Source organism: Dermacentor variabilis, unplaced genomic scaffold (genome assembly GCF_050947875.1).
Source record: "Dermacentor variabilis isolate Ectoservices unplaced genomic scaffold, ASM5094787v1 scaffold_17, whole genome shotgun sequence".
Taxonomy (NCBI): domain Eukaryota; kingdom Metazoa; phylum Arthropoda; class Arachnida; order Ixodida; family Ixodidae; genus Dermacentor; species Dermacentor variabilis.
The window spans coordinates 10,517,692-10,589,780 of NW_027460335.1; the positions used below are offsets into that span (position 1 = coordinate 10,517,692).

General features: G+C 46.6%; 1 protein-coding gene across 1 annotated transcript; it reads left to right on the forward strand.

The window, feature by feature from the left end:
* The first annotated feature begins 22,112 nt into the window (after positions 1-22,112).
* LOC142568190 (uncharacterized) lies at positions 22,113-35,903 on the forward strand. Its single transcript, XM_075678243.1, has 4 exons — positions 22,113-22,338; positions 23,645-23,731; positions 29,867-30,080; positions 35,707-35,903. The coding sequence occupies exons 2-4, from the start codon at positions 23,690-23,692 to the stop codon at positions 35,880-35,882; spliced, it is 432 nt and encodes a 143-aa protein (XP_075534358.1). The 5' UTR covers positions 22,113-22,338; positions 23,645-23,689; the 3' UTR covers positions 35,883-35,903.
* The last annotated feature ends 36,186 nt before the right edge of the window (positions 35,904-72,089 follow it).

Genomic DNA, 72,089 nt, shown 5'->3' on the forward strand with positions numbered 1-72,089 from the left:
TTTAGGATTTACAAAAGTTTTGCCGACGGCTGTAGAAGATAGCCTTCTAGTCTTTTTACCATATTAGTCAAAGAGGCAGAAATACTTGCACAATAAGTACAAATTCATGATAAAAGAATTAAAAAAATACTATTTACAATTTATTCTGTGGTGAACCGCGAACATGGCGTGAAAGGCTTGACTCCGTTGTCGTCTGACATGGCACCGCTTGAAGAAGATAGTGCAACTTCCCTCGAATATAAGAAAATGGCTGCTTCTGACACCATGTGGTGCTACGACCCCCGCTGTATGGCGAGCGCAGCCGGACTAGCCGCAGGAAAGAACTGAGCGGTGACTCCGATGGCGGGCGTGATAACAACCCTTTATTTCGTGCCAGCATCCTACATTCTAGCGAACACTCATGTGACAGGCGACGTCACTTACAGGCAACCTTTTCCAGATTAGGCCCGAAGCGCAAAATAAGGTGTACGCATGACACGTGGTGTTGGGGCTATCGTCACACAATTTATTATCTTATGGCACATATTCAAGTTCACGAATTGTGCGTGTCGAGCTTGGAAGTATCTCCTCGGAACCAATTTTTAGGATGACTGAATTTTTTTAGATATTGATTCCCAAAGCGCTGCGACAAAAGAGAACGGCCCACTATTACTTTTGGCTTCTAGCATAAGATGGCGTTTGGGTAAAAAATTACGAGAAAGCTAGACATTTTTACTGCACGTTTGATAGTAATATATTGAGACCAGTGGCCTCCTCATATTACGTCCCAAGCGCATATTCCTTGCGATTTCTCCGGCTGCCATTCGAGTATTGAATTATAAGTGTCATAAGCTGATTAGCTAAAAAGCTAGTTAGTTATTTTGTTACTTGGTCAATTATGCATCCTGATTTCTCGTGCGAGTTATATCCACCGCTTCTCGATGTCGAGCTCAAGACAAGGGCTAAAATATATTATCTGACGCAAGCGATATTTAAAATTTTGTATACTATAACAAAAAGCACACCGTATGGGCCGTTCTGGACAAACATGAAGATGGAAGCCACAACTAAAGCAGCGGGCTGGATTAGAAGCATCTTTCGAACATTGAATTTCCAGACTTTGTTACAACTGGAGAAGGTAATTGTGCAACTGTGTCCTGTTTCCTCGGTATAAGATTGATTAGTGATAGCGCAACACATCCACTACTGGAGGCTCTCTTAACGGACAAACGATTCTGTGAATCACCAATATGAGCCCGTACTAGACGGCAGCTATTGTTACAGTTCGCTGTCATGGAGAGCGTTTCTACCGCAGTTCAAGGCCATGGAACCATAGGGCACGAGCAGCTGTACTCGGACGTTCATTGTAGGACCGCACACCAAGGAACTCGGTCTCCTTGAAATCTTGCCGCCAGACATGTAGTACGAGTAACTAACGGAAGCTCTTGTTTTCGTGTTGTCTGATCACAAGCAATAGCTTCCTGAAAGAACTGTCGCCAAAGACAGACTACCTTCCAGAAATTGGCGTTTCTCGTACAAAGGACGATGCGCAAAGGTCATAACTATCATCTACCACACGTGGCCAACTCCGATCAGTAGTATAGGAATCATTTGTACAAGTGGCAAAGATAATCTCAAACAACCAGGCGGAATTTCATTCTGACAACAAACAAAATTTCGTATCGTAGATCACTCCGCGCAGCAAGAAGGTGTCTCCCACTCCTGGCAACGTCATTTTCGCAACAAAAGCTACAGAAATTCTGAGAATTGTCTACTAATGCGAAAGCATTGTTTGCCTCGGCAGTTACATTGTTGTTGCTCGTTGTTGCTTTGTTATTGTTTAGCCTACTTGCTATTTCTAGCTCATGCTCGTCTACCCATGGTGTTTCCGATGGAAAAGCATGCATTGGCTTTAGTAGACAAATGTAAGATTTTCAGGCCACATCCGGCCCCTTCAATGCAATCGTGCCAATTGAGCCAGGACACCGGGCACGAGCGCGCCTTGACCGAGCGGAGCGGTTGAAAGGGAACAGCAGCTGCCGCAGTACCGCGTCAGGCGTTGCGTGAGATCAGAGTGCATCGACACGAAGCCATGCCACCCAACTGAACGCTGCTGAGCGCCCTTCCAGTTATGAGCACCTTGTGGGCAAACGTGCGCGCTTTCCTTGGGCCTTACCGAGGCCCAGTGACAAAGCAGGGGAGAGCATGCGTGGACAAGGAGCGCGTGCATAACACATGCTGATGAGAGTGACGGCGACAGTGTGATTGTGTTGCGCCTCTTCCTCTTGACAATCACACTATCGCCGTCGCTTTCATCAGCATATGTTATGCGCGCTCTCCTTGTCCACGCATGCTCTCCCCTCCTTTCTGACTGTGCCTCGGTAAGGCCCAAGGAAAGCGCGCTCGTTTGCCCGCGAGGTGCTCATAACTCGAAGGGCGCTCAGCAGCGTACATTTAGACATGGGGCCACCGCAGAATCTCAAGTTGGCCGAAACCGATACTGCAAGTTCACCCACCCCTACATGAAGCTTGATAATATATATATTCTGAAGAGCCATATGTATCTCTGTTGGCATTCTCTTTTCAAGCGAAGCTTGTATAGGCTCACAAGTTTTGGTAGCGGTCTGGTCGCGCCAAAACCCACCTGCTCCCAGAGCAGAGCAGATACGGGAAAGGGTGGTTTCATCAGTTCACAGCTGCACCTACGCCGGAGCGTTAATCGTTGTAGAGGATTTCAGCTGCATAAGAGCGTGCTCGCGCCACGCCCGCAGCCAATCAGAGCCGTTGCACTTATTCGAGGGAGCGAAAGGCCAGAAAAGGGTGTCGAGCGCATCGGATTCGTTTCCGTTCAGTTCATTCTCAGAAAACGGTAGGTACGGCCACCGATCGTGCGTTACCCCGAGGAACTGGCAGTGTTCGACGAGCGGCGGCGAGAACACGCACGTGAAAGGGTACGCCGTGCTGAGGGAGCAGGACGCCGAAGCAATCCGACAACGTAACCTATGACTTACTTAACCGTTAAGAAAATCAGCTGTACGCACGGCAAGCTCCGTTTACCCCCATTTTCCGGTAGTGGAATGGTTCGTGACTTTTCATTTTTTACCTTTATATGGTTCCTTATCACTTAAAAGCTGCTAGTCATCTGCATTTACATTATCATACCGACTGACTGCCTTACCTTTGCAAATTAAGCATTATTGTGCAGATACAAGGCATTACACATTCCGCGTGATAGGGCTAGGGAGCGCTTCCAAGTATACCTACGGCAGCGCTTTTTAAAGCGTAGGCATGAAAACGTAGGAGGATGAAAATTCGTGACCAAAATGCTTGTTTACAGGTTCATTGTGGACGTAGTAATCAGTAATAGGTCGCACTGCATTGATCGCATGCAGACGGGGGTAAAAATATTTTACTCTTCTTGCATGGAGATAGCAGCTGTCATGTTTATTGCCTTTCTCGACTGGTTCGACGGAGAACCGAAACAGCGTATTAGCGTCTTCTTGTGTTCAGCGTATCAGCGTCCGACTTGTACACCATGGTCACATCGTAGACGTGCAGTCAGAAGCATCGCCACGCCAGTAGTCTCCAAGGGTCTTTTATGTTTGTAAAGCGGTGGACCAAATGGTAATGACATAATATTGAAAAGCACCATCAAAACAGCTTATACCGCCATTTAGCAAATACCTTTACGACTACAATAGAATTCTTTTCAGAGATAGTCTAGTTCAACTCTGCTGCGACAAACTGGGATTTGCGTGATTACTCTCTGGACGTAATCTTGCCTTTAAACAAATAAGGCGCAAAGGCTTAAGCGGCTGCCATCTGAATGGGCTTCCGTGTCAGCCTTCTTTTCGAAGTAGCCGAGAACTGGAGCTAGGGCGAGTGAATGTCTGAGCTTTCTAAAATCTACCTCTTGCCATGAGCACCGGGTCGATGGATCATTATCACTGAGAAAATAAGCCAGTGTTTCCGCGATCTTCAAAAAAATGGCTATAAAGCGCCTTTAATAGGCACACATGCCCTGTAAGCGTTGCATATGTTTTTTTTTCCTCCGCAGCATTAAAGAGCCCAGAGTAATACCTTTCTCCGGATGCACGCCGACGCCTTCAGCGCTGACCAAATGTTCGCGAAACTTGACCTCTCTGCAGCTGCGGCGACAGTTCTTAGGACTATTTGAGAAATCAGCCGCTCGTCTTGCTGCGAGGGCTTGGCGCCGTAGCAGAATCTTTTATTCAAACGTGGTCTAAAATGGAAGCACGAAGTCATTAAAATGCAAGACAGTGGTCGACGTCATCAAAGATGTCACGGTGAAAGTTTGTTGCCTGTCGGTCGATCTGTAGGGCAAAATGAGTCGGCGTTACTTCCACCGGGGCGCTGATTGCAACCTTCATAGCAGACGTAGTAGGTTGTCTTTTGTGTTTTTTTTTTCGTAAACTACTAAGTTCTTCGTAAACTTCCACCCGCCGACGGCGTAGGCGGTGGGAACGAGCTCGAGCGAGCGATAGAGCGAGTATTACGGCCACGCCTAGAACCATTAGAATCGATGATTGCCGAGCTTAAAGGCGAAAATGCGCTCCTTAGAGAGGAAAATTTCAAATTGAAAGGCGAGGCTCCACAACCGCAGCAACCACAACAACGTCACACGACGATGCCGCCGTCCTCGGTGCTTCGATCACCGACTCCATCTCGGCCTGAGCCGGCCGGGTTGGACACGGATGACGAGGGTAGCTCGGTGGAGACGGCGGATGAACGGGATAATCGTCCAGTTACCGCGAAAGGGATCGCACTAGATCCCGCAAGACCCGACACCAAACAGCGATGCGGCCGTTACGAGAAATTAGAGAAACGAGTAGACAGCATCGAGAAGAGCCTCGAGGAACGTTTTGTAAAACAGATGGCACATATGAACGAAATGTTTAATAACGTGGTAGCTAAGCTCTCTAAGCAAATAACACAAATGTTCGCCGCGCACTTGGCACACAAAGACGACATAGAAGCGAGGCTGCCGCCTGTTGCGGGTAGACCAATAAGAACGATGAGCGAGCCGTACTCTAGACAGCAACAACACAATCAGCCGCAGCAAAACACGCTCACAGACATAGACGCGCAACCGCAGCAGCAACCAAGTCGCCTCGATGGCGACGGGTTAAATTAAACACAGGCATCACCATTGCTACACACGCAACGAACCACACTAACACTGGGAAACAACAACAATACACAATCTGGCAGGGGAACTACCGGGGCTACAGGAGGAAGCGCGCTAATCTCCAGCAATTCATTCGCAGTCGCGAGACGAAACCAGACGTGATCCTTTTACAGGAGACAAACCATCCGGTCAAAGTAGCTGCCTACAAAGCCATAGACGCGACCGCGACGAACAGCAGGCAAAGAAGGAAACGGTCTACACCCTTCATGGCAGGTGGCGCGCGGCCGGGAGTGGTGGTGGTGCGCCGGCCGTTGCCCCTACCCCGCCCGTTGTCGGTCGCCGCCGTGCTCGTTCGGCGTAACGTCAATGTAGCGCAGCGTGAACTTCCCTGCGTAAAGATACCTCACGTACTCGTAGAATTAATTCCTAAGAGTGACCGCGGACTCTTCGTCTTTAACGTGTACAGTAAACCCACGCTGCAGCACCGCTTCGGGGACCGGCTCCGGGGCGCGAGCGCGGCTTCCGGCGGCGAGCCTCTACTTTTTACGGGCGACTTTAATGCGCCCCACGGAGCCTGGGGCTACGCCCGAGAAACACCCAAAGGCAAACACCTTTGGGAAGACTCGCAAGACCAAAGGCTTGCACTGATCGCGAATCCCGCCTATCCTACACGCAGAGGGAACAGCGCGAGTGTCGACACGCTGCCAGACCTCGTGTTCGTTTCGAATGTAACCGCAGCGCACTGGCAAAATACGCAAGAAGATTTAGGAAATGACCACATGCTAATCGAGATGACGATAGGCACGGGCCCGAGCGGTCGTGGGACTAACCCTGTAAGCAAAGGCCGTAAACTCAAACTTGTGAAGTGGGACACGTTTCGCAAGAAACGGGAAGAAGTGGGCCGAGGCGACGAGCCGATTACGGACATAGACGAGTGGACCGAGACGCTCAGAAGGGATGTAGACGCGGCAACGAGCGAAGTTCCGCCCGAGGCGAACCTCGAAATAATTGACAGCAGGCTGTTACACATGTGGGAAGCAAGGCGAGCGCTTCTAAAGAGAGGGAAATGTCAAAGACATAATAAGGCTTTGCGCAAACGCATAGCACAATTAGACAGAGAGATCGAAGAAAGCGCACTCCAGGTATCCAGGGCACAGTGGGAAGACACGTGCAACGGTCTCGAGAGGCAGAAGGCCGGGACGAGCGCTTGGCGCCTCTTTCGACACCGATTAGATCCGGAGGAGGCAAGGACCGCTCAAGGCCACAAGACTCGTAGACTAGTAAGATATTACAAAGGTGGTAACTTATTCGACACAATACGTGATCGTTACATTAAGAAGGCCGAAAGAATCCAACATGGCGAATACGACGGCGTTGCAAACGAGAAATTGGACGCGGAATTTAACGAAGCAGAAATTGGGGTAGTCCTGTTCGAACTAAACACCCGATCGGCGCCCGGCCCGGACCGAGTTACTAACACGACCCCCCGTAACCTAGACGACGAGTCGATCTGCCGCCTCGTGACCTACGTCAACGAGCGCTGGCGAGGGGGCTTCCTTCCCGAAGCGTGGAAACGGGCCCGCGTTATCATGATTCCAAAACCCGGCAAGCAAGTTACGCTCGATAATCTAAGACCGATTTCGCTTACGTCATGCGTCGACAAAGTCGTGGAACACGCAGTTCTCACCCGCGTGAGCGACTTTCTCGAAGACCGTGACGCGTTCCCGCACACCATGCTAGGATTCCGCCGCAACCTCTCCTCACAGGACGTGTTGCTTGAGCTTAAATACCAGATCGTAGACTACACTACCAGCTTGACAATGGCAATCCTCAGCCTAGATATTAAAAATGCCTTTGACAACGTTAAACACGAAGGAATCTTAAAAACAATTAGAACATTAGGACTAGGCCAAAGAACGTATAATTACGTTAGAGATTTCCTCGCGTGCAGGCATCGTCGTTGGTGACGAGGAATCGCCGGAATTTGATACGGGTCCGTCTGGCACGCCGCAAGTATCCGTCATATCACCATTACTCTTTAATTTAGTTCTACTCGGTCTACCCGAGAAATTAACAGAAGTAGAAGGATTGCATCACAGGCTATACGCAGACGACATCACCCTCTGGGTTCCCAGGGGAGGATGTGACGGTCACGTCGAGCGAACACTACAGGCAGGAGAAGATGCGGTCCAGAATTAGTTGCGTGCAACAGGCCTCGAGTGCTCGGCTACCAAGTCCGAACTGTTAATCTACAAACCCACAAGGAGAGGTCGTAAAACCCTGCGCGACGAAGAACGGGAATACTCCTAAATACGTATTATATTGGCAGATGGTACTCCCGTACCTCACGTAGACGAAATTAGAATCCTGTGGCCACACCTGCAGGCAAATGGTCATAACGGAGAGACGGTGCGAAGACTTCATCGTTCGGTAGATGACACGATCCCACTCTTGCGTCGCATCACGACTAGATCCAATGGTATGCGTGAAGACCGCGCGATCCGTCTCGTGCAGGCGTACGCGATAAGCGGCATAACGTATGTTGCCCCCTACCTTAAGTGGATAGGGTACGAAAAAAACAAGGTCGAATGCATTATACGAAAGGCTTCTAAGAGGGCGGTCGGTGTTCCACTCAACGCAAGCATCGACAAGTTTCTGGAGCTCGGGCATCATAACTCACTTTACGAGTTAATCGAGGCGTACGACATTGCGCAATACGAACGATTATCTAATTCAAAGACAGGTCGATGCATTCTCGAGTCACTCGGCATCGCGTACCACACTCAGCATGGAGAAAAGATGGCGGTTCAGGCCTCGGTCCGCGACCGCCTGATCATCCCGCCGCTTCCCGAAAACCTGCACCCGACTCACCACGCCGCGAGACGCAAAAAACGAGCAAGAGACCTCCAGAAGAAGTTTGGCAACAGCAGCGAGGCGGTGTACGTAGACGCTGCGCGATATGAAGGAGAGAGAAGCGCACATGTGATCGCCGTTGTAGACCGCACGGGTAAGTGCCTCGCGAGCGCCACGGTGACCACGGGACACACGGAGGCGGCCGAAGAAGCCGCAATAGCCCTAGCACTGGCCACGGTTCCTAGCGCTGCGATCGTGATCAGCGACTCGCAGGCGGTCGCGTCTCGCGGGAAGCGGTCCGCGCACTCCAAATTTGTGACGGCAGCAACTTGTCATCGCCCTCGCAACCCCAAAATTCTACGGTCTTCCTCCTCTGGACTCTGGCACACACAGATGTCCCGCTCGCGGGCAACGAGGCGGCCCACGCCACGGCTGGAGGTCTCACACGCCGAGCCGCCGCAGATTACGTGGCCGCCGCCCCCGCCCCCGGGAGCGGGGCATCGGATCTGCCTGATCAGGATACTACAACAGAAATGCGGCAGCAAGAATCACAATGGGCGTGGGGCGATAACCTGACCACGTTCAGACACCTCACCCAACACTACAGACTCCAAAGACGCACATTTGCCACCACGCGACAAGTTAAACAGGAATGAGGCCGTAATTTTACGCTTGCTCCAGACACACACCTACCCTAGCCCCGCGGTCCTACATCACTGCTACCCGGCTTTATATCCAATAGATGCCTGTAGAGCTTGCGGACAGCGAGCAACGCTGCGACAAATTCTCTGGGAATGTGCCGGTAACCATGGTAATGGGACCACACCTGTTCGCGACGCGTCAGTAATCGCGGCCGTTACCAGAGTACGGGAAGCCTCGAGCTCGCTCCTTCCCGACGCCGCCCCGGCTGCGGGGGCCGCTGGAGACCTACTCCATGGGCGTCGCCGCCGCTGGGAGGCGGCTCTCAAAAGTTCAGAGTTGGCAGACCAGCTCTGGGCCGTCCGGCAAGCCAAAGATGCCGCCCGAGTCCAACGACTTCGAGCCGCCACCTTAAGCCACTACAACGAAACTGCCGGACCATTCAATAATAATGTTTCTTCTCTCTCTCTCCAAGTTCAAGGCTGATTCCACGTATTCACCAACTGGGATGGTGAACTATAGTTCCCGTGGAAGGAGGGGCTGCGTACCTTCGGCTTTGTGCTGCATGGCGCAAAGTACAGCTTAAGTTGTCCATCTGCCAAAATATTTGCTTCTGCACACAGCAATAGCATTTCAATATAACAGCTTAGATGAAGCAAAAGAAGCAAGGAATCTCGTCGGCCACAGTTTTGTCGTCTTGTATTATTTCCAGAAGTTGAGACACAGCGCATGTTGCAGTTACATACGGCCGCTTGATAATAACACATCCGATATTGGGCTCTACATAAGGGACATTAGGAACAATTAGAATGGCGTTTCGTTTATAGATATGTCGTTGGCCTGTGTCAATGGTCGCTGTGGGCACGGGACTCCGTTTAGCAACTCATAGGAACCAAAAATCGCTTTTTGATTTCAATGACTGCGAGATTGGGCTAAAACTAATGCCTTATTGTGATACTGTATCATCTCTTTTCTTTTTCAGTCAGAACATACTGCACCTACTGGGTAAAAAAGAGCAATGTCAAGAATCGGTACTGGGCTTGTGACTTCATATTAGACCATTTTTGCCGAAGCCCAGAAATTGTCATTAGGGATACAAACAAGTGTTGGCCTGAAGGCAAAGCATAAAGATAAGAATGAACTACACAAATAAAACGACTATGTTAGCGAAAAGCCGTAAGCGCCCAGATAACAATTCGCTTTATTAAAGAATGGTTCGACGAAGGTGTTTGTTTATTGAAATGGGGACATTTAGGAAACGCTCCTTTTTTCATTGCGTAATATCGAAGAGAACAGAGTCGTTAAACAGCACATCTACAGCAGTCACTAACTCATAAGCCGAATCGCCATACGTGGGTTAACCTGAGAGGGAGTGATTGGGAAGAGGGTCTGGCGCTATTTACTGCAGCACTTTAGGGAGCACGGCTAATCGCCTAGTGAGCTTTGAGACCACCATCACGGGACGCAACTGCTATACTCCATTACCATCGTAGAAGCTTCCGCAGCCGCAGTGGTGAGGTTGGCATGAGCATAGCGTCTAAACAGCGTCTGTCACAGCGTCTAAAGGACGTGTGCCTCAAAGTTGGCATTCGCTGAGTACTCCCCTTCCCCCCCTCCCCCCTTGATTGTCAAAACCACGCAACCATTCGATCAGTGCCTTTGTATTGGCGGTGAGACATCGGCGAACACCTTTGAGGTCGCGCAGCACATTAGAACAAACTGAGCATTAACTAAGAAATAGGCGAATGATGGCAGCGAAAGCTACTCTCTTTAAATGCTGAAAATCAGCTGGTGAGTTGCAGTTATATTAGACATTCATGGAAAGCTTTACTTTGGCAATGTTTATCACAAAGCTATTGCAACCGCTGACAAGGAAACTTTGCTGGGATATTCACTACAATTTCTTTAAGCATTTCCTGTGAGATATGAAGAATGTTCATTAAATAACGGTGATGCCTAACAGCATATTGCTAAACACGATTAAATGTCTTTCGGGATTACAAGAATTGCAGCAGGAGGATTTTCTTCCTTACAATGAGGAATTAGGTTGAGCATGTACGGTAAAACACGAAATACTCCAGGAATGCTGCGAAACGTTTAATTAAGGAATCTACGCGAACAATTCTTGTCTAGCGAATTGGGTAAAAGAAATTTTTTTTCCAGCGTAGTAGTAGCTTACGTTTCTGACTGCAAAAGTTGCAACATAATTAGCACGATTGCAATGTCTCAATTTTTCGTGCTCACGATAGCGCTTCTTCTTACTTAGAATTACCTTTTGAGCTGAAACCGGGCGCTAACTACCGACGGAAGGGAATGCAGTGTTTTTGCAGCGTAAGGTGTTAGTCGCTAATTCCACTGCTGGTTTCGGTTGACGATGTTGTCCGCTACCGGTGTCCGTCGCAGCTGTCGGCGGGAATGAGAAAAAAAAAAACAAGTTCCCGCGGGGATCATACCTGGGCCCGCTGCCCGGGAGTCAGCTACTCTGCCAGTGAGCCGTGCGATCGCTTTCTTTAACATAGTACTTGTCACAATCAATGAACTGGTGTACGTACAGGAACTATTTTCAATAATGTGAGTGCCCTATGGTCACGAGCAATGAAAGGTCACCGAGCAGTACGGACAAAGAAAACGTCGCGCAAATCAACACCTTCCATCACAGCAAAAACTGGAAAGGAGAAGTTAAGCACCTATTCAAATGTTGACAACGATTCGGGTGACATTCTTCTTTAAGTGAGTAATCATCGGAGAGTGCGATCCTGAGAAAATGTTCTTGCTGTGTTTCGGTATTGCATATGAGTTTTCCGTAGGCTATGCAGGCCTTTCACGAAAGGCATATCCTATGGTACATCATCACATGAATTAACAAGACATCGGATGCTGTGAAAATTCAGCTCAAAAGATTTTCGAAATTTCCTGAGCAGGATATCCCAGAATACACCGGCACCCTTACAGTCAATAAACAAGTGTTCAATAGGTTGAGACCCATCACAAAAGCCGCAGTTATTTGACAAAACGATAATATGATTTTTTCCGCGACCATGTTGTAAATACCATGGTTTCAATGTGTGATTCGTAATAACACGAAGAGGAAGTTGTAGATTGGGGAACCGGCCGCGGCAGCATTTGTTAGCTAGGAGCGGAAACATTCACCTGAAACGCGCCCTAGCGCGCGAGGAGGCACGAGATATCGAATGCGCGCCACGTAGCGTCTACATTTCCACATTTCACTTTGGAGGTGCATATTGTTGCACCAGGTGGTACGCCATGTAGCAACTGCATATGTAGCGGTGCAAGGTAGATGGAGAAGTTTTGAGGAAGAAGAAGAAGGTTCAGAAGGTAAAGGATACGTTTTCAGAAATGGCAGAATAAAAATATGATGAATAAATCAAGCTGCTGACGTGACTATGTTACTGCTTCGTTTCAAAGTGAACGCCATAAATTATTTTGGGCGTTATCATTAGCGTCATGTCGTCCAATTTATATTGCGATGTGAGATGCCCCTCGTGCAGCGTCAATACGCGCATATCTTGTATTGCAGTTGGATATTTTACACCAGGTCGCATGATGCAACAGTCGAATAAGTAGCAGTACAAGGCAGATCGAGGAGTCTTGAGGAAGAAAAAAATAGAATATGGAGATGCATAAAAATTTATGTAATTTAAAACAATTACGGCATGTTTGATGAAATCAAGCAGGCTTGGTGACTATTTGCCACTGCAGCATTTGAAAGGGATGCCAGTGAATCTTCGTCTGCCTCATCATCATCATCGTCTCCTTCATCAGCATCGTATCGTGCCACTAGCCTTGCGATGCAAGATGCCCTAAGCGCAGTGCCCATATGTGCACACTTTGTACTGCACTTGCTTAACACTGCATCAGGTCACACGCCATGTAGCCGTTGCATAGGTAGTAGCACAAGGTAGGCAGTAAAGGATTGAGTAATATGCCATTAAGAGGTATACAAAAATATTACAATAAAAAACCAGTATTTACCTACCGTTATAAGTAGGCAAGCGGCTGATTCTAACCTGTCGCGTTTCAAAGAGAATGACAATAAATCCTCATCAGCATCATCCATCGCAATATACCGTATATTTTGTTACGCGATGTAGCATGCGCGCCGCGTATCGACAAAGCGCGCAAGCTTTGCGTTGCAGTTGCTTTCTATTCGACCGGGTGTGCCCACATGTAGCAGTTGGATGCTGCATGTAGCTCATGCTCATGCATGTAGCGTGTAAATCAAGAAGCCTAGGTGACTACTTGTCACCACCCAATTTCAAAGGGAATGTTAATAAATCACCGTCATCAGCAGAATCGTACCTTGAGATGGGTCAAGGTACGTGGCATGTACGCCACGTAGTCTGAATATATGTTGTTTGCCCTTTGGTAGACGTTATGGTACCTCAGTGAAATATACGAACCACTGTTGAAGAACCGAATCGTACAGCTACATGCGCGGCTGCAACTAGGCAACGTCGGGCTCCACAGACCTCCGTGCTGAAAGCAGCACCAGCCGGAGCTCTCCGTCCACGCCCGGAAGACAGTTCATATCGTTCTCTTGAAAAAATCTTCGCCAGTTGTGCTCTCCGAGGGCACCACTGCGACTTGCATTCCTGACACCGAAACTATTTCGCTGGTACCGCTTCACGGCGAATGGCCACCTTTGTCTACCGCAACTGATGATCATACCGCTGCCGCTGCTTTAATGGCCCCGATAAACCCCGATCTGACGGCTGCGCAGAAAGAAGACCTTTTCACTTCACTTTTATTTCCTTAAGACCCCTCAATTGGGGTATTACATAAGGGGTGGGATTTACAGATGTTGTTTATTTCATTTACGGGGCACATGAGTTCAATGATGAATATTAGCATTAAGCTTGTCAGCAAACGTCGATAAACAGGTGATTTCGGCTATGTGCCGGGGCAGGCCGTTCCAGTTGGTTGATGATGGGCAAAATAAAGATGCAGAGGAGGCTGTAGTATGGCGGCGTGAACGGGTAACTTGCACGAAATGCCCTGTACGCAGGGAATGGCGAGGGGGTGGGGCCCACCAATGGAGCACGATGAAGCGTGCTGTAATAAAACTTGTGAACGAGGATTAGGCATCAATGGAACGCCGGGATGATAGCGTGTTTAAGGCGCACTGTGTTTTTAGTAGTGATACGCTAGTCTTGTACTAATAGGAAGAATGAATGAATCTTGCCGCACGATTCTGAATTCTTTCAAACGCATTGAAAAGGTAAGTTTGATGTGGTGACCAGATGCGTGTTCAAGTTTCGGACGTACGAGCGTCTTGAATGCACTGATGAAAAAAGAAAGCGCCTTATTTCGCCAATTGTGCTCTCCCAGGGCACCGCTGTGATTTGCTTTACTGGCACCGAACCTCTTTCGCTGGTGCCACTTCACACCGAATCACCACCTTTGTCTATCACAACTGATGATCATACTGCTCCCGTTGCTTCAACTGCCGCGATAAATCCCGATCTGACAGCTGCACAGAAAGAAGACCTTTTGGCACTGCTGCAAAAACACAGCGCCTTATTTGACGTTCCCTCCAAGCTTCTGGGGCATACTTCTGTCGTAGTACATCGCACCGAAACCGAAGGCAGTTCGATTGTACGCCGCCGACCGTATCGCGTCTCTTCCGCAGAACGAAAAGTAGTTGCGGATAGCGTTGATGACAAGCTCAAAAAAGGACATAATTCGGCCATCGTCCAGTTCTTGGTCGTCTCTTGTTGTGTTGGTTCGCAAGAAAGGCGGCTTTGTACGATTCAGCGTCAAATATCGAGACCTTAATAAGATCACGTGCAAAGACGTATATCCGATGCCAACAATCGGCGATGTCACTGACTCCCTCCAGGGTGCAGAATAATGATCAAGTCTAGACCTCTGATCCGGGTACCGGAAAATCCCCATGCACGAAGCGGACAAGGACCAGAAAGCCTTTACAACAGCAGACGGACTTTACGAGTTCGACATCATGCCCTTCAATTTATGTAATGCTCCTTCAACATTTGAGTTCAAGATCGACATAGTTTTACGTAGCCTTAAGTGGCAGACCTGCCTGCGTTTTTCAAATGATATCGTTATTTTTTCTACCAATTTTATCCGCAGCTTGAGTCTTTGGACGAAGTTTTCACATGCATTTCAAACGCTGGACTCCAACTCAACACAAAGAAATCCCATTTTGCTGGAAAGAACATCAAAGTCTTGGGCCACCTTATCAGTAACGATGGTGTTCGACCAGATCCCTACAAGGTACCTGCCATGCTTGGCTTCCCTCGCCCTGAAAATCAAAAACAATTAAGAAGTTTTTTGGGTATTACATCCTACTTGCACCGCTTCTTCAGTCATTTTGCTCCCATGGCGTTGCCGCTGCACGAGTTGTTTACGTCGGGCACTGCTTTCCCTTGGACAGACGACTGCGAACTTTCTTTCCAAGCCCTCAAGCAAGCATTAACTACAGACCCTGTCCTCTGTCACTTCGATCAGAACGCACCAACTTGTTCGCACACTGACGATAGTGGTCATCGGATCGGTGCTGTCCTTCTACAGCGTGATACCACCTAACGAGAGAGAGAGTTGTTGCCTATACCACTCGCGCATTAATGGCTGCCGAAAAGAACTACTCGATCACAGAGAAGGAGTACCTCGCAGTAGTATGGGCCATACAGACATTTCAACCATATATTTATAGACGCCACTTCACGGTCATAACCAGCCACCAGGCCTTATGCTGGTTGTCGTCAATCAAAAAGTTGTCTGAACGCCTTGTTGCTGGGTGATCCGCTTACAAGAGTACAATTTTGATGCTGTCTACAAGTCTGAGAAAAAGCATCAAGATGCTGACGCCCTTTCTCGCCGCCCCCTGCCGCTATTATCTTCGAGTACATCTCTCCATTGCACGCCACTTGAAGATGAGATTGACTCCACACCCCTAATTACATCTAGTGGTTACTGGCACGTTATCTTTCAATAGCGTCACTCACCTCGCATCATCTCAATGTTCTGATCCCTACCGCAACAGCATTATCCAACGCCAGTGCGGAACTACTTCTGCACCAAATGCAGGATTACGTCGAGAATTGCGACTTTTTAAGCTTGACAAGGATGTGTCGCACCACTACATTTACAACTCCGATGGGCACCGCTGGGTACGTGTTTTTCCACGTTCACGGCGCACACAAGTCCTCGACGCCTTAACGACGACCCATCTGCTGGTCATTTGGGTTTCCACAAAACATATCACCCCATTAGGCGCCGTTTCTTCTTGCCAGGCATGTCTCCCTTTGCGGCCAAGTACGTCGCTTCTTGCGTCCTGTGTCAACAGCGGAAACGACCGACTTCCCCTCCTGCTGTGCTTTGACAGCCCATCCCATGCCCCGAGGCACCCTTTGCCATCTTTGGGATAGACCTAGTCTGCCCTCGGCCCATAAATCCGGCAGGTCGTCGATGGACCGTGACAGCTGTTGAGCAGGTCATACGTTACGCAGAGACCGCTCCTCCACGCTCTAGTTCAGCGTCAGGCGTTGCCACCTTCTTGATGGATGTCATTGTGCTGCCTCATGGTGCACCTCGTGTACTGTTAAGTGACCGCGGCAGGATTTAATTGTCCACAATGATCGAAGAAATACTCCGAGCTTGTGGCACAGTCCATAAGACGACATCCGTATATCGCCCTCAAGCAAATGGCTTAACAGAGCGATTTCATCGCACACTAACGGATATGATATGAATGTATATCAGGCCAAACCACAACTGGGACAAACTTTTATCTTTTGTGACATTTGCTCGCAACACCGCTATCCAACTAACCCAAAGGGTATTCACATTTCTACCCAGTTTATGGCCGTTCACCGACATTCCCCATCGACGCTGGTTTCTTCAATGCCCCGGGAAAAACCTCGGTCAGTATACCCGAACAGTTCATCTCGAGACTTGAATGCCGTCAACGTGCTCGCTTTAACACAGAAGTCAGTTAGCAAGATCGCAAGCAACGTCATGACATCTCTCGTCGCGACGTCTCCTTTCGTCCTGGAGACGAAATGCTCCTTTGGGCGCCCATTCGTACGCCAGGTTTGTGTGAGAAGTTTGAATCCTGCTTCGTTGGACCCTACATTATTAATGAACAAACATTCGCGTGAGCTATCGCGTTACTCCGGTAGATGTTCCTTCGGACCATCGTTATCGTGGTACGGAGATCGTTTACGTTTCTCGTCTCAACGAATCGTTCGGTGAACTCGTGGCCTGGCTGTCCGCTTGCACGCGCGGAGAAATTAGTGTGAGCATTATTCATACGCTTCATATTCTCATCTGTACATAGTCATCGTCACCGTTTTCGGGCCTTGCGGTGGGGCTCTCAATCGAGAGAATAAAGACGAGACTGGCTGCTTTAACTTTGCCTGACAAGATTATATATATATATATATCTTGGAAAGTGATCTTGGGAGTAAGTGGTGCCACGGCTACTCTGCCCGCATTGGCGCCACGCCAACAACGGCAGCTGCAGTACGCTGCATATGATTTCCCCTTTGACTTCTCGGCACTAAATGTTCGTATTTCGTATGCTTGACCACAGTGCCTGATACGGAGGGCTCCTTCAAAGGGGAGTGGAGCGAGCCAGCGTGCAGCGCGGGCGGGAAGGACGTCAGGTGGATGCCGCGTTAGCGGCCATAGACCAATAAATGATGAAACGTTCTTATACTTAATATGTTCTTTACATCTTAATTTGTTCAAAAATGCTTATTGGAGATTATACGGAAGTTAATGTTGCCGACTGGGCCGAGAATGCATATTAAGAGTGGGCCCAGGTGGCACGTATACTGTAAAGTTCGCCTCCCTTGCGGATTACCGGATTGTCATTGCAGTAAAGAAGGCTGAAAAATCCGTCAGTGAAATATATCTTTGTCATCGACAGATCCAGTTTTCAATCCTACATTATGAATCATTACAATCAAGTGTTGCGAACATTTTAGGAGGCGTGTCACTGATATGAGGCAATAAAGTTACTAAAATTGTCGCTATTGCTGTGAAGTAAATTTTAAGAATGTAATTGTTTTGAAACACTTTAATTTAAGCTAGCGTGAAGTATATAATTTAGCTAGACGTCTCATGTTGGTATAATGTTCGTGTACAAGGAAAACAGTGAACTTACCAAAGGTATATGAAGGCCTTTACGTTTAGCAATGTATTCACTATAGGATAGGCGAACCTCGAATTTTGCGATTCGAATAGACGGTGTGTAATATTTTATTTGTATTCCAAAATGAACTATTCGGTATTTTCGATTACCAAAACTAACCAAACATTTGACAACAACTGACTGTACGAATCAGAATACTGTTCTCCACCTGCTGGACAAAGTATCGCAACTTTTTTTATCAGAAGTAAAAGACGGACAAAGTTTTCAAAGCAATGCAGAAACGAATGAGCAACGCAAGCTTTGTTTTCGGTTCTTCGGTTGAACGGTGGCGCTGGTTAACACTCCTCGGGTTACATTTTGTGCACATACATAAATACCCAAGAATATATGGACATGGTAACTGCCGTCGCCTTAGCACAACTTGTAGTGCAACGTGCGTGTAATACAAAAGTTGTGGATTAGGTTCTCACCGTCAGCCCTCCCCCCCCGCAATTTGATTTTCTCTCCATTTCTAATTGTCCTGTCATTTTTGTACTTCAGTTAGAAACTACTAACAATTTATCCTATGCTTTCCGTTTCTTCATTATCTGTTGGTTTCATGTGGTTCTGACTAACAAAGACGGGCGAGTGTTCTCACAAGCTGCCTTGCGCAACTGGGTGCCTTGGTTCCCCTCTTTTCTTCGAATACTTGGTAATCGGCTATATTGTGTTTATGGCCTGCCAATTAGTGATTCTTGTTGCCTAGTTGTGCCGCAGTTCTATCTCTTACTTTACAACCAGTGATGTTTTTATCTTGCAAAAGGCTCTGTACTCTGTCTAGGGCACACAAATACCTCCTTAGGGTTTTTTTTTGCCTTTCCATAATTCTGATACTTTTTACACGATTTTAATGCGTTATTAAATAGTCAGCCACTTTCAAATCCCTGTAATTTTTGGAAAGCTTGTTTCCGTCTAGGCTTAAAGGCGTCAAGCCGCTATTCGTGTAGTTCTTTACATGACTGTTGTGATGTGTTTAAAACGATCTTTATTGTGCGTGATAGTTGAGAATCTATTCAGTGCAAGCGTGTTCCTTATTATATTGAAACAAATATTCCTGCTGTAGATATGTGCGTCTGCCTTTGTCTATTCTATATTGTATACATACTATTCGTTTTCAAGTGGTATTTGAAAAAGTCAATATTTAATCGCCTACCTCTATCGTATACATATTGGATTACCACACCCTATTGAAAATCCCAGCATTGCCCATCATGAATTTTATGCTGGGCATGATGTAAAATGTGCTGGGCATGATGGAAAACTTGGTGGTGATGGTGGAATTCATCGTGGGTATAATGGGTGGATGGTGGGTACAGTGGTAGATGGTGGGATGTATTGGTGGGATACATACTGGGTGACTTGTCTCAATGGTGGGCGGGCTGGGTGAATGGTGGGTGTAGTGGGTGGATGGTGGGATGACTACTGGGTGACCTGTGTAAATGGTGGGTGAATGCTGGGCGTGCTGGGAGGATGGTGGGTACATACTGGGTGAACTGTGGGAATGGTGGGTGAATGATGGATGTGCTGGGTGAATACTGCTTGTACGTACTGGGTCAAATGTAAATGGTGGGTAAATGGTGTGCATGCTGGGTGAATGGTGGGTGTACTCGGTGGTTCGTGAAACACATAGTGAAGAAAAATTTTGCTTTATAGCACGATTTCTACAGCTTGATTGCTATGATATTTCAACCCCACTAGAGGCATTTTATTGTCAAGCAGGAACAGGACACTTATTGAAGAAGGCAAAGAAGACAAAATTAGTCACAATGTGACGTCATGTCCCACTTTAAAAACACAACCTGATCAATATTTAATTTAAAATTGAGAGACCTCTTTAAGGAAAATGTAAATTTCTTAGTACAAAAAAAAGTATAAAAAAATATTTTCCCAACCGGGATTCGAACTTGGGACCTAAGGATCACGAGCCTAGCATCTTACCACTGCACCACGGCGCTCTTATGTCTCACCGTACATTTTGGCTGTGTCAACAGTAAAAACCACTGTCTCCGTTGCTGTTTACATTTGTATTTTAAAAGCCAAGATGTGGGTTCCCTCCACCGCGTCAGCTGCCACATCTCTAGAAGAGCACAAGTGTTGTTACGATCGACAGGTAGTACATCGTGGAGTGATAGAACATTGATTTTGCTGTACGATATGCATATTGAATAAGAAATTCAGAAATAGACAACAGCGACCGGGGACATTGTTAGGGTTGTTACTGCTAATTTCGACAGTTGTCTCTCGCTCTTCACACTTTTGAGCGCGCACATAATTCGTGTGCTCAACGCAAAATAGCTGCATAAACACTCGTGGATGAGTCTTCATTCTGACAGCATACTGGCTTCTCACGGCAGCGCTGTACCAGATTAATGAGACCCGAGCGAGACAAGTTTTCACGCAACTTTGTGGAACAACCGAAAACTTTTTTTCCGCTTCGCATAAGCTTCTGCAATAATTCTGGGAAATTAACTAATGTGACAGTGTAACCGCACATGTAAGTCCACAGGCTTGTGTGCCACATCTTACCAAATAAAACAAAACGGATACGCAGCCATTCCCGCAGATGGTATGATTTTGATCAGCGGCCGATTTTGAGGAGGCGGGTAGGTGCCGCGTCGTCACGGCACAATTATAACAATTGGCCACGTCGACTTTAATACCGGTGTCGGTGCTATCAGCATTGGCGGCTTGAGAGAAGCACGGTTGGATACCGCGCAAGAGAAAAGTACAGTGCACACCACCGATGCGAAACTGACAAACAATTTTAAAGGGCAGCGACGGAAAGCGCTTCTGTTGCGACTTCAGAACTCTTGGCCGTCGCGACCGGATGTTTCTGTTGCGACGTCAGAATTGCTGTCGTAATGTCAGAGTCGCTGTCATGATAGAAAGTTGTTGTTCCGACTTCAGAACTCTTGTTGTCGCGACAGAACGTTTCTGTTGCGACTTCAGAGATCTTGGCCTTCGCGACAGGATGCTTCTGTTGCGACATCAGAATTTCTGTCGTAACGTCAGGAATGTCTGTCAACTACGGAAACGTGAGGAACTTCTGTCGTACAACAGAAATTTCGGTAGTTGCGACATGAATTCCTGCTGTCTTCTTCAACTGGGGTACCTTGTGGATTCTATCGCAGACGCAAGTAAATCACAAAGCTAATGAAGAAACACTGAATAAAACCGTGCATAAGCAGCCGCGTCTATTCGCTGGAATGCACGGTAGCACTTGGCTGCGAACATATTGTACACCGCCGCACATTTCTGGCACCACCACATAGGACACATTCACGCGGCAGAGACATGCGGTTTTTTCCAGGAATATTCGTGCGCCGCACGATAAATACAGAAGGCATGCACGACAGGAGCGCAATACGCACACATTCACCACACCAAAACGAAAGCAATGCGGATGACACGGGTGTAACCCGCACCACACGAGCGATTAATTCTCGTAGATTTGATGCTTTCTGACTGAATAAGTTACAACGCGCACGGAAATATCGCACAATGGACGTGTACCTCCGAGATCATGTCAACAATTTCTATTGCTACAGTAGAGGGTGACGAAAGCAACAAGTCGTTTAAAACGAAGTGACGGCGCAGGTTGCACGGGCAGTAGCGCAAGGCGTCGTGGGTGGGCATGGATGGGCTTCAAAACAGCTGAAAGTAGGCGGCAAACTTTCCGGAAGGGAGCAATGGGAGACTTGGCTCGCCAGCCTCGACCAGGCACGGCGGACCGCACAAGCCAGTGGAGTTCTGGGCTAGGGGCTCCACCCCCTCACTTTCCACACCTTTTTTTTTCTTGTTTACTAAACCTTTTTATATATATTTCTTCAAATTACAGCCCAGAGAAGGCTTCCTAAGAATGGCATACGCGAATCTCGAAGGCCATCTTTTTACTGCCCGCATTCGACGGAAGCTCCTGGAAATCGAAAACACGTCATAGAATTTCTTTCTGCGCTAAAGTATAGCGGATAATATAAACTGTGCGATGGTTGTTTATGTATTGCAACATCTATATGCAGTTGGGCGCAACAAGGCACAAAGCGAGTGTGTGCTGGTTATTATTTTAGTCATAGCGGAGGCCAACCAAACTCCCAATTTCACAGGTGGCGCCACCCACCACCCCGTTTCAAAGTGGTTGCTCATAGTATCCATCCACCAATCTTGTTCTCTTGTTTACATGTGCTGTCGGTCGTACGAGTTGCTACGATGTGTTTGTTTGATCGTGTTTTTGCGTTTGCTGTAATGAATTGTGACATAGTTCGCGTGCACAAAAGTGCCAGAAGATAGTTTGTGTCTCGCTGCAAACTCGCGGTATGCGTGGTGCACCAGGCAAACGTGGACCAACGATTTTCATGCCATGGAGTGCGTTCCCTTTGTCCGTGGTGGTTGTGGAGAGTTCGGTGGGCGCCGCAAAGAAATGATGCGCATTATTAGCGTTCCGCAGGTCGTCCACTACGCAACTGCATGTATGCGGGAATAACTTTGCAGCTCCGGCAACTTGGAGGGCGCTTTTCGACCGCATCGTACCATTTAAAAGGTGAGTACACGCATGCTGTGCTTGCTTCTCGTGTGTGCCTAGAGTGCCTTGCGAGCGTAAGAAATCGAACTCCCGCGACGACATTGACTGTGCCGATGCTTGCTGAGCGTTGGTTGACATAATTTGCTTGCGCAAGCTTATTGGCTTAATGCTAAATTGAAAGTCTTGGTGAGCGCTTCCTTCCGGTGAGAGGGATTAGGTTCGGCAACAGTCCTCATTTGCGCGAGCTGCCACTTTTCTGCTAAAGTTGGATAATAAAGACTCATCTGCCTCTTTACCTATTCTTACTGCAATGACGTTTCCTCTCTTACTTATGCTTCGAGGTTGAAAATAATGTCTGTTTACGCGGTTGTCGGTTTGTGAGCAGTTATTGGGAAAAAGTATAAACACCATGCAAGTGATCTTGCGCGCGACAGCGACGCGATGTAGATTCTTGTCGCGCTCGCTCGTTCCCTACAAGTCGTACCCCATGCGAGCGGTCTTGCGCGCGACAGAGACGCGATGTAGATGGGTGTCGCGCTAGCTCGTTCCGTACAAGTCGTACCCTATGCGAGCGACGACATTGAGAGCCGTCTCCCCGGTGTTGCCGGTATGAGGGCAGCAAATACGCGCCAAAAGTGTGCTTTATTAATTTAGTTTGCTGTGTTTTACTCAAAGGAGCAGCGTAAAACATTTCTTTCAAGTCTTGCAGTAGGTTCTTAACCTTGCACGTATCAAAATAGTCGTTTGCTTGTTCTGTGCAACAAGCGGTAGTACTCGACTGATGTACAATTCCGGCTTCGCGCTATTGTCTGTTCGCTCATAGCACTTCTGGACGACGAGCGACGAATTCTAGATTTCCAGAACCAGGCGACAAAGAACGAGCGATATGTTCGCGCGACGGCCCGTTTTCTCGCTCAAAGCCGTCGCGCACAAAATCTCCCTCATAGGGTTCGGGCAAAAAAATTTAAGCAATTACGGCTTGCTACTACTACAGCTTACGTTTTGAGACAAGGTGTTTTGACATAACTTTGACATAACTAAAGATGACAAGGGAAAGTTGCTTAACTGATAGAAAAAAAATGAATTGTTACGTAAACAAACATTTGTTTGTAATGTACTGTAGCTGTAGGTCTTAAAAATTTTATTGTCATGAAGAGGTCCCTATTATCACAATATTCATCAGTAACTTTGACCTTGTGCTCTGTTCCCACCCTGCAGTGGTGCAAACATTGTTTTTGTGACTTTTTCTGTGCTCCTTGCATGTGTTCACAATGACTTCTTTAAAGTGCCACTGCTATAAGTTAACACAGAACCTATCTTGCAGGGGCAAGGCCGTGACCAACAACAGTGTCCACGTCAGGGAGGAGCTATGGCTGCAGCAGCACTGTGTGTAATCGGATGGTCTGGTCAGGTATGACTGAAGTGTATGTGTTTGCAAAAGTAGGATCTCGGTATCATTCGTCAATAAGTTTATGGACATATTACTCAGCAGTGCTTACTAAATAGGCTAAATATCTGCTCAACTTTATTCAACTTGCTGCTTATTTGTGTCTGTAGACATTGTGTACACATTACCTTGTTCACTTTAAAACTAGACCTAACATGTCTTGAGGTTTATTTTTTCTTGCATCAATCACTTGGCTGCACGTTACATTTTATTTTGCTTAGTACACATTATATCTACCTCTTGTTATTTTGTTTTATTGATTTGAAACTTTCCTGTGTTACACCTTTTATATCCACTTTTTTTTTCGTTTAGTTCACACGCTTGTGCAGTTTCTGCACACGTAAGGATTAAAAGTGTAATGGGCCAAATATGTCACAGGTTTAAGCATGCAGCATGCTTACCATTGTTTAACCTTGGTATTACAATTATTGTGAGGTTTACTTGCACGAACAAGACTAATTGAAAAAAGTTGGACAAGACAGTGCACTAGACTTCAACTTACAAGCTTTATTCAGAAAACACGCAATGAGGCCCCACCCTATGCTCAAAAATATCTGCAGACAGATGCATAAATAAATGTTCCACATGGGAGGAAACCAAATGCGCAACAAAGCCAATACTGCCCACAACAAACCATTACAAAGCATTCAGCAGGTTCTTCTCAAGGTACAACAAACACTCCTTTATCAGTGAGTTCCAGTGAAGGAGTGCTTACACATTCATCATCAGCCTTTGAAATGCCATACACCAAATATTTCCTTATCTAACTGCCTGCCAAACCGTCTGAGCACTTGCTTGTTTTGAAAACACAGGTAGCATTTACGAGCACATCTTCGGCAGTGGTCAGCCAAATGGGCAGTGCCTGCTAGAGTGTTTACAGCGTTCCGGTGCTCCCTAAGCCTCTCATTCAAGAACCTGCCCTTTTGTCCAATACAGCACTTTCTACAGGGAAGTGAAATCTTGTATACCAACCCCACATTGCAGTTAAAAAAGTGGGTGACATGCTCCTTAGTGCATGTACCCTGATTCCCGGCGTTGTTTACCAACCTGCACATTCTTGCGAGCTCTAGTGGCGCTGAAGAAAACACCTACACTGCACTGGTTTGTCACATTGTTTAGGTGATGGGACACCCCATGTACAGATGGCACAGCCACAGGGCGCCCACTGGCACGTGCGTTATTGCACCGAGCAGCTGCCAGATCTGTTTTTACCTCTTTAATGAGGCTCCCAGTAGTTGACACCAAAGTGTTATCGAGATACCCGGCCCTACATAAATGGCTCGCTTGTTGCTGAGCGCTGCAGGAAACCTGGTGCACAAGATTTAACCAGAACAGCTCTCGGGCAGCTAGGAGCTATGCATCCTTTAACATGGAGTATGCCAAACGGTAGTCGAGCAAGGGCTTCGTTTTCCGAAGAGAGTATATATAATAAGGAAAGTATGATTTAAAATTATACGAATATCGAATGATTGCAGGTGATCATCTTCTGGCAACTCATGTGTGAACTTGAGTCCTACTGAACACTGTTCGAAAACACCCAAAATGTTTTTAACAGCAAAGCCAGCACAACAAGAAAGTCATTAGCACTACCACATTGCCCACTGGACGTGCAGTAACGCATGTCCCAGTGGTAGCCGTGCAGCTCTGCCATACATACACAGGGTGTCCCACCGCCTAGAAGAAAGGTGGCGAACAAGTTTGGTGTGGGCATATTTCGGCACCGCTAATGCTCACAAGAATATGCAAGTTGGTAAACATTGCCGGGCGTCAAAGTACATGCACTAAGGAGCATGTCACCTGCTTTGTTAACTGAAATGTAGTGGTGGTATGCTACATTGCACTTCCCTGCGGAAAGTGGTATATTGAACAAACAGGTGCCTGAATGAGTGGCTTGGGGAGTACCGGAATGCTGTAAATGCTCTCACAGGCGCTGGCTACTTGGCTGATCACTGTTGAAGTACCCATAAGTGCTCCCCATGTTTTCATAGCACACAAGTGCTCAGTCAGTTTGCCAGGCAGTTATATAGGGAAATGTTTGAGGTGTTTTGCATTTCGAAAGCTGCTGATGAATGCATAAGCACTCCATCACTGGTACCAGCTAATAAATAAGTGTTGTGTCTTCAGAAAAATCTGGTGAATGCTTTGTAATGGCTTCTTGTGGATGCTTATCAGCTTCTATGTGCAGTTCGTTATCCCCTATGTGGCACATTCGTTTATGCATCTGTCTCCACATTAACTGAGCATGCGGTGGCCTGTTTGCATGTTTCTTCTGAATAAAGCTTGTCAGTTGAAGTCTACCGCTTTGGCTAGTCCGACCTTTATTCCGTACGCCTTGTTTGTGCTAGTAACTATGTCACAGGAGCTGTGTCAACGCCAACTAGCCTAACCTTCTCCATTTTTTCACAATTATTTCTCAAGTTCCCAGAACAATAGACACGAGCTTGAATTTCTTTAAATGGTAAATGAAGGCCAGTATTCACTGTGCTGTAAGTACTACAGCAGTGAAGAGTTTTCTAGTAAGCTTGCTTTCTTTCTCTACATTTATTTATATTCTTCTTAAGCTATACCCATTCATGCAAGTAGGCATTGTGGCAGAGTCTGTGTCCAGTTGCATCGTTTTCGACTTTGTCTATACTGCATAGACCACATAGTTGGTACATAGTTCAGTCTATTGATGCACTATCTATAAATAAGCATGCAGTTTTGCACATGCAAGATTGCCTGCTCGCTATTGCTAAAGCATTTGCTGGTTATTGCTATGTTGCTCATCAAGTGAACTTGATTTCAACAGCACCACACAGAACATCTGTTTGGCAGTGGTGTAATTTTAATAGTGACTATCAGCCAACAAGCTCTAAGTCTACAGCGGTCCAGAAATAATTCTATTACTTTGGGTCTCTCCACATATTTGGTTAGCACAGTGGGCAGTTTTCTATTTATTCTGCTTGGTGCTGTTCACGTGAGAATATTTTCAACTAGCAAGTACAAAGTGTAATGCTGTCAAAAGCCTTTGATTACTGGGCAAATGAATTGAAAGCATGGTACGTAATCCAAAAAGTATTTTTCACAAAATACTAGTGTCAAGAACAAGCATCATATGCACTGCAACTCATGGTTTTATGTTGGTATGCAGGTATCTCAAGCTAAGGGTGCTTGTGCATGTATTTTCCACATATTAGCTAATGCTTTAGCTACATGAAACTGTCTATGTTCTGGCTGCTGAAGTCAAATTTGTGGTTGATGAACCTGCTTGTTTTTGCTGTGCACTTACATTTCTGTTGTTTCTTAAGGGTTGTAGCCATGTGACAACTGATGTATTGCAGCAATGTCCAAGGTAGCTTCCACCCATTATTGCTACAGTGTGCCAACAGACACCTGTCGCCGTATTGGTGCATTTTCTGAGAACCAGCCGTATCCTCTAGGTGAAATTTGTAGTGTCGTTTTGAGTTTGCCAGTCAGTTCATATAACTTGAGGACAAAATTTACACAGTGAAGGAAGGGAGACCATACAACATGACCAGTGATAACGACTGACAATTTTGATAGAAGGAATAAAAATAACACTGAATGTGTGCTTATATTGTGCACAAGTTCCTTCAGAAGGAAAATGTGAGTTGTAATACAAAGGCAAAAAATCACAATAAACAGTATTTGCGTAAAAAAAGGTGAATAGTCAGACTAATTTCTATCCCTTGTCATCTAGAAAGGACGCCTTTTTTCATGCATTCATAATGGGGGCTTGCTCACACGTCTTGTGGTATGCCTCTCTGATTTCTCTTGTCAATTTTTCACCGTGGGTGGAAACAGATAAACTAATTTAATCTGGCCTAAAGCCCTATCGCGGCAATGCACGGCCAAGTCAGACGAGCATGCCGGTCTTCTCAGTAAAATATGGTGATTTCTTTGGTACATATTTAGTTCCTGGCCTGTCAGCTTCCTAACATTGGAATGCAGTACACTGCCCCTAACACACACTAGACATATTTCGTGGTATGTTTAACCAAGCGTACCTCGCTTGCCTGCTCGCTTTTCTCAGTTCACTTGTGGACTGTGCGGCATACCTGCCTACTTTATTTTTTCTCTCGAAATATGTGTGCATAGCATTCCACAAGCGCATTGAGAAAGGCGTCCAGGCAAAGGAGATTTGTATAAATTACCACTAAATATGTCTTGTGTCCGTCATTAGTAGTGTATTCTATGCCTCTGTTCATGTGTATGTTTGGTCAAATGCACAGGGTCGTCAACTCTTGGCACGAACACGACTCAGCGTGACCACGCCCCGCGGAGTGCCAGCGTGCATGGCGCAGGGGGGATGTGGAACTTCGTGTCATCTGCTAAAGTGCGGGAGCACGCCATGCTTTAGCGGATGACACATGACATGAAGTCCCACCTCTAAGCCCCTGTGCGCCTGCGCCGCTTAGCTCCTTTGCACAGCCATGCAATGCGCGCTGGCAATCCGCGGAGTTCGGCCACTCTGCACCATCTTCGTACTAAGAATAGACGGTCTTGTACATGGGGCAGACTGGCCGCTGTATAAGCATGTGCCCAGGAGAGCACCATTATTCACTCAAGAGACAAGCATGCTGGTCCCACTTGACAATGCATTGACACAACTGGTGATGTACGCCAGATTTAGATTGTTCATCTCTTTTGTTTACTTAAGGCAACCGATTGATCAACAATATCACTGAGGCATACCATTTAAAAAAGAGGGACATCTGTCAGCCAGTGCTCATTATGATTGCATTACAAAGAAGAATACTCTCTAAATGACACGGAATAGTGATCACTCCGTGCTTATTTGTTCTATTTTTATGCAAGTACTGTTTATCATGATTTTGTACATTTGTATTGCAACTTGTGCCCTTTGTCTTAAAAGATCGCTTGTGTAGTGCAAGGGCACACGCAGTATAAATATTATCTTAAATTTTTGCACCAAAATTAATGTTGAATTGGTAGCTTTTGTGTCTTGTTGTCTTCTTTCTGTCCCTTGTATCACTCAAAAGGTAAACATTAACGTACACCAACTTTCTTAATTACTTGCCCGTCAGTGTTGATAAACATGAAATGTTGTTTTCAGTCAGAATATTCTTACCATTTCTCATTTCCGGTCAGCATAGTGCTAATCCTTTGGCTTTTTATAAAGCGTGCTAATATGTACTTCTGATTAATGCAAAAGTTAGTTCTAGTTGGTGGTAGCTGAACTTGGACATCATGACAAGTGCAAGGGCACACACACACACAAAGAGACACAGTCTGAACGGGCGCTAGACATCAACTGAAGGGCTTAATGACAAAAAACAGCAACGCACATATTGCGCAAAAACCTACAAAAAGATGTAGAAGGTGCAATTGTCCCTAAAGAGAATTCCGCTGCCGCTGTACTAGCGCTGTACTGTTACAACAAACATTTCAAACCTGGTCGCAGTAAAAGGAGCATGCACACTGAGTTCTGAAGTTTGAAGTTGTGACGGGACTTGGCGCATTCGTCGCTGCAGTTTAGTCATGACGAAAATATAACTGCTGAGATGAGTGAGTGGTGCGAGTGGTTTTCAGAGCCCACAAGGGAATTCACTTGTTTTCAACCATGCAAGGGTAATCTTACTTTCAAGGCATGTCTCCAATGTTCTTTCGAACAAGGCCATGTAGTGTGTGATGGTGGTGGATTTTGGAGACTGGCGCGCGTAGGTCTCTAGGTAACGTGCTGCACTGTTCTCCGTGTGACACTGCAATCTTGGAGGCCTTGACGTCACTCGTTCTTGCACTGTTCTCTGCATGGCGGTGCGCCTATTTGAATCAATTGTTTCGCTTTCTCTGTTAATTTCATTATTGCAAGGTTAGACTGTACGAAATATGAGTGTTTGCTGCCCTTAAAATGGGAAAATTTTATTAGTTTAATCCTTTACACAAAAATGAATTTCTTGGTGAGGTTGGGTTTAACCCCAGTTTTGTAAACTTGTTCGAGGGGCAGAAATAGGAAATTATAGAGTTGCATCAGAAATTGACGGATCTAATTAACCTATATCATATTGTTTTATACAAGTGCGTTTTAGTGTTAAGAATACTGCTCAGGAAAAAAACACTTCATATCTATTGCAGGTACAGATTGGTGTGGGATTTGTGATGCCACTCAACAAGTGGCATTACATATTCAAGTCTGCTTCCGACGGAAAGTGCCCATTAGAGGTGGCATGGCACCTGTGGACACCAGTGCAAGCAGGTGAAAGCAGCCTGACTGGACAGGCCTGCCGGACAATGTGCCGCGCATCTTGGAAGCTTCCGGCAACACCGGAGAAAGTGGCTGCTTTGAAGAGTAAGTCAACAGTCACCTCATTTGAGAAACATAACTGCATATCTACAAGTTATCTGAATGAGTTAGCATTACATGATGTATACAGAGCGACAAGAAATGCCAAAGCAAGAATGAGGCAAGTGCCTATATATTATATCTTTTTCTTCTGCTGTATATGCACTGTGTCTCGACACACAATTTAAATGTCTCTGTGGGTATGAAAAACAGCACAAGATAATTTCGGGATATGGGTTTCCGGCGAAAATCGCCCACAAAGTTTCCCCCATAATCAGTTTCAATTAAAAACAATCAAGAAAGTCGGGTGGCTACACGAGCGGTTAATTTTGACAGGACCTTGATAGCTTGCATTCACCTGCTGCTCATTGTCTTAACAGAAGTGAACATTTAAGCACCTCATTGTCTTTGAAATTTCTAATGTAGACTTGGCATGCGTTATTGTAGCTTTTCACGCTGCAGCTTTCATTTCACTTTTTTGAAATAATGCTTCTCAAGAAAATTGGGTTCCGACACAGCTTGGCAAATTGTATGGTCTAAAAGAAGCTTTTTCAACTACTGCCGTCCAAAGTGTTGACTGTGGTCAACTGATGTGCTGATTTACAATCTGCAGCATTCACAGCCATGCAATTTCAAAACACTATTCTGATTATTGGGATGTAAAAGTTATAAACAGGGATAAAGTGCCTCGGAAAGGGTGGCCAACGTTTCGTTAGGAGGACCTATCTTCTCAAAGGCTGCCTCGTCATCCTCGGCATGTTGGTTTTAAAGTGTTAGTAGAGTGACGTCACATGCAGTTGTCAGGAGTGGCTGGTTGTAAAGGGAGAGACTTGAAGGAGAATGAGCGCGGTCACCTGATGTCTGTAAGCATGATTCCTAAGACGTAGGAACAATAGTGGGAGTGGGAAGGCGGGGAGAAAAGGAGAAAAAAAGAGACCAAGAGGGAAAGAAAGAACAAGAAAAGAAAAAGAAGGGCATAGGAAGGTGTTAGGGAAGCAAGAGGTTAGGGAGCATTCAGGGGTGTCTTTGGCAGCATGTTCTTGTGGCTTTAAAGGAGCCGGTGAGGCGGTCAGTGCTCGAGTAACAAAAACAACCCGAAAAGACATTAGTTGAAAGAATGACTTGAGTAGCATAGCAGCAATGCGTCGGATAATTTAGAAGGAGTTAAGATGGCAGCAAGGAGTCTGGAATGCAGTGCATAGGGTAGCTGGAAGGCAGCGGCACGGTCTTTTTAGGGACGTTAGTCCCAGTAGCTCAACGTAGGTGTCGTCACAGCGGTATGCAGAAGTGGCGATACCCTGTGTGGCTGAGGCACCGAAGAAGGTATCCTGGCGCCTGGGATTTTGGAATATGTTGGTGAGGGTGTTTCGAAAAAATAGAATAAAGAACAGACAAATATGGGGGTGAACTGAAACTGGAATAACAAATAAGAGGGTGGCATGAGCAAAAGCGGGCGGAAGCAGATGTACATGGTAAAACATATTTATGCGAACATATTTATGGGGATTCTACAGACTTCCTATTGCGCTGCACTGACAGGCCCCACACATACCTACGATACATAGACGACATATTCATAATATGGTGACATGGTCAAGACAGCCTAGATAAATACGTAGGATTTCTAAATTCTTTTCAGCCAACAATAAAATTCGCATCAAAATCTTCAGTGGAGCGCATAAACTTTCTGGACTAAACAATATACATTGACACTGGGACACTAATGACAATGCTGTATGGAAACCTTTTGACAAACAACAGTACCTAGAATATACAAGCCACCATCAAGCCACATTGCAAAGAAGGCATCTTTAAAGGCCAAGCACATGGCTACGTCACATGTGTGTTGAAAACCAAGACTACATAGATAGACTTGATCACCCTAAAGAAACCCTATCAAACGGGAACCACCCAAAGAGTGCCCTTCAGAAAGCCTGCACCGATGCAACCAAACTTGACTGAGCCGACGTGCTCAAGCCCCACCCTAGGATCACAAGAACAGCGCCTCTTCTTACTACTAAATTCTCACACTCCCAAACATGAACAACATCCTCAATAAATACTACCCAATTCTCACCAGCAACCAGAAACAAGATTTTTCCCGCCCTGCCCAGAGTAGTCTTGAGATGCAACACTATAATATTAAGGATATTCTTGTATGTGCCAAACTAAAAACAACAACGAAGTTAGGAACCAGTCCCTGTGGCCGCCCGGGTGCTCTACATGCAAACATGTTTAATCTACTACTACAGTAATAAGTACAGCATCAAATTACTCAAACAACGTAACTTCGAGGTTCATCTGCACATCAAGCAATGTAGTCTACTGTCTAGAATGTGCCACTTGTAGCAAATAATACATAGGTGAGACAGGACAAAAAAATCATAAAAGACTGAATGGTCACCGCGCAGATACAAAACAATTTACCTAAAGGAGTAGCCAGCCACTTCAATGAACATGTCATATGTGACAAAGCAAGGCTCTATAGACTACAAATTTCCGCTCACCTCGCTAGAGGAAATATCTGGAATCATACCTCATACACAAGTTTAAATGCCTACATCCAATGGGAATCAATTTAACACAGCAACTTAGAATCTTTAAAAACTTTAAAGCTGTAACTTAAATCGGAAAGCCTCATGTCATCAACCAAGGCGCAAAACACATTGTGCCACCAGCTAAACTTAATTCTTAACCTCACCTATTCCACCGTTTCTAATTTTTACCTGCTTACTACTCAATTTAATATATTCTTTCGTGTTTTAATGTTTATATCAACTGTATGACCCCTTTTCCCATGTACACCTGCCTCCGCCCGCTTTTGCTCATGTAACCCTCCTATTTGTTATTCCACTTTCAGTTCCCCCCTTTTGTCTGTTTTATATCATATTTTTTGAACACCCTCACCACCACAATCCAAAATCCCAGATGCCAGGATACGTTTTTCTGCGCATCAGTCACACAGGGTATCGCCAGCTATATATACCACTGTGACGACACCTGCGTTGAGCTACTGAGGCTGACATCCCTAAAACACCATGCCTCTGCCTGCCAGCTACCACATACATTGCATCCCAGACTCCTTGTCGCCATCTTAATTTCTTCAACATTACCCGACGCGTTGCTGCTACGCTACTCAAGTCATTCTTTCAACTGATATCTTTTGGGGTCTTTTTTGTTACTCGCACACTGACCGCCTGACCAGTTCTAAAACGGCAGAAAGATGCCGCCAATGACACTCCTGAATGCTCCCTAACCCCTCACTTCCTTAACACGCTCCCATGCCCTTCTTTTTCTTGTCTTTCTTTTTTTGCCTCTTGGCATCTCTTTTTTTCTCCTTTTCTTTTGTTTCTTTTCTCGCCGCCTTCCTATTCTCACGGTCTTGTGCCCTCGTCTTAGGAACCATGCTTACAGACGTCAGACGACAGCGCTCATTCTCTTTAAAGTCTCTCCCTTTACAACCAGCTGCCACTGACAACAACTGCACGTGATGTCACCCTACTAGTCCTTTAAAACTAACATGGCAAGGCTGACCAGGCCACTTTTGACGAAGATAGCTCAAAAGTTGGTCAGCCTTTCTGAGGCACCTTATCCATGTTTATAACCTTCATACCACTGTGTGCTATTCCATCTGTCAGCCGCTTTCTTGATTTTAGATGTTCTGATTATTGAAGTTTGTAAGACATGGCCTATCAGCACTTTCGGCATACTTTCAGTGATCTCATTTTATTTAAGCATAAGAATTAGGAAAGAACTGCTACACAAAGAAAGCACCTCGAACATTAGTCGCATGTACGCTCTGATCTGCATAGCTGATCTTGTTCTACGCAAAGCATCCTAAAATTTTCATGCCTCTTGTCGGTGCCAAGATAAGCAAGGTGCTGGGCATCATGCGGAATTCCAGCGCTTTCCGCCAGCCTGGATTAGAAAGGACTGTATAGTGTGGCTGTAACTGGCATTCTTCTGCCAAGATTCAATTGTTTTATGGATCAAAGTACCAGGTACTCTTGTAGTCGTATCAACACTCTGCCGAAGATTTCATTTCCTACATAAATATGTTTTTTTTAAACAGACGAGCATGAAAGATTGCTCTGTATTACGTTAAGATGCTTCTTTGGGCTTTTTTTACATTGAAGATGTAGGTTACCTTAGCAAAGTAGCAATATGGAGATTGAAAAGTAGAAAAAAAATGGCAGATCCCATGCACTGTGAGAATCGATGTACACGAAGCACACATTGTTTGCTTTGATTGACAATAATTAACGGTGATGTTAGTGGCAAGTTTGTAATTTTTTCAGTGTTTAGTCCAATACGAAAGTGGCGAGTTGATGTTAAGCATTACCTTGCATGCACCACTTCTGTTTGTCTGCATAGCCCACAGAACACACAGGGAGATGTGTTTGCTTGAGGCGTTGTTGCGAGTCATTGTTCATAATCTCTGAGAAGGAATGGAGCGTTGTCATTGCCTCACATGGCGCACCACATCATGGCAGAAATATTAAACTTTAATTGAATTATGAGGCTGTGCATACTTCAATTAGCTATTGTAATTGTATGTATACAATGTATACATAAATTCGCGGTCTGCACTACATTTCACTGCGTAGCGAAGACGCTCCTGTTCTGTGTGACACTTCTTTCAAGTCTGGGTGTCCTCGACGTCGAGTGCACGCCTTGCTGGCGCGTGTTAATGGGCTCCTTCTACATACATGGCGAACACACTGTTGAGATTCCAGCTCAAAGCGCTCTCTTCAGACTAAGGACGATTCTAATGTTTACACTATCACAGCCCAGCAGCTGCATTTTTCTCGCATAGAAATTAAAACCAGCACAGCACGTGCAATACACACTAACGGTGAAATGCTGGGGCAGCAGCGCCGGTCAGGATGTGCAGAGGTGAGCGCCATCTAGTAATGTTGCAAGAAATCCAACGGCACGCATGACAAGACCATAGCACCTGCAGCGCCCGTAATGTTGGGAGAAGAGGCAAAAAAAGCTTCACTTTAAAACATTAGTTGCCATCATTTGCAGCTAAATAAAGCTTGCAAGCCAGCCATTATACAGCTTTTACATGAAATCTTTTATGCCTATATGGCAAATGCTAAAGTTACAACTTCCTCACCAACTGCACGAGCAACAAGTAAAGCTAACAAATGATAGAATGGACAAATCAGACAGCTTGCACCTTGCATCTCCCCTGCATGCGTTAGAGACAGTGTAGCCAAATTGTGGCTCTCTGAATTTGACAGGAATTTGGGTGGTTGAAGAGCAGACAAATTATGCAAAATCAGAAGCCAAATATCCACCCCATAAGGCTTTGAGTACAGCTCCCATGTGTCTAAATTTTGCAGTTAAGCCAACTTCCAGATGAGAAGAGGCGTGGCTTTGGCAAAAAACATACAAAAATTCCATGTAAATCTGCAAAACAATGTGATGCATGTGTATGCATACTCACTGCAAATAAACCTGTGCTGGCTTGCGTCCTGGGTAGCATGTTTGTGTGTGACATTTGCTGCATTTTGTTATGTTAAACTTTTTTAGAAGTGATTAGAGCAGATTTCCTTCATTCACTTATTGCTAGAAATCATTGGAAGAACAATTTACTTATATATTTATTGCACTCTCCTTTTAGACTGCCTGGCGAAATACATAAGTGACCATCCAATGATGCCACCTGCACCACATCCGGAGAACCACCTTGCTTCCCTGCGAAAGCACCTTTGGAGCTCTCTTTTACACAAGCAGGACGCCAGAGCAAGCGAGTGGAAAAGTAAATACAGTACAAGTCCAGTGATGCTTTTTCAATAAAGTGTGATGATATGCTACGTAGTATGGTGCTTTACATATTGATTTGTTATGGCATGAAAATAGCCGCATCTTGGCAACATGTATATACAGACTGTACACTTCACAAGACTCAACATCACATAAAGATAACCCGTCATTAGCTTCCGAATGGCAATGGCTGCTCCTTCAATTCATCACACAACTTGCATTTGACGTGCTGCGCCCACGATGATATCCAACCCAGTGCCCACCGTGCCACCCATCACCCACCGTGCCGCCCAGCACCCACTGTGCCCAGCAACCACCATGCTGCCCAGCACCCGCCGTGCCCAGCAACCACCATGCCGCCCAGCACCCACCGTGCCACCCGTCACCCACCATGTCACCCAGCACCCACCATGCCACCCGTCACCCAGCATGCCACCCACTACCATAATCCACCATGATGATGGATGATGGATTCCACTATGCCCAGCATCGGGCAAATTTTCAATAGGGCAGCTTAAATTTTTCATATGCTTCAGATTGGAAGGTAAAAAATAAAGCACGATTCAAAAGAACACTAGCAACATAGTTTTCCTACCATGAAAATGCATTTAGTCGGCATATTATCTCTAACTTTGGGCTTCTCGACATTCGTGGTAGCAGAATTAGATTCTGCGGAACGCGCTTGGCCGCATGTTGTTAACATAGCAATGACAATAACCCGAGCTTTGCGCATGTTAAATACCATATTCTCGCCCTTGATCTAGCTGAAAGCCGCCGTGAAGTAGTGATTGGTCTGAAAGGCGTGAGAAATGGAAGCGATTTTACGCAGTCGATGTGTCTTATTCGGCTGCTGTCTTCTAAATGTGAACAAAAAAATTATTCCACTAGGTTTTGGTAAATTAATCATCTGAAACGCCTTCAAATACGTCATAAATAATAAAGAAACTTCAATTTTGTGACCACAATGTCAAGGCTATGATGACCACTGCGCTGTGAACCACAACCACAATGTGAAAACTACCAAGATAAAGGCAACCGTTGGGTCATCGTGGTCACGGAGCCTATGCATCGCACCATATGATCGTACTGCAAGTTTCGGTCACTGACATGTGGCTTTTGTATATCAAAGCGCCTTCCTGAAGGCCATTTTCCAAGCAAGCTTTCTAACTTAGAGATCGTTAAAATATCGCCATCTGTTCACTGAAGTCACTAAAAACGTCACTGATTTCTATATAGCAAACTTTGCCGTAAAGAGACAAAAAGTCACTAAACCTAGCATCAAAATTTCTAAAATGGCAACACTGTTAAAATACCGGTAAATTATAACAATCAATTTGATTTTGTCTTTCCAAAGATTGTTAATTTAGATGGCCCCAACAAACAGGGGATGATGCAAGTGATGGTAGATTAAACTTGTTTTGGACATCCTAGCGTTAGCTTTATTCACAATTCAGGCTTGCAAGGCACGTACCGCAGGCGTCTTGCACCGCAAATTACAGGATAACCCTTAGCTGCTTAGTGCGGTCAGCCGAGCGTGGAGGCGGGGAACGAAAGCAGGTGATACGTAATAAATAAATCGTACCTATGTGAGCCTCAGCTGTTGTTTTGTTGCATTTGTGCAGTGTGCAGCCGACAGCGCCCGCATTCAAAAGTGTTTGTGCATAGGATGAGGGGAAAATGGCCTACTTTTCCTTTTCAATTCTGACTTTGGGGGGAACGGCATACCTCCCCTCGAACCGGTAGACACACCTATGACAAGCATGGTGTCATGCACCTAGCGGGAAACATAGACACATCACACTCGGTGACCAGGAGTACTTGCTGTCACAACGCTGACGTCATGAAGAGCGCCGGCAGTGAGAAACGAATGCTTCGTGCTACCTCAGTTTCACTGCGAGAACACCTTTCCCGACCAAATAATTGAAAACAGTCTTCAAAGCTCTCGGGAGCAGCATTGAACTATTGACAGACCAAGCTGCCCAAATCAAGGTCTAGATCAAGACTTGAAAGACTACTGCAGACTTGCAGAGGTGGGGCAATTTACCAACTCTTATCGAGTAGACTGTGGGTGCTATATAAGCACCAGTAATCAGCTCGCTGAAGAACCAATGTGGCCGAGACCCCACGTGCCGCTGTTAGAGAGGCCTGACCTCCCTATCAGGGCTGCAAGCCGCTTTGTGTAGACCCGAGTGATCTTAGCTGTGATTCTAGGCTTATATATTCCCGGGTTTCAAAGAAGGGGAGGGGGGCAAATAGCCTACTTTGACCCTCTGTTCTGAGCCCCTCATGCCCCTCATGCCCCCCCCCCGGTAGGTACACCTATGATTGAAAACCAAACCGAACCATGCATACCCTACCACGCAGGCCCTCCGACTAGCGCAAGAAGTTACTGAAACAATTAAATTTACCAAGCTAAAATATGTGAAAGCATCGTAAATTACAACTTACACGCAAACTTGATTGTACCAGAAAACAATTGTGTGACACGAAAACTCAAAGACTTACTTTCCAAAGTTTCTATCATCCACAGGCCGGCCGTAGCAGCCGCCAATTGCGCTCGCCGGCGCCCGGGTGTCTTGGGGGCCACGGAGCGGCGCGCCCGGTTTCTTGCAACACCTCCAGATGGCGCTCGCCTCCGCCACATGGTCACCCACACAAGATACCGCGTTTCTATCAGAAAGCTCGCCCTCCACGCATAGTGTTCACCGCCAGCGTTTCCCGGTAAACATCACGGTTACATAAGAATCTACAGGCTGGCCGCGGGGTCCAAGATTTGCACGCGTCGGGGCGCAGGTGCCTTGGGGGCCACCGAGAGGCACAACTGGTTCCTTGCAACACCTCCAGGTGGCGCACAAGAGGCCGTGTTTCTACCAGAACGCTTGCCTTAGCGCACAGTGTTCGGCGCCAGCGTATCCCGGTAACAATTATGGTTACAAAAGCTGCAGTTGCCGGGAAGCGTGGGGAGCAGTCAGGGATCGTTGAATGCTACCGTGTTCCACTGTTAATGGCGAAGCTTGAGCGTCCTCCAAATTTTTATTTCAGAGACAAAATCCCCTGGACCTGGTTCTGCCTTTGGGTAGACTTTTGACAAAGGCAGACAGTGCTTGCGTGATAAATCACAGTGATCAGGTAAACCTGTATTCATAGTGCGGCCCCAAGAAAGTAAACACAATTGTATATTCTACTTGTAGGGCTTTAAACTGGGAAGTTCAATGCATTCAACCCTTTCCGTTCTGAAGAAAAGGCTGTAACGAAGAAGAAGCGCCGGTTAGCACGGCGTATCTCCAGCGTATGAAATCTAATGAAGTGCCGGTCAGTCAGGCGGATCACCAGCGTTTTACGCACGAGGCCGGTTCTGACTGCTCTCAGGGTTTTCACTACCGCACAGAGTTCGACTTCTCACTCCTTGCGTACGCTGCCAATCAACACCTTCACATTTGGTGGAGGTGCGGGGTACGGCTCTATCAACACTGGAACTTCGAAGCCGAACCCTTCAACCATCTCAGCCCAAGACGGACGATCCTGACCAGCCTTCCCGAACCATGCCTGACGATTCAGCTCAACAAGGTGCAGTCATGGCACCAACTGTCATCTGTCCTGGCGTGCAGCGGCAGCGGGATTCTGCTATTTATGTGGGTACCGGTGATCAGGACGTTGAGGACTGGCTCGCCTCGTACGACAGAGTCAGCGGGCACAACCACGGGGACGATACGGGCGATACGAGAAAGCTCAACAACGTAATTTTCCACTTCAGCAACATTGCACATTTGTGGTATCGTAACCATGAATCCGACATCCCGACATGGTCAGCGTTCAACACTAACTTCACGGAAGTCTTTGATGGTCCTGCTGTCCGCAAACTCTACGCCGAAGAGCGTCTGCGCGGACGCGCCCAGCAACCAGGTGATAATTTCACCAGATACATCGAAGACGTCGTTAACCTGTGCAACAGAGTTGACGCAACAATGCCAGAAGCCGACAAGATCAGGCATATCCTCAAGGACATTAACGACGCCTTTCAAATCTTGCTCGCCAGAAACCCGACCAGAGTGTATGTCTTCATTGCACTGTGTCAGAGTTACGACGAACTTTGAAGGCAGCGGGTAGTCGCACAACATCCATCCTCAGAATTCGCCGCTGTCTCAGGTCTGACTCTAGATGCCTCTAATGCCAGATAAATGAATTGGTACGAGAACAAGTTGCTCGGCAGCTTTCCCTGGTGCCCTTTACGAACGCGCAACCATACTCTCCATTGACACCGGTGTTACACAGCTTCATCACGGAGGAAGTCGCCGAGAGCCTGTCAGCTCTAATTAAACCGCCTACCGTCGGGGCGCCCCTGACGTGCGCTGACGTCGCTGCAACGCGGCCCTTCGCTTCAAGTCCACCTCTCCAAGCTGTTGCGCGACCACCCGCGATTCCTTTCTCATCGCCTGTACCATAGCTACTACGTCAGCTAAATCCTCGGCGCACCGCTCACAACCGCCAAATTTGTTACCATTGTGGAATTCCGGGTCACGTGACCCGCTTTTGCCGACGCCGTATGCTGCATATTTACGATAACCGCCGACCCATGAGCACTTACGCCCTGCGAACGCTACAATCTCCTCGGCCGCCGGATGAAACCCCTAGTCTCAACCATGCTCGTCGTTCCACATCCCCACGCCACCGCTCCATCTCACCGACGAGACGCCGGCCAAGCCCTCTACCTCAGGGAAACTAAGTGTCACAGTTCCCGAAGCGATAACTGCGTCCCATTCGATTTGCCAAAGGCCTCGAAATAACCCTTGCGACGTCATTGAGGTATACGTCGAAGGGATTCGAACATTCGCACTGGTCGATACGGGCGCATCAATTTCAGTGTTACGCGCAGGACTTTGCCGACTAATAGGAAAAGTAACGAAGTCACTTTCCGGAGTGTACTTGAGTACTGCGAGCGCACAGCCTTTCGAACCATTGGGAGCCTGCATTGCGCGCGTTGTCCTCGACGAGTCGCCTCATGTCATTGAATACGTTGTGCTGCCGTCCTGCTCCCATGAAGTTATCCTAGGCTGGGATTTCCTTTCATCAAACAATGTCATCATTGACTGTACCCGCGGCGACGTGGAGTTGTCTTGCCGATGCAGCCATGGACGAAAATCCTTTGATGTCTCCAAAAATGCTTGTGGCAGAAATTACTGATGTCCCTCTTAAGTCAGCCGGCATCGTCTCCGTATCTTGCGCATTAATACGTGACGCAACCATGCTATTCACGCCATGTGACTTCTTCCGTCGCCGTTCCCTTCCATTGCCCTTTCGCGTCATCGCCCTCAGTGCTGGCCATAGTGCCATGTGTGTGTGCAATATGTCTTTTCTGCCGATTACATTAAAGCGCGGAGGGTGCCTCGCTTTCGTACAAACTGTGGATTCTTCAATGCTCTTCGATGCTCCCGATCACGCACATTCGACGTCCCTCGGCGCTCTCAACAATGCCAATCGACCGCCGTTGGAGGGCTTCCGTCTGTCAATCTCCGACGATCTGACAACCACACAACGCGTACAACTTATCACCTCGCTACGCGAATTTACCGCCTCCTTCGACTGCCATCAACATTATCTCGGCCGCACCACCATATTATCGCACAGCATCGACACCGGTTCGCACGCCCCAATCCGGCAGCGTCCGTACCGTGTCTCAGCTTCTGAACGCCGTGTCATCGACGAACAAGTGCGCCATATACTTCGGCGTGGCGTGATTCAGCCGTCCCCTAGGCCGTGGGCGTCACCAATTGTCCTCGCAAAAAAGAAACACGGTTTTATTTGCTTCTGCGTAGATTACAGACGCCTTAACAAAATTACACGCAAAGACGTATATCCCCTACCGTACATAGACGATACTTTTGGCTGTTTACAAGGTTCCTAGTTATTTTCCTGTTGGGATTCGGGATCTGGATATTGGCAAGTCCTCTTGGCAGAGGCTGACCACTCAAAATCCGCCTTCGTTGCACCGTACGAACTATACGAATTTATTGTTACGCCATTCGGCCTATGTAATGCGCTGGCTACTTTCGAGCATATGATGGACAGCATCTTGCGCGGTCTCAAGTGGCACAGGTGTTAGTCTTCTCACCTGATCTCCAGACTCACCTCCAACGACTAAGAGAGGTATTAAGCTGCCTTACTAATCCTAGCCTGCAGCTTAACATAAAAAATGCTTATTTGCTGCCAGTAAGCTTACCATATTAAGCCACGTCGTACCCAAAGAAGGCGTGCTTCCGGATCCTCGAAACTCTGTGCAGTTGCGGAGTTCCCGAAACTCACGAACTTCAAGAGACTATGTTGTTTCGTCTGCCTCTGCTCCTATTTTCGGCGCTTTGTGAAGAACTTCGCTATGATCATCGCCCTTTTGGAAAAACTGCTGGCTGGAGACGACGCCCTATACGCCTCGTCGAAGGCATGCGATGATGCGTTCAAGACCCTTCACCATCTGCTCACCTCTCCTCCGATTTTGTGATATTTTGACCCTGCTGCCCCAACTGAGGTCCATACAGATGCTAGTGGAGTCGGCCTTGAGGCGGTTCTTGCCCAACGCAAACGTGGTCTTGAGGAATACGTCGTTTCTTATGCTAGCCGCACCCTGACAAAGTCGGAGCTAAACTACTCTGTTGTAGAAAAGGAGTGTTTCCCCATACTCTGAGCCCTTATGAAATTTCGAGCTCGCTCATACGGCCACCAATTTGATGTAATAACGAACCACCATGTGCTGTGCTGGCTCTCCTCATTGAAAGATCCCTCTGGTCGCCTCGCACGCTGGGCGCTCCGAGTACGACATCCGGGTCGTGTACCACTCAGGACGCAAGCATACCGATGCTGACGCTCTCGCCCGCTCGCCCATTTCACCTGACGCGCACAGTCTTTGTCCAGTCAGCTGTGTCCTGTCAGCACTTGCCATCAATGACATGCGCTCTTAGCAGAGCAAAGACCCGTGGATTTCTTCGCTTTTGGAGTTTCTCGCTGATCCTGCCACTGCTACCGCATCTAGGACGCTACGGCGGCAGGCGCATCTTTTTTTGTTCGCGATCACCTCCTGAGCCGTCGCAACTATCTCTCCGAGGGACGGCAATGGCTCCTCTTAATACCGCGTCATCTGCGGGCTAATTTAGGCGCATCTTTTCCCACTGATCTTCAATGTGTACACGGTGGCGTGTTAAAGCCACACGCCCGCCTTAGGCTCCGATATTGCTGCCCTGGCATGTACAAGTTCGTTCGCAAGTGCATCCGCTGCTGCCTCGACCAACGTTACTAGACTAGTAACGTTGGTCAAACTGCCGTGACTGCGTGGACCCACCACCGATCCTCGCCTCTCGTGGCAATGCTGTCGCACTTTGCTCGGTCAGCACAGCACGGACGGGGCGACGAAGCATTGTCCGTTGTTTATGCGTTTTCGCGCGTTGTATACATGCGTGTTTTGGTGCAGTCTCGGTGCATTTTTGCGACACTCTTGTGCGACTTAAATGCAGTGTGCGTTTTGAAGAGTTTACGGGCCGTATCGTCCAATTTTATTTCGTGACGCGAATGCATACTTTTGCTCCGTTCCTGCAGCGATAACCTACTTTGAATGTGCAAGTTTGCCCGCAAGGGAGCAAAGCTCACGTAGGTTTCAACATTGCACTTGTGAATGCGGTGCTCTGATGAAAGAAATAGTGCTAGCTTCCTTTTTTTTATCCTGAAATGAAGTGCTGAGTATGTGTATATACCGTGTGCCCCAACTAACTTCAGCCAGAGTTTTAAAATATGCCAATGCCGCGTAGCTGGGAACAACCAAGGTAATGTTGTTTGCCGTAACTTTGAGATATTTAAAATGTTATAAATCCGCCTCGTTAGGTAAGGCGTAGTTAATTCCTAATTAATTAATTATTAATTATCCAATAATTGTTAGTGTACTTAATTCACTCATTAATAAATTAGTTCATCTAGTTATGTAATTCGTTGCCACCACCAAAGGTCGAGGCTTCAACTCTCACCAACGACCGCGGGTTCAAGTGCCTTAACTCTATTTTAATTACCTGTGCCTTAATTAACTTCGCCTAATTCACCTTGCCTTGACTGGCGTCGTGAACTGCCTCGATTGGTTCGCTTGGGCTCCCGTGACCTTTTTGGACCATCGTGTCGTCGCGCTAACATCGGCTCATGAGTCATACCATACGTTCGCATTAATAATTAATTAGTACTATGCAGCAACAGCTGATTACAACTACTAATCAGCTACTTACAGCTACTCATCAGCAACAGCTGATTAATATAGAGCGCAGTGGACGGCCGGGGCTGCTGCGGCCCTGGACTAAGGACTCCACAGCGCAACTCTGGGGCAGGGCAGCAGCATTTTCACAGCATCGTAAAGTTTTTTAATCAATCTCCTAAACGCGAGACTATACAAACATTTAAAGACGCATCGGTGAAAACACTTGCTGAGTACGTAAGTTGCGAAGTCTGAGGACTCAAGCCCCTTCGCCAACGCAGAGCTGCGCCCGCGTAGAGCTACCTGCGGTGCGCCCGCCCTCTGGCGGCGCACCAAGACAAGGGGGCACCCGCGATATACGGCGCCTACGGAGAGTTTGACAACTGAACCTAGTCTAGTAACGTTGGCCTCGACTAGCAACGCCGAACATCGGTTCCTACTTCCACTGCCGCACCTTTGCAGCCGCACCTTTGCAGCCGCTTCCTTGTCCGTCCCGTCCTTTTGATCGCATCGGAATCGACCTTTACGGTCCGCTTCCTTGTACCGGGGCTGGAAACCGCTGGATTATCGTTGCAGTGGATCACCTCACACGCTATGCAGAAACCGCTGCACTTCCATCTGCCACTGCCCAAGACGTTAGATCATTCATACTGCGGCACTTTCTTCTTCATCATGCAGCCCTTCGGGAACTTCTTAGGGATCGAGGCCGCGCTTTTCTATCTGAAGTCGTGACGTCGCTTCTGAAGGTGTGTGACATCATCCACAGGACCACTAGCGCATACCATCCGCGAACGAACGGGTTGACTGAGCGTTTCAACCATACTCTTGGCGACATGCTCGCCATGTACGTCACGTCCAACCATTGCAACTGAGACGCTGTGCTTCCGTTTGTCGCGTTCACCTGTAATACTGCCACTCAAGCCACCGCTGGTTTTGCAAGTTTTTCCTACTGTACGGCCACGAGCCTTCTTGTACCATCGATACCATTCTACGCTACCAGCTTGATTCATCAGAATATGTTCCTGTCTCTCAAGCTGCGCAGCATGCTGAAGAATGCAGAAAACTAACCCGCTGTCTTACCACCGCAGATCAGACACACCAGAAGCTTCCTCGTGATGGCTCTGACCCCCCAAGCTTCCCTTCCGATTCATTGGTTTGGCTGCGGTTTCCACCTTTAATCTCCGGCCTTTCTTCTAAGCTGCTCCCACGATACCATGGACCTTACCCTGTTATTGCACAAACTTCCCCGTGAACTATGTCTTCGAGCCTGTGTCGCCGACTTCTGATCAGCGCCGTCGTGGTCGCCAAACTGTTCACGCAGATCGGCTCAAGCCCTTCTACGATCCCTCTATGCTACCTTATGCTTACATCGCCAGGATGGCGCCTATTTCTTCGGGGGACAAATGTAACGAAGAAGAAGCGCCGGTTAGCCCGGCGCATCTTGTCTTGTGTCCCAGACAGTGGCGCATGCCCACTATGGGGGATTTGCCAAGAAGCAGCCGGTTTTTCGTATGCTTAGTAGTAAAGCCAAACTAGATTTAAATTGTGGAGCGTGAGACTAGAACTGTAATTTAGACGTATGATGAAAATATTGTGAAGAATTTTGATAAAGTAAGTTAACCTAAATAAATGAAATAATAGAAAATATTGATAATTTTACAAATTCAGCGACGTACTCATTTTGTATCTCTAATAAAATTGTAAATTGCAAGAAAAGCATCCCTGTGGCTTGATCCCAGTGAGGTCGCACCAAAAGAAAGAATGGTTGGTGAGGTTAGCGATAGCCCAAGTTTGGTGAATGAGTGCACTAATAATTTTCTTTGTCTTATAAAGCGGTGGCAGGAGAGAAAATAATGTTCAATAGTTTCAGGTGCACTGCAAAAAGAACATAGAGGGGACATAGCGAGACCAGACCTGTGTAAGTAAAAATTTAGAAGAGGTATACGGCATCTCAATTTTGTAAAAGAAACTTCCAATTGTCTTGAAGGACACAAATTATTATTCCATGGGAAACCAAGATGGTGCAAATCAGAAGCCGGTGTTAGTATGGATGTTTCAGAGTTTGGGATATAGCGAAATTTGTGTACCTAGCCGCGGTGACATAAATTGATGTCGGCAAAACAGATATGATAGCGCCGTTGAGGGATGCTCGTGCGAGTGAATAGGCCATTTCATTCAAGTGTAACCCATGATGTCCCGGTACCCAAAGCAAACATACTTTCCGTAAGTAAGGAGGTACCATCGAACGAAAGGTTCTTTGAATTCTTGTATCTAAAGATGCAGTCAGTGCTGCACATACAGATAGCGAGTCGGTCACAATAACAGCTAATGGGTCGTTTTGGGGAAGTTTTCGTAACGCTAATATAATCGCTAATAATTCTGCTTGAAATGCAGGTGTAAAATCGGGAAGGCGAAGCCAGTAACACCATTGTAGAGATTCAGAGAAGATCCCCACTCCCGCTGTCTCATTGCACACAGAAGCGTCAGTGGCTATTACATTTTCCATGGTTAGTTGGTATAGGTGGTCGTGTAAGATGTTAATTAAATCTCGCCTTGGTAACAGCTTAGCATGATTTGGAAATATGTCCTCGAACTCAATTTTGAGGTCTGTTAAGTCATTATTTGAATGACAAACTTGGCGTATGGACACGTGCAATTGTTGTAACTGTGCTTGCACAAATAATATCTAAGGGCTGTGGAATCTTGACCACGATGCCTGAAAAAACTCAGATGGTTCAGTGATAAAAGCATATTGGTTACGCCTTTTTGTAAACTCATAAATATTTAAATATGTCTGAACCGTTAGCATGCGGAATCTGCAATCTAGGGTGGGTATATGGGCTTCTTGATGTAAAACAGCGTTGCCAACAAATCTAGGAAGCCCGAGGCATGACCGTAGAGCTTCTCTTTCTAAAAGTGTGAGAGGTTTAATTTTGTAGGTGGGGCCACCGGAAAATATTACGCAGCCAAATTCTAATATGGGCCCAACATACATTTTATAAATAATCAGTAAGGTATCCCTGCGTAGTCCAGAGCGGCGGTGGCTGAGCCGGCGAAGAATAGCTACGGCTCGTTCTGCCTTTGTTTTATTATGTTCAATGTGACTGCGCCAGGTGAGTTCGCCATCGTAAACAACACCAAGGTACTTGACTTTGTCAACCTGAGGAATGATTTCCTGTCGGTATTGCAAAGATATATACACTTGTGCAGTTAAGGGCAAGACTAAGACCGCACTTTTGCTAATATTTATTGACATACTTAATCTCTCTAGCCATGTCTCCAGCATTCCTAAGTAATTTTGCAACGACTGTTGTAGAGAATGTATATTGATTGCGGAGAAAAAAAATGCGATGTCGTCCGCATAAACATAAACATGTACTTCCGGAGACAAAGGAATGGTGCTTAGCAAAATGTTAAATAATACAGGGGAAAGAACGGAACCCTGTGGTACACCTCTTGTCTGCTTGTGTTTAGACGTCGAAATACCATGTTGGTAACAATAAAATTCTCTATCCCTTATAAATTCACTGATCCAAGCGGTTATATATTTTGGGAAATTCGTAGAGTGAAGCTTATCGAACAGAATGCAAAGTTCTACAGAGTCATATGCTTATGCTAAATCTAGCGTCACCAAAGCTGCGTACTCTCGTTTGCGGCGAGCAAGTATAATGCGGCTCTCTAAATCTACATGGGCACACTATATGGAGTGGCCCGGACGAAATCCAATCTGACAAGGACTGAGAAGGTTATCATCCCGCATAAAATTTGTTATACGGCCGTGAAGAACCCTTTCTAATAATTTGACCACATTTGAGGTAAGAGAAATTAGTCTTATGTTTTCTAAGTCAAGTCCGGATGTTTTTTTCTTCAATAGTGGGATAATTTCAGCTACTAACCAGTCTCTTGGAACCCATGAATTCTTGAGAGGGAAATTTATTATGTTTAGTAGGTCCTGAGGCCCATAATCAAATAAAACTTTTAGCATTGCTGTTGCAATTCCATCTGGACCAGGGGCTGACACCGGCAAAGAATTAATAATGCCTTCAAGCTCTGTCGCTGTTACTGCTGCAAAGTCGTCTACCAAGGGAGGTTTCTTTAGTCCTATCGGCAATTGATGTGTGAAACGTCGCGCAAGTTCTTGAGAAATTTTCTCAAGTGATTCTGATAATTCTTTTGTTGATAGAACGACAGATTCGACGTTTACGGGGGCCGGTATAGCTTTGCGAGATCGAAGAAATTTAAACAGGGTTTTTTTTTTATTTCTAGGCTTCGAAAGGTATGTGAAGTGCCTGGAATCGTAATCCTCCTTAGCTTTGGGACTGTTCGTTTAAATGTGGTAGCTATATATGTATAATCAACCCAATTAAGAGGACACTGGTTGTATAAAAGCTTTTTCTATGCAGCTTTTCTACGTCTAAAATCTCGTTCGCACTCAGAATTCCACCAGGCAAAATATAATCCATCCTTATAAGATTTCACAGCAAATTTAGCTTATTTTGATGACTGTTTTAGTATTGAACATAGGCTCATTGCTTTAATATCCATCTCCATGCCCTCCTGGGCTTGTAAAGCTGATTTTAAAGCATTTTTTAATTTTTAGTAGTTAACAAAAGTACGCATATTATTATTTATACTAGTTAACGGAGTAAGCCGTTCAAAAATTATAGGAAGGTGAGCACTGTTAGTTCCGGAATCTACAGTCTTCCAGGAGGTGACTGTCATGGTCGTGGTAGCAAAAGTAAGATCTAGGGCAGATCGCGACTGACCACGCGCGAAAGTATGTGCTCTCGAATTTAAAGAGGAGAAATGATTCGTTAAGACCCAATGCGTTTCCACAAGTGTCCATTCGGAAACCCCACGATACATGATGAGAAATAAAATTTCCCACTACTATGATGTTCTTCTGACTGCGAGCAATAGAGGTATCTAGATAACGGGTATCTTGTACTCCAACGGGGAAGTACGTGTTAATTATAGAAAAAGGTGTACAACCAGGTAGTATTATATCCAGTGCGAGGATTTCACAGTCTGGGGGCATTATCTGGTATGCTATAGTAGCTCTATGGCAGATTTTTGATGACACAAACAACACTAAACCACCGCCTCGGGATGGGCGATCCAATCGAAAACATCGGAAATTTTTTAGATGAAAAGATTGACCAGCAGCAAGCCAAGTTTCCTGTAAAGTAATAATATTTGGAGAGTATGTAGAGATAAGATATAATAAATCTGTTGCGGCCGAAAGTATGGAACGACAGTTCCACTCAATTACTGTTAAAGTTCCTATGGTGAATAAATCCGAGCAGCAGAGGCTGCTTGGTCCAAAACGTTCTCTTTTAAAAAGTCCTTCTTAGTCGGGGTCTCTCTAACGTACTTTTTGCTTTGGAGTTCATGGGAGAGCTAGATTTTTTCTCTGTCGGTGACCCTGTTCGTTTAGGAGATCGGGGGTCCATATCTACATCTTGATTTTCCACCCCATCTGTGCGGGAGAGACCAATTTGGTCGACTTTCTCAGGAGTTGATGGCTTTGGTAAATCGTTATTTGTGAATGGCTGCGCGGTCGATATTTCAATAGGTGGACTCCACGGTACACCCGACACCTGATCCACAATATTGAGTTTATTAGTTAGTTGAAGCCACGGAGTTAGTTGTGAGGACAGCACCTGAACAAGGGAGTCGGTGAGATTTGTCATGATGCGCTCCATTGCCTTCTCCAATGCCTTTTCTACGGAAGCTGCCACAGCCTCAGAGATTGAGTTCTCCATAGACAATGTTTGACGGGCCGTTATACCAGTATACCCTTGAGATCTGCTCTGAATTTCTCCAATGGCCTCACGACGAGAGCATCGACGTCTGTCAATTGTTTCGAGGATTTGCATTTCTTTTGCCCTTGCAGGGCAATTAGGTTCATTTGCGGGGCGCGGACCACTGCAAAGGCAGCACCACTCATTTCGGGAAGAACAGTCATTTGAATGATGGCCTTCTCCACAAATTCGGCATCGTCTGTTTGACCTGCAGGCTTTTATCGAGTGCCCAAACCGCCAGCACTTTATGCACTGAAGGACGCGAGGTGATAGAGGCTCAACTGGGTATATAAGTGGCCATGCCTTGATTTCCGATGGACGGTTCATTCCAGCGAAAGTAGCTATGGCTGTTTCAGTGGGCATGCGCTTATTATCAACGACACGGCTGCAACGATACACAGAAATCACGCCTGCCGCTGAAAACATTTCCAAGATTTCTGCCGGACATAGACTTATGTCGACACCGCGGACTAGGCCTTTGGTACATGCAAGGTGATGAGGAATGAAACTGCTCACCGGATGTGTCACAAAAACACCGCACTTCAGCAAATCTTGAACACAAGCCTGGTCTGACGAGCAGCAAAGAGTGCCCCCTCGGCCAAACTGTCGAACCTCGGTGATTTGTGGAAAATTGGCCGAGGCCATCCGGAGTTCAGTTTGAATTGCTTTGGGAACCTTCATGCGAATCACCCTGCCATCCCTCGGAACCAAAGCCACAGGTACGCTGCTCGTCCCACTGCGTAAGAAAATCTCCACCGGCCAATCAGAGTTAGGAACAGAAGCCGACCAGGAGGAAACCTCCTGGCCTGGCGATGAGAGTGACATTGCCAAGAAATAGGAAATTACTCTGGAAGCTTAGCAGATCTTAAACAAAAGCTCAAAACCAATTACGTAAAACACACAGAATAAAAGAAACCGCCAGCTACTTGACCAGAACCAGTGTTCGGGAGCTCAGGCACCAGCTTGCCGCGTTTCACTCGCTCGTTCCAACCGGCGCCTCTCCACCGTAAGAAATGCAACGAAGAAGTGCCGTTCAGTCAGGCGCATCACCACCACTTTACGTACGAGCCCGGTTGCGACTGCTCGCAGGATTTTGAGAACCACACCGAGTTTCACCTCTCACTCTTTTCGTACCCTGTCAATAAACACCTTGACAAGGCAGGGTTATCGCTGAAATCGGTTCCTGTCCCAGTGCGGGCAAGCTGGGCCCATAAAAAGTAAAACCTGCAAACAAACATTTGGCTTCGATGCAGGCTTTTTTAATGCACGATTTGTTGCACCAAAGGGCAGCATGTTTTCCTACTGGCAGCTAGCTTTAGAAATTTACAATGTCTTGTAGAGGCTTTGATTGACAAGTCGCGATCACCTCTCACAAAAAAGGAGAATGAATATTCTCGGCAGCTTAGGTCATGGCTTAAAAATTTAAGTAAATACTGTGATTTTGCGTGCCAAAATCACGATTTAATTAAGAGGCTGGCCGTATTCAGGAACTGGGGTATAATTTTGACCACCTGGAGTTGTTTACCATGCACCTAACGCACGGTACATGTACACCGGCGTGTTTGCATTTCACCTCAACGAAATCGGGCCACCACAGCCGGGACTTGATCGCGCGCCCTCAGGTTTAGCAGTGCAATGTCAAAGCCACTACACAAACATGGCGGCTATGTCACGGCTTGTCACTTGCAACTTTTGCAATTGCATTCCTCCAACTGCTGAAAGTCAAAAGTCAACAGGGAGATACCTTGTGTTCTTGAAACGTTCTTTAGGTGATGGAAACAGAAGCGCTTGAAAGGAAATATAGGCACGGTGTAACTTCAGAGGCATGGCATTGTGTACTATTTCTTGCTTTGAAGTTTTAAAACCATCGATATTGGGTTGCAAGGGCGTTCATCAAAGGGTGAGCATGGCCGTTGTAGAACAAAGAACTCGTCTTTGCAGCTACCCTTAGAAATCGGAAAATGCGCAGTAAAGCCGTTATTGCCACCGCAGTTAAGGAAAGTGTCGCTTTTCTTTCGTAATATCTTTTTTAAAACCTTGTTCTAAAATAAATATTTCAAGGAGCATATTTTATGCTGTTTACATTTGCGTTTCTTCAGTCGGTATATGTATCGGTCATTGTATCAAAGTGTCGTCGGTATGGGATGGTTAACACGTCTTCAAAGAAGCTGGTAATGAGATATATTACCCCAACGTATCCTAATATGCATTAGCATTCCTGGTAGGGTTCAGCTATTGTTTTCCTGAAATGTGTATGAGAAGATCTTGAAACATTATCAACTGAACCAACCAAATAATTTGTGTCACACTTTTTTGGTCAGATATCTTGACATGTACTAATCTCAATCCACAATTGCGAATTTCGCCATATTGTAAATATTCAAAATGTAAAGAATGGAAATGTGTGAAATATATCTGAAAAAGTGCTTTGTCGTGCTACAGAAGCAATATCTTCGACTTCAAGTAATGCTACTGAACACGTAAAATTGCAGTATATGCAACAATGAAAAAAACTGTAAGGTACAAAAAACAGTTATGTCGGCTTTATAGCTCCCAGCGCATTGCTAGCTGTTTGCGCTAATAAAATTACAATGGATAACACATACTGTACCACATCTTCTGCCTAAATTACTCGGTCCGACATACTGGTAGAAAAATAGAGGCACGAAGAAACGAGCACAAGAAAACACATTGAGAGCACTGTCACCAAGTACTGTGTGTTCTTTAACGTGAAATCATTGTATGCCCCACTACGCAAAAGTCCGTTCTTGCAATCGGAGACGCCACCGAATGATGACACCAAAAATAGCCGATAGCACAGAATCAAACCACCACAAAGAACACTCGAACTGAAGTCAAATTCCCCAGGGAGGTTTCTGTAAACAAAGTAAATTATTGCCACTGAATAGAATATTAGGTAAACTTATATCTGGAAATGGCATCGAACCAGGGCCTCCGGGATCCGAGACGAGCACGCTTCCTCGACGAAAAGTGGGTCCGCGCTGTTTTCTCTAGCCAGGACGTAGTCACTTCGTGATCTCCAATTTCCATACAAACCTAGTAATATTAAAGTTTCAAGACTTCTGTTATTTTTCGATGCTGCACAGTCCCAAATTTTACGTCTTCCCACTTTGGATGTATACGTGCATCAAACAAAATTGGTATGCTGTTCCACAAGTGTGCTGTGTTTGCGCGTTTGTAGAAAACAAAGTCCCGCTGCAAAGATTCTGGATAGAGGCAGAATGGGCAGTGCGTTGACCAGGGCACAAAAAAAAGCCTTTGCTGCGTAGCCACGTTCTGACGGGTAAAACTTGGACTTGTAACTTACTCAAAAATCCTTAATCGAAATTTTTACATGATATTTTGGTAGACGCCTGAAAACGTCAACTGGCTATCAGATCGAGACCAATATAGTTGTGGTGGGAATAGCGTATTGATTGTGTTCTATAGAGACTCTTCCGTTTTACATCTTTTTATGCACTCTTGGGAAAAACTCTGATCGATGAAGCGACTGTTCCACCTCTCTATTCCAGCTCCCGGTAGAATCCAAGGGCGCACTTGTGGGACTACTTAGCCACCATCAATCCACTCACCCAAGTACCCCCGCCTAGGTGTTTCAAAGACTGAAGTATATTATGATTGGTTTCGTTTTTACAAAGGGTACTTATAAGCTTTGAGTTGTACCTCTACGTTTACCAGCCCTAGGCCTCGTTTTGCCTTACTTAAGAATAGATTACTGCGCCTCATGCGCTTAAACCGTGACTCCCAAGTATAGGCTGCACCAAATCTACGTACTTTATTCACATAAGCCGACAAACAGGCCATCATCTGCGCTGAGTACCATATAGCTGGAAAGATCACAAGGCTACCCACTAATGCTTTTTTCATAAGTGGGGCAGTTCTCCCGTGCCTCTGTTGCACTTTTGCAGCCAGAGTACCACGTCACATTGTATTTTCTCCATTCTGTAGATGGCCAGTATAAAAAAGCACACCGAGGTGGCTGATGATTCTAGACGTCCGCTTCACATATAAAAAGGTGGTTGGTTTTGATTCCCATACATCTAGCCATGCACCCGCTCACTTTTCACAATTCAATTTATCTCCAGACATCTTACAGAAGTCCAAGACATGCTGCACTCCTTGGCGGACTTCTTCTTTAGAGGCACGCACAAGCGTAAGGTCATTGGCGCAGGCAAGGACTTTCTGAGAAGTATCTCTGAAAATGAAAGCTTTTGTGTAACAGTCGTTCAGAATTGTTCGGCAAAGGGGTTCCAAGTAGTTAAGAGCAAAATGAACTGGTGACATAAGACATCATTCCCTAACGGACCTGTTTAGCTCTATTGCCAGCGTTGTTTGCCAGTTTATTACCAGTCCCCTCGACCTTTGTTTGTAGCAGACATATATATTTAAGAAGCTGGTCCCTAATGTTGCAGCCCTAATCAAGTTCCAGAGAAAGTCATGTGCTACTCTGTCAAAAACCTTGCTGATATCCACTCGCAAAACTGCTGCCCTGCATCCATCAACGAAGGTGGCTTCGCACAGTATCCGGCTGGCATGGAAATTATCACTGACACGACGTCCTTTCATGTCATATTATCGGTGGTTCCTTATGACTGTTTGAAAGGCAAGTAGTCTAGCTATAATTTTAGCAAGAATTTTGTAATCGATCGTTGAAATACCAATGGGGCGGAAATCGGTCACTGTCGGCACTTGCCTTGATTTATTCTTCAGCAGTACGACAGTAAGACCTCTTCGTATATATGGCGGCAGCAATCCTCGTTTCAAAATGTCATCGTACACGGCGAGTAATATTGGGACTAATTGCGGTGGAAATTCCTGGTAAAAGGCAGTGCTGAGTCAATCAACTATAGGCGACTTCCTTGGTTTTAGCTTATGTTATGTATGACCCATTGTATTTCGCTTTCGTATATACATTGATCCGCTTGCTGTTTTGTCTCATCATCAGCGCAATTTAAGGCTGAAGTCTACGTTTGTAAGAGCTCATGGTCTCATGTGTTACTTTTGTATTTGAAGAGGTCTTTGTATCCTTGGGGAAACGTCGATATCGTTTTGTGATGTGAGACTGCTGTCTCCGCGTTGTATTGCTTCTATTTTGTTTTTCCTGCCACGCTGTCTTCCCTTTGTCTAGAAAATCGTCGCCAGTTTCTCATCTCTTTGCTGTGATACCTTTGTATACTTTCTGCATTATTGACAGCAGCTGCCCTTAGCACTCTTTGATATCTTCTGTAAGGGTATCCGGGTGACTGTTTTCAGCTTCGATTAAATTTTTCACAGTTGATCTTGTTACACGAACGATGGATTAAGAACTGGAGGCTATTCACAAGATATATACAAAGGATGACTGCAGCGCTTGCCAGTTCAGCCGACAGATTGAGAGCCAGAGAGCGTTCGTCATCTTTGTCGGGGGCACCCGCGTGCATCGTCCACAAGAAACACGCAATATGCATGTATCAATATAAAGCTCAGGTTTCAATCTATTTTAGTGCTGCTTTTTGCTGTCCTTTTGTAACTGGAAAGAATCGTATTCTTTTATCTTTTCCCACAATATCGCGTCTACGTTTCCTCCTTTCGTTCTTTCCTTGATTAGCTTTCTACTGCTGTAGCATACATCTTTTTCATCCAGCAGACTCTCATCCAGTTTCCACAACTGCCACTGCTTGCGTCTCTTTCTTGTTCTTTGCTTTTATTCAAATATCGTGGCCCAAGCGCGTGATCTTAGAATGCGACACGTTTCAACTTTTAGCACACAGCCTACGATGAGAGGTCGCTAGACACGTAATACCAATAAAGCCCCCTAGCCAATGCATAAAACAATCATTATCTCCTGGGGCAAGTTTGGTAACACACTGCAAGTCATAGTCTCCGAAACGCTTCCTGAGCTCTGCTAGGCTGATATCTGGAGATCAATTTTTCAAACAATCGAAAGCACATAAAACACAATGTCTTCGGCAAATATGGTATGGCACGCTTAAAGGGACACTAAAGCGAAACAATGAATCAGTTTAGACTAATGAAGCATTGTTTGAGAACCCCGCAGGCAGTCGTTTAAAAAAATAGTTTGATAATTAGATGAAAAAATGAAGGTCCAAGTATTAGTATTTGAATTTCGTGACGAAACCCCAGCGCTGGTACGTGAGCATGACGTCAGGGATTCCAAAGTATGTTTTCGCATTTGGGCCGCGTTGGCTGAATAAAGGTTCCCGAAACTTGCCATGTTTAATATCTGGTTCCTTTAGAATACAATGTAGTCAATCTGTAGCGCTAAATATATAATTAGTAGGCCTTAGAAGATGCCATCCGAATCCAAGACGTCACAGCCCCCAGGAGCGGGAACTTAAGTAGGCGTCGCTACACGTTTTTCGTTCTTGCGCTTTTTCTGGCTTACCAAACGTCTTAGCATTGCTAGAGTGGTGTTTTTGGTGTTGTAGAACTGCAATTTACTGATGCAGAAGAAATCATTTTTCTCTTTAGTGTCCCTTTAAACAAGATAATGCCTCAAGCCTAGAAAAAAATTGTTTTCGTAGCGATGTGTCATTCGGAGCATGAATCGAAATAAGCTTACATGGTCCTTTGCAGTATAATAAATCCACACTGCATACACGGCCGTTTTGGTCCTTATCCCACTAAGGGTAGACTAGTACCACTGAGTGTTTCTTTACCAAAACTGCCGTCCTCTCACCACATACACAAGCAGGCGACAAATGATATTAGTACTGTTGCGAACGAAGTGGTCCATCTGTTTCAACTGCACACTCGATGAAAATTTGGTCTCCTGAATAAGAGCTTTCTCAATATTTTCTTGGAAAAGTAGATTTAGAAACCAATGCTTCATCCCGCGCGCGACCAAGCTCACGCAGTTAAAGGATAGTTGCTTTAAATAAGACATACTGAAAAAAACAAATTCGCAGGTTCGCCAAAAAGGTTAAGCACCGTTTGCGATAGTAAATTAGTAGATAGCTGTACGAAGTAAGGATAGTTGTTTTATCGGCCGTGCAAACTTGTAAACATTGGTTTACGGCCTAAATAACCAATTACAAGATATGTAAGCGTGACTAAATGCCCATCCCTTCCCCGTATCCTTCTTGCAAACCGCACTATAGATCAGTGGGAAGGCGACCTTCGCGACGGCATTTCTGAGGGCCGCCGGGCACTGATCCGCCGGACAGGGGTCATCGCCGAAGACCTCACAGGACCCCGGTTTTCCCAGTTTTCCTTTGTCTGTCAATAAAAAGCGCTTTCTTCAATGAGGACGTAGAAAAAACACCCACATAAAAGCAGCGTTGTCTTTGTGTGTCTCCTTCTTTCTACGTCCTTCTTCAGTCACGCTTACACATTCTATGATAGATTAAAACCAACTCGCCCGTCAGCGTGTTTTAAGTAAGCTAACCAGCGCTGTGTCGCGCCCGCACAAGTAAACATGATCACATCTCGCTCGATGGCAGCGGAACTGTCTGTGAAAATGCTGTAGTTAAGAATCGCTGCAGCAACAGCGAGGCAATTGACCTCCGTGCATCTGTCGCTTCACTACAAACGAAACGTCGAAAACACTGCGCACACAAAGCTACTAGCACTATGAGCACTCTGCAAGTATCGGAGATCGCTTCGAAGATGAGATCCGCGTGGGAACGCACTTTGGCCACGTCGCACATTGCTTTTATTACACACGAATGCCGCAAGGTATCCCTACGGCGTCCGCGATTCACGTGGCCAAGACCCTAGTAGGCGCCGCGGCTGTCTCTACTCTGTAAGGAGCGGCGGGCGAGGAGGAGAGCGAGGAACGCTAGCAGTCGCCGGCGAAGAACGTCCCTCCTGTCTCCCCTGACCCCCCTGGGTCGCGCCCCATAGGAAAGGGCACGCGTTTAGGTGTAGCCGCTAAAGAAGAAGCGGATACCTACGCCTAAGCTGCCCATCATGATGTAGTCCCGGTTACCAGAGCTGTAGCGGCTTCGGATTACACGAGATATCGGCTACGATGCCTGCTCACCTCTATTCATCCGGAATCCCGACTGGCTAGTGGCAGGCCCCACTAACCACTTCCGGAGAACGGCCTCTCCAGAAGAGACACTCCACACTCCTGCGCTTGCGGACTGGCTGCACCTGGACTGCGGCTCGGCTGTACACCAAGGGCCGCGCCACGTCACCTGCCTGCAAGAGGTGCGGAGACCCCGAGACTCTAGAGCACCTTCTCTGTGCCTGCCCATCCTTGGCGCAGAAACGCTCCACAGTGATCGACACCTACAGACGCCAGGGCCTTCCAGCGGCCACAGAGACTGACCTGCTGTTCCCGGTGTGTCCACAGCTCCCTGCGCTGCGAAGCCTGCTGGAGTTTATAAGTTGCGCGGGAATAGACACCCTATAAGCGCCCGCTACAATCGCTGGCAACTTTACTGAGAACTGCCACCTGTCACGCATAGTGGAGTCTATTAGGCCACATACTCCCTCTTTCTCTATCATCTTTCACTTTCCACTCCCTCTCCCCTGACGACGCTTCACCATGCTCCCTCACGGGTTGCAGAATCAAACGTCCTTCCTTTCTTTAGATCACCAACACTATCATTTGGGCGCCGTTCCTCGCTCGCGCGCGCGAGATTGAACCACGTTTGCCGGCTCACCTTCACACGCTTTCTCTCATACGGAAGCTCACGCCAATGGTGACGCCAACGGCGACTTCAGAAATGCACCTAGAGTGCCCATATTATTGCTATCACGTTAAAAGTATGCGCGCCTCTGCTATCGCAAACACCAGAGACCAATGGAGCTAGGGGAAGGCTAGTAAAGTGGTGCCAAACCACATACAAGACACACAAGCGCCGGCAACGCGTCCCTACGGCGGCCGCCAGAGGCGTCAACAACGGCGTCTCCGATTCGCGTGGCCAATTAGGTAGTAGACGCTGCGGTTTTCTCTACTCTATACGCAGCGACGGGTATCGAGGCACCCTAGGAGCCGCCGGAAAAGAACACCTGACCCCCTGCCTCGTGCGCCACAGGAAAGGGAACGCATCCGGGCTACGTTCCTCGCTCGCGTGGGCGCCGCTCCAGCTCCCCCGCTAGGCTCCACCCATTCTCGTGACGTGGTTATACTGCCCGATGCAATTTTTGTAATCTGCTTTCAGTCTCTCTGTCAGCTCTCTTTCCGCCAGCTTCGCGATGCTGCGGACGTAAAGAGAATCCGAGCGAGACTCTAACAGCTCCACGGTAAAACTACCGTTACTCCGGCTAATGCTGCATAGCTTTGAGGCGAGATTTTCATATGTAACAAGGAACGCTTGTGAGCAAAACTTGAACACTCTTCTATAAATAACCTCCCATCAGAAAACTAGCGCAAAAAGAAGCAATACTTGATGCATCTGAACTGATTTAGTGTTTCTCTTTCGTGTTCTTTTAAAGCCAAATCCCTAAGTTTATTCAGTGACGTATGTGTCCCAACGCCTATTGTTAACATTCAAACCACTTGGGTCTTACTTAAAGTGCCTTTGTATGCCATGAGCAAAACAAGAACAAGGTGACAGCACGAGCCAACGTTTCCACAAGTGGACTTGTCTTCTTCAAGGTGACGTACGTTTTCCTCGCCACAGTATATCTAGGTGGGGTTCTTCTAAAGGGAAGAGGGTGTGAGGCGGGAGTGTGCTGAAACGATTGAAGGTGTGTTAGCGTGTCGAATTGAGAGTAAAGGAACGTTATGCGCAAGACCAAAGCTCGCCCCGCCCCCACCCCCACCCCCACCCCGCTCTGTCAACGCACGTGTTTAGCCGGCGTGTCACGGGCGTCTGACACGCCGGCTGAAAAGAAGAGGAAAAAGCACGTCGCCTTGAAGAAGACAAGTCCACTTGTCGAAACGTTGGCCCCTGCATATACTGTGGCGAGGATAGCGTACGTCGCCATGAAGAAGACAAGTCCACTTGTCGAAACGTTGGCTCCTGCATTCACCTTGTTCACGTTTTGCTCATCGTCTTGAATTTCCATCTCCCACATTACCCGTGTTTTCCAAAGACCACTTGTGACGTTTCTCCGCGGATGGTATCTGAGGAGCCATGTTAACACGGTTCCTCTTCACGACCGCTTTCGATTGTGCTTTTAGAATCGTGCTTTTCATCTCGACGATGCTGCATGACGTGCCTTCATCCTCGTCTGAACAAAGTCCAGGCATCCTTGCAGCCCTATGCTTGCGTCCTCCAGCTCAGATTCCAGGGAATGGCCCACCTCCGGCGACCCCGCTTCTATTGGAAGGTTTGGGGCTTCAGACTAGGCTGGCTACTTGGAACATTCAGCTCCTAGGTCCAAAACCTCTGCTTCCATCTCATAGACTGCGTCTTGAGACTCTACGTTAGTCTCCCGGCGTTCTAGTTATGAAGCTGGGTAGATCACTTCAGACGCCGTCGGCGACTCCACCGGCATTAAAGGAAACGGAGCTTGAAACACTACACTGCATTCTTCTTCCGGCCACCTCAAGGTTTTATCCGTTGTTTGAGACAACAGGCGAAACTACCGCAGCCTTCACTGGAGAGTCGGCATTCTCAGTTTCTTTTTTCTTGCCTGGTGTTTCACGTTCCGGCACTCACGAAAAAACATTAATGTTACGAGGCTGCAGTGTTTCTACAGCTTCATCCTCGTCCATGAGGGCATCTGTGTCGTCGTTCTCGCCATCTTCCCGTGTCATGTTCGCGTAAGTTCACCTGCAGTCGTCGGCTTCATGGCCAGACTTGCAGCACGCAAAACACTGCTGGACACGACAATCTTTTCTTATATGGCCTGATCTCTTGCATCTCACACACAGGGGTGTTCTTCCAGGCACAATCGCAAGATAGTTGTTGCCATGAATACGAATATGATGCCGGATCATTTCGACAGTAAATTCCCCTTTCAGCCTCATAATCCCCAACCTAGATAGGATTTGGGTTCCACATTGGATCTATGGATATGCTACTCGCCTTAACAATTGCACAAAAACACAAACACGCTGTACACTTGTCTGGCGCGCCTTATGCCAAAGTATTGGTGGCTGTCAAATCAGCAGCCCGCACTTTCCAGCATTCCTTACCGTACTACGAAGAGTACGCTATGAGGATTCATGGCAATTGTTCGTATGAGATGCCCACTACATTTTAAATGTAGAAGCAATGAGGACAAGGGAAATAAAAGTGAACAAAACGACTCATTGCAAGAAGCTCACTCTCCAAACTTCCGACTGGTTTTGTTGGTTCTGCATTAGCCCTTGTTATTTTCTTCCATGCAGGTTTCAGAGAAGAAACATGTTCAGGTTACACTTTTTTTTGCCATCTTTATATACTTTGTGCGACAATGCGTGGTGCTAAGGTATCACCTCGTTGGAGCATCTTTCCATACTTTCCTCATCCTTCATGCTGTATGTGCGTTTTGATTTCTTCACAATGCGCTCACAAAGAAAGGAAACAAAGCTGATTGGCTGCCTTCCACAGCAAATGCGGCACACTTTGCTATTACAGCTGCGCGAGAAGTGGTTCATAGCAAGCGTGATACATTGCGTTTCTCCTGGACGCATCACTACGTAGACGTCTCACACAGTACTTCCGCGTATTTGGCGCTTAGATTTCAATGTGCGTGTTTCAGTTTGTATGCATATGTATTTCTTTTTGTGTAGATGTGAATTTCTTTAGACATCAAGAATGGTACACATGTGTACTTCGTGCCAAATGAGAAGTATTTGATGAGCTACTTGAGCTGCTTTCGTCTGGTCTTTTCCCCGTACACCAAAGAGCTCTGTCGAGGCGCTTTATTTCGAGTGCTCATAGTCGCGAACCTAGGCTGCATTAAATTGGTTCATTTTCACAACGTTCATCCACCTCAGAGGAGCAAAGCGCGCTCGACATTTGCTCTTCAGCCTCGTAGCTAGATAGGTTGGTCGACATTTAGGCGGCATTTCTTACTGAGTACGCAGACTCAAGAAGTCGCTGCAGCTCTTTTAGCGTGACATTAGGTGCTATTGACGCACTTAAAAGCTCTCACTGCCAGAAGCAGCAAGAACAACGAAGACGACGTGAGCCGTGCTTGTGGAAAAGTTTTTTCCTGGTGATTTGGACAGCCCAGATTTCCCTGGAGAAAAAACGACGACAACGTTGTGCTTCATACACTTACAGACAGCTAAGCACTAATAAATAGGTGAAAAATATGCACATTGCAAACTATGACATATGATTCAAATGGAACTACTCGCTCTGGCGACGCAATGCTATACAGCCTCTGATACATGTCGGTGTTCGGCGCTTCAAATCAATGGAGAGGTTGATCGGCCACAATACCAGAGCAGCACATTTTCGCCGCCTGTAGCGATTGTATTAGTGATTTTTGTATTCAGGAGAGCTTTGTTCGGTATGCCTCGTGATCTGGCAAGACCGAATTGGGACGCATTTGCCCATAGTACAGGACTCCTCACTTACAACAGCTCTAAAGCCTGTAATGATTTCCGTGCTCTACTGGGAACACACCGTATTGTGAAAAACCATTAAAAAGGCGCTGAACTCAACGCATAAAAGGCAATAATCATGACCAGATAGCGGTGGCCAGTGTTGGTGTCGAAATTTCTTTATGAAGCTGGGCAAAAATCAAATACAGAGCGCATGACACAAACCATGGGTCTTGTGCTCGTGAAGCATTGTCCGCAGATTCGCACAATAACTATTGCGAACATTGAGCGCATCTTCCTTTTGCTATTGCTTGGTGTACAAGTTATGCACACGCTTTATTAAGGCCACCTTCAAGCATATGTAAGAAAAATGTCAGTTTAAAGAGCGGATCAGTACGCGTGTCAGTCTGTTAACTGAAAGCCCTCCTGCCCTTTACATTGAGATATGCTGCTTTTCCGTGTGCTTTTTCTCAGTATTCTCTTGCAAGAAAACTGCGCAGCTGCTCCAGCTGTGAAGGAATCGTTCTTTGGAATGATCGAGATGTGAAAATAAATCTGTCTGTTTCAAACATTAACATGTTTCCGGGGGTTATCTCTAAGGCAACGCTTGGTAAGCCTTTTCTTGGACTGGCCGCAACTCAGTGCGATGTCATAAGGAACCCCCGTGACACAGCTGTTGAAGGGTGATTGATGGTGATGCCACATTTTGGCCCTGTATGTTTTTTACTTGAAGACACAGCTCTCTGCCTATATATTTGAATCATTTGTCTCGTTTTCTGCTGCTTGCCCCTTAATAATAAACACACCTTAACTCAATACTTCTCCTCGACTCAACGAAGCCCAGGAGACGGACCTTCCTTCACTAAAGGCGCCGTTGCGTTTCGTGATCACTACTGCACGTTTCTTCTGCCGAGGAACGCCTTGAAAATGCACCCCCGCCTCAGGTAAAATGCGGCGACCGAGCAAACTATATAATATCGAGCATATTCTTCAATCTGCTCAGCCAACACCCGATTCTTTAAAAAGACACAGGTGTTTCCGTTGATTTGCCTTCCTTATCAAAAGACATGGCGAAATGCGAAACTTTTGCTCGCCAACACTGCCACTGTGAGAGTTCGACTGATAGATCAAGCAGGAGCCGTGTTTGAGGTCTGTCGGAAATCCCACATCAACCGCTGAAAGCGTGGGACATGACTGAAAAAGAACATCAAGAAAATGTGTGGCCGCTTTGTCTGCTTCTCTGTTTCCAGGAGCTTCATTTGCGATTATGTTAGCCTTTCAATCCTGGTATTTACGGTTGGTAGTGCCGGTGTGTGTATTGGGACCGAGCCTGACTGACTTCGAAGAGGAGAACGGATGGAACAGCCCATGGGCTGCGTTTCTTACCTTCAAGATTGAGTCCCACTGAGAGTTTCTGATTTTACAACTCGGTAGGAAAGAAAATATACGTGAGTGAATTAGCTTTGCATGGACGCAAACTGCTTTAGTGCGTTTTGCTTAGTGACCAAAGCGCTGTTGATAAAACACTTCCAATGTGAGCAAGCATGACTCGCTCCACTTGAACTGCTCACGTTGCAGGCACAGCACCTGAAGCATATCAGTATATGCATACTGCGTGTTTCTTGTGGACGATACACACGAACGCTCTCTGGCTCTCGAGCTGTCGGCTGAATTGGCCGGCGCTGCCGTTATCTTGTGTAAACATACTTTCTAAAAAGTCTCCAGTTCCTAATCCTTCGTTCGCTTAACATTTTGGTGGAGGGCACCATTCCCCGTCCTCGCCACGGAGCTCCGCAGTGGCCGCACCGTCCTGCTTTCCAGCATGTCTCCCGGTGACGACACATCGTCAGCTTCTACTCCTGTGACCCCGAGAACAACGTACGTGAACGTTTCTGCGGCCAAGATAATGTTAACGTTGAGGACTGGCTCAGCCTGTATGAGCGTGTTAGCCGAAACAACCGCTGGGACCTTACATTCGTGTAAGGAACTCCTCGTGTCTGGTTACGAACACACGAGGACAAGATCTCTAGCTGAGATGCTTTCGAGGAGAAGCTCAGCGACCTGTTTGGAAATCCCGCCGGTCGGCAGCTGGCTACTATAAAAAACTGCTACCCGAGTTCAGTCTTCTACTGAATCATATGTCTCGTACATGCGAGACGTGCTCGCTCTTTGTCAGAAACTCGACGAGAACATGCCCAAGGTTGACAAAGTGGGCCACGTACTCAAAAGTATCGCGGACAACGGCTTCAGGTTGTCATTACTCAACAATACGTCCACCATCGACATCATTCTGAAGGAATGCAGCCGCTTTGAGCTCGCCAAAGGACCCCGCCTCATTCCATAGTTCTCTCGGATCCCGAACGTTGCTGCGACGTCGTCTTGCGTCGACATTACCACTTCACCGCCCTTAAATTAGCAACTCACACTTGTTGTTCGTCGCGAGCTCGAGGCTACAAGTCCTGCACCGTTCCATCAACGCCACCTTGACCCTGCCTTTGACCAACCAGCCCCAGCGATGTCTCTGAGGCAGTTGTAAGGCAAGAATTTGCAAACATCGGTTTTCCTGCTCGGTGCTTCCGTCTCCATACCTGAGGCCCTACCGGTGCCGACAGCTACGGCTCACAGCGATTCGTATTCCCCTCCCAGATACCGCAACCCTGACGAGTAGAGAACACCGGACGACAAGCCCATTTGCCTCTGTTTCCTCCGCATTTGCGACGTCGCTGGCCACTACTGCACCTCCTGCACGTCACCGTATTCGAGCTGATTTTTGCCGTCTCCTCGCCCATATGCCAACCCGCAGTGTTACTCGCTTCGCCGCACTCCTCCTACCTCTGACGTATCCGTCGATGACAGTTGTCCTGCTCGCTCGCCGTCTCCTTGGCGCCATCGGTCCCCGTCGCCCCAACCATACTGCTATTTGTCGCCGACCAATTATACACCCTCCCGGACGGAAAACTACTCCGTGCAGCTCCTAGGGGTAGTGCTGTATTAACTTCGTCGTGTCGAAATGCGCTATTGGCGCTCCCAACGGAGCAGAACTTACTTGATGTTCACGTCGACGGGGGATTTCCTTCTGACGGCGTTAATAGATATTGGAGCCCAGGTGTCCATAATGAGTTGTAACCTCCGTCGTCGACTGAGGAAGGCTCTCCCGCCTTCTACTCCACGAGCCGTAAGCGTGGCCGTAGGCACCACTGTTGCCGTCACTGGAATGTGTACTCCCGTATAAGTATCGCCGACCGCCACGTTCCTGTTCTTTTTGCAGTGCTGACCAATTGTCACCATCACCTAATGCTCCTACTCGACTTTCTTACCGCGCATTCAGCTTTATTCGACAGTTGTGCCTACAGTTGTGCCGGCAGTTCGGCATCTTCATGCCGAACTGCCGTAGAACTTTAGCACGACTGCCTTCGTTAGCCTGCCGCCTACAGCCTTGACTTTCGTCGATTTGCTATCATCGTTTCCTGTGCCCGATGCTGATTACGTCGCGACAACTGTACCTGCTGTCCCTTGGATGCACATTATCACTGTGTCCCACTCCATCGTCACTGCCTCCGATAACCGGACATGCCTCCCCGTCGTAAATTTTGCCCTGACGAAGGAAGTTCTATCCCAAGGCATATCGGTTGCAACGCTGCGTGCTAAAGGAGATTACCTCGTCATGACGTTTTCAGTAGACGCCTGCTCAGATTCTTCACCATGTCCACAGGATGCTATTTGGCCTGACGCAACATTTAGTCCCATGATTGCTGCGGACCTATTGCCTGAACAAAGAGCAGCTCTGTGTCACATTTTGGTTTCCTACTGCAGCGCCTTCGACCACAACGATCGCCAATTGGACCCGACATCAAATCGTTAAGCATCGCATAAATGCTGGCGATGCCAGTCCTAATTATCGCTGGCCATATCGAACCTGTGCTTCAGAGCGTGAGGTTATTCAAGATGAAACGAACCAGATGCTTGCCAAAGACATTGTTGAACCTTCGTCGAGCCCTTTCCGGTCGCCCGTGGTGCTTCTTAAAAAAATATGGCACATGGCGTTTCTGCGTAGATTATCGTAATCTAAAGTGCATTACCAAGAAAGACGTCTACCCCATGACGCGCATTAAGGACGCCCTCGATTGCCTCCACGGTGTCAACAGCTTTTCATCAATAGACATTCGGTCTGGTTATTGCAAATTTCTGTCGATGCAAAAGACCAAGAGAAGACTGCGTCCGTCACCCCTGAGGCTCTATATCAGTTAAAGGTGAGCCGTTCGGTCTATGCAACGCCCCAGCAATGTTCGAACGCATGATGGACTCTTTGATTCAAGGCATCAAATGGTCAACATGCCTCTGCTAGCTAGACGACGCTCTCGTATTTTCGCCTACATTTGAGGCACACCTTACCGCTTATCAGCTTTTATTCAACTTTTCTCAAGGCTGGGCTACAACTAAATTCATCGAAGTGTCACTTCGGTCGTCGGCAGGTTGTAGTGCTGGGCCACCTCGTCGACGCTTCCGGTATTCAACCAAACCCGGAGAAAATTCGTACTGTCTCGTGTTTTCCTGTACCTCAGCCTGTCAAAGACATCCGAAATTTTGTAGTGCTCTGCTGCGACTTGCGACGCTTCGTTCAAGACTTCGCAGCGATTGCCCGACCACTTACTGATCTTCTGAAGAAGGACGTGCCGTTTACGTGGGGCCCCGCTCAACCTGCCGCGTTAGCCCACTTCACCAACATTCTCACCACGCCACCTATACTGGCCCACTTTGAACTATCCTCGAGGTGCCTATTGATACCAGTGATCACGGTATCGCGGCCGTCTTAGCGCAACACCAACAAGGTCAAGATCGTGTCATCGCCTACGCTAGCCGCCTCCTCACAGCCGCGGAGCGCAACTATTCGATTACAGATCGTGAATGCCTGGCTTTCGTCTAGGTGATTTCCAAATTCCACCCATACATTTGTGGCACGCACTTCTCCGTAATTACAAGCCCCCACGTGCTCTGCTGGCTTTCCTCAGTCAAGCATCCTACCGGCCGGCTTGGTCGCTGGGCTCGGCGGCTGCAATAATATTACTATGCAGTAGTGTGCAAGTCGGGCCGATTACATCAAGACGCAGAGTGTTTATCAGGCTATCCAGTGGACAAACCACCCACCGACCCTGATCCCGATGCCGACGCTTGCGTTTTCTCCGGCTCTCAGGTGCTACACGTTGTCGACGAGCAACGCCGGGATCCCACCTTGCGCACCATCATTGATGGCTTGCAATTTCCGCCCTCTGATTCGTACCTTCCCACTTTGTTCTCCGTAATGGTGTATCATACCACCACAATGCATGCCCCGACGGCACTGCCCTACTCATCGTCATTCCCAAGCACCTCCAGCTGGTCTACAAGAACTTCATGATTTACCTACGGCAGCTCACCTTGGTGTCTCCCGCGCCTACGACCGGATTCCAGGATTGGCCAGGCCTTCCCCGCTCCATCAGGAAATACGTTGCGGCGTGTGGCAAATGGCGGCACCAAAAAACACAATCGACGCTCCCTGCCGGGTGCCTTCAGCCACTCGACATTCCTTCGGAGCCGTTCTTTCACGTTTGCTTAGAATTACTTGGCCCTTTCCCTGTATCCACGTCTGGCAATAAGTGGGTAGCTGTGGCGACAGATTACACCACGCGCTATGCCAGCACCAAAGCGCTCCAACAAGCTGCGCCACAGATGTCAACGATTTTCTTTTATGCGACGTGATTCTGCAGTAAGGTGCTCCACACTACGGTCAGACATCTCTAAAATCATCGCCGACATCTTATGCACAACCAAGCACAAGCTGACTATCTCTTACCATCCACAGACTAATGGCCTCACGGAGCGTCTGAATCGCACCCTCACAGACATGCTTGCAAAGCATGTATCGTCCGACCACACATATTGGAACGTTGCCCTAGCATATGTTTTTGCATATACTTCTTCGCGTCACGACACTGCCGGTCATTGCCTGTTGCTTCTATTCTTCGGCCGAGGACCCTCGATGCCACTGGACGCATCCCTTCCACCTGCCGCAGCAGAGACCAGCGAGTATGCAATTGACGCCATAACCAGGCCAGCCCAAGCACGCGAAATTCCCCGCGCTTGCTTTCTGGTCTCCCAAGAGAAGCAACGGCGTTTGTACGGTCGCCAGCGCGTTGCACGTTTCGCGCGTTGCACGTCCTGAATGTTACTTTTATTACTGCTGCACACTGCGAAAGTGCACCAACAGATGTTTTGTGCACACTTCCTAGCTGCACCAAAAGAAGTTTCACGCGTTGCACTTCGTGAATGTTACTTTTATTTGTACTGCACACTGCGAAAGTGCACCAACAGATGTTTTGTGCACACTTCCTAGCTGCACCAAAAGAAGTTTCGCGCGTTGCACGTCGTGAATGTTACCTTTATTACTACTGCACACTGCGAAAGTGCACCAAGAGATATTTTGTGCACACTTCCTAGCTGCACGAAAAGAAGTTTCGTGCGTTGCACGTCGTGAATGTTACTTTTATTACTACTGCACACTGCGAAAGTGCACCAACAGATGTTTTGTGCACACTTCCTAGCTGCACCAAATAAAGTTTTGTGCGTTGCACGTTATGAATGTTGCATTTATAACTACTGCATACTGCGAATGCACACCAACAGATGTTTCGCGCGTTGCACAACGTGAATCTTGCTTTTATTTCCGCTGCACACTGCGAAGGTGCACGAAAAGTTGTTTCGCGCTTTGCAGCTTGTGAATATTACTTGCATTACCACTGCACACTTGCAAGCTGCACCAAAAGAGATTTCGTGGTCACACGTCGTAAATGCTACATGTATTACTACTGCACAATGCGAAGGCGCACCCACAGATGTTTCGTGCGTTGTACGCCGTAAATGTTACACTTATTAGTACTGCACACTGCGAAAGTGCACCAACAGATGTTTTGTGCACACTTGCTAGCTGCACCAAAAGAAGTTTCGTGCGTTGCACGTCGTGAATGTTACTTTTATTGCGGCCAGAACGGCAACGTGTGATAGACGCTTCACCGCAACGCGTAGGAAAGTTTGAGGTGACGCTGAGGACTGCGCGACCAATCAGCAATGACATCAGTGCGTCAAGCTCTGCCACACTGTGAGCGCGTTACAACTATAAGTAAACAAGTAAACTATAATGAGCCACAACGAAGACTGTCTGCAGTATAACCAAGATTGGCCTACGTGATGATTTGGTTTTGTCAACATCTCGGACACATTTTTTTCAGATCCTAGCCATAGACAGCTTCGCTGTGAAAAGCTGTTCTTACCTTTGTGTCTGGGACAACTTGGTTCTCACGTGACAAGGTAGTTCAAGCATGGGTTACAGGTCCCCGAGCCCACAGGCGTATGTGCCATTGAGCTCGGACGTTTTCTGCAATATCACCAGGATCAGCCCAAATGATTATTTGTTTTACAGCGAAGCTGTATATAGCTAGGGTTCTGTACATATTTGTTCTCCGTGAAGAAAAACTATCTTAATCAGTGGCTCATGCCCCCGTAAGCATTCATGCTCCCGTCAGCAAGCAAAAATACAAAGGCTCATTGCCTCGTAAGGCATAGGCTGCAAGCACTCAGCAAAGTGAAGCGGAAAGTACTTCAATTCTTCTAGTCACGCATACAACATACAAAACAGCATGCCAAAAACTGTCATCATCAATGGTTGATACTCCTGTGAGCAATGGCTCAAAGTCCCGTAAGCAAGCAACAAATGCAATGATTCATTGTCCCGTAAAGTTCATGGCAACTCACTTTACGTGAATTATCTGCAATGGCCAGTGTTGGTGCCCTTGTTGTTGTCGGTGATTCCAATGTGGTTATGTCAGTACCGAAAAGAGCGCAGTTTACGATTTCCGTGTTTCGCACATACCCCTTGCATGCCACAACTATCCTGCCCAACGAACCGGCCAGCGGCGTATGTGCATCGATTTGAGATTAGCAAATAATTTGATTGCTGTTGCCAGTGAAATAATCACCACCAATGAAGACAGTAAAAGAGCGTGCGTATCTTTCGTCACGATGCTCACCCATCAATACAATAAATGAGTTCGCACCTTTGTTGAAAATTATGTGTCACCTCCTTGTAGTTTTCTAAACAGCTTCGCTTGTCAACCTGCTTCACTGAGTGGAATGGCTCATGATTTTTTGTAAACATCTCGGGCACATTTTTTCGAGTTACCAGCGATAGAGTTTTGCTGTAAAAGTAACACCGTCACCCAAGCGGTACTCTACGACAAACGTCTTGAAAGGTCGTGTATATTTGAAAAGTGAAAAAAAAGCGCTAATGAGTGAAAGAAATACATAAATTTAAAAGTACAATAACAAATATAGAACATCAAACATTAAAAAGGAAAATGAAAGGTAAATACCAAAATAAACAAAGAAAAGCCGAAACAAGACAAATTATGCATTTGTGCCTTTATGGAACCAATATAGCATAACCACCATACACAACCTTATAGTGCTTTGAGCAATACAGCTTCGCTGGTCTTCCATCTTTGCATAGTGGAAGAGCTCTGAATTTTCTCATTTTTGCTGTCTTTCTTTAGGTTGCTTAGGTATACCGAACTACGCGCACGAATGCCTTATGTACATTGCTGGTTATCTATTCAGCTGCAGGTTGTGCGGCTTGGAAAACTAATGGAAAAAAACCAACGTCTGTGATGCACAGTGGGGCTTGTGGCCGACCTTAAAGCAACAATGGATACGTTGCATGCCTATTAGAAGTTTACCACCTCACTTCAGTGAAAGACGTAGCTGCTGCGCAAGTACCTGACTCATATGGCTGGTAATTTGTCTGTGCTTATTTTCGTGAATTGTTTATTAAGACTGGCGTTACCTCTCGCCAGAGGGAAGAAACGGCGAAATAGACACCGTGGTAATTATAACCACAAGCACGAAACATTTATGCCCCTATGAAATCAATTTCATGTATTCGTTTCCCTCTTCAGCAGTCATATGTTACTCTTCTGAAGAACATAGTCATGATTATGATTTGGTAAATAATCACTTGCCCATATTGTGCTGCGGTTGAGAAATGAGCTTTTTTACTGTTCACAATTTCTAATACAGCCATTCCGTTGCATTTGTAGCCAGCCACTTCAATAATTGTAAAAGAATCGACTCCGAGTAAAGTTGCTCCAAGTCCTTACCACGGAGCACGCGTCTTGGACTGAGCGCTTAAAAAACCTACTAACGAAGTTGAGGAAACCTGCCGGTGTGCTAAGTTGTTGTCGCCGCATACTTCCGGGCATTGGTAAACGGACAATACACTACGCGTTCTTGAATTTCGACTTGTTTTACTGTGCGTCAGTACGGAGAAACAGCACACTTACAAACCTACATAAACTTACAATAATGCAGAAAAAGTGATTGCGCTCCATCCATGACACCTGGTTTCTAAAACATACAGATCCACTATTTTGCAGGCATACAACCACAAAAGCGGACAAAATTTACTACAAATTAGTATTAATGTGTAAAAATGCCCAACTTGCTAAAATCGAAAAAAATTGCACGTAGTAAATTTCAAGGAAAGCATAGCGTTATATCTGTTTAGGTGGGGGTGGTCGTGAAACTTTATTTCCGAATCCCGAAAAGGGCACCTCCCACGTTGCGTCGGGAGCCCTAGGTTCTCCGCGGCTTCGGGGGCTTTACGGACGATAGCCCAGAGTCGGCCTCGACGCTAAGAGCGTCGTCCCACACGTTCTGGTTCTCCATATAGGAGGCATGGGTCGCGCATCCCCACAGCAAGTGTCCCAAGTTCGCAAGCCCAGTACACAGTG

Excerpts from the sequence above, each read along its gene's own strand:
- LOC142568190 (XM_075678243.1), top strand. The coding sequence starts at position 23,690 with ATGGCTGCAGCAGCACTGTGTGTAATCGGATGGTCTGGTCAG. Across the intron at positions 23,732-29,866 it reads TAATCGGATGGTCTGGTCAG|GTACAGATTGGTGTGGGATT; the intron begins GTATGACTGAAG and ends TATCTATTGCAG. Across the intron at positions 30,081-35,706 it reads GAAAGTGGCTGCTTTGAAGA|ACTGCCTGGCGAAATACATA; the intron begins GTAAGTCAACAG and ends CTCTCCTTTTAG.